The following is a 72,089-nucleotide window of genomic DNA, read 5'->3' as shown; positions in this document are numbered from 1 at the left end:
CTGGGCTATTATACTTAGGGGTATCTGAGAGACCCCATTCATCAACAAGCAGATTGCCTGGTTTTAAGGCAACAGATTGTAATGTCTACCTATTTTATTAGCATGAATGATGAGCAGTATTAAAGAACAGTTTATAGAATAAAGAACAGATTATAGATTACATCAAGAAAGGAAAGTTCCAAAATCTCTAAAATGAATGATGCCCCAATATGCTCTTGTTTTAGCAGAATCCCAGAATCCCTAATTCCTGTGGAGAAGAAAGCCAAACTCTTTGTTTGATCCAAAGAAAGATATGTTTTTGACACATAGTTGCAAACCATTTCTTATGATATTAATGAACTGTGCATGAATATGCTGGATCACTGACATTCCCACTGGGGGGGGGGGGGGGGCACTAGGGGTGCTTGCGCATTGCTGCTGAATGTAACAGCAATAGAGTCTGACTGCAGAAACACACATGAGACCAATAAGCTTCCTGGTACCAAGTATCTGTTCTGCTCAGATTCCTTGTTGAAAAAAAAAGACCCATTTCTGCAGTGTAAGTTGTAGTTAATACAGTAAGCGTTGTGCCTAAAATAGAACTGCCATTAGGATAATGCCGACATTGCAGTTGTCTAGAACTTCATTTAGTGACAGATACTTATTGCTTTGGACTGCTTTGTGCTGGGGCTGCAGAACAAACACAGTACATTTATCCGCTTACAAAATGAGCCTGTACAGCACTGATTCTCAACCTTTCCCTCAGGGGCCCGGATAAGATCTGTGAGTCAACTTTGGGATCCAAGAATTGGTTCCGGATCAATGATTCACCTTATTTATAATTACTAGTGTCTATTGATCATATGGTAAATGCTGTATTAATGGCCTTTGTGGGGATCAATTTGGGGGTCCTAGCCAATGAGTTAAAGGGGCACTGTCACTATAATAAAAATCCACCAAACTGTAGGGGATGTTTATTAAATCTGTTCCACATATAGTCTACTTTTATGTTCATCTTGTTTACATATTTGAAGAAGAACTGAAGCTTAAAAAGAAGTAGGGCAGACATGTTGGACATTTCTTTGGCCTTCTGTACCAGCCCAAGGCAAATACAGCCCTTTAGCAGGGAAGATCTGTGCCTCCAAAGATGCCCCCAGTAGCTCCATATCTTCTTTTTTACTGTCAGTTACCTAAGCTTAGTGGCCGACCAATTTACAGTATATATACAATACAAGTGTCATGATACAAGGCCCATTCATAAATAATTCAGATTTCCATTATGTGGCAGCTCAGAAATCAGTGCAGTTTTCATCAGAACTAAAACTTTGTGACCCCTCAGCTTCTCAGCAGCTGCAAAGAGCACACTGAGCATGTGCAGTGTCACAGATCAACAACTACTTTAGTTCATAATACACTGGGCTGCAGTGTACAGTGTCTCTGTATATTTCCAGTTCCAGTTTCTTGATGTGACCAGATATCATTCATTTGCATATGGAATGCAGCAAAACTTTTCAGGAACAGGTCTTTGATCCAGTAGCAGGCCAACAACTACTGTTTGTTAATAATATATCCTTCCTACAAAGGCCTGCCAGTCTGACCAATCATATTTGTATCCCAAAACAAAACATTTAATTTTCTGTTGAAAAACCACACCACTGCCCTGCCTACATTACCCCCATCACTCTATCCGACCAATAACATTACATGCTTTCCTGTTGAAGATCTACTCAACAGTGCATTGTGGAAAAAGAAAAACTCCACTCTGTGATCCAGCTCAAAATCTCTGGCTTACCCACTGAACCAACAACATTGCACCACTCCATAGTATTGAGATATCCTCAGCAACAAATGAGAAGACACATGCCTAGGGATTTTCTAGGGCTCTGAGTTTGGTTATGCAGTCCGTTTACCTGTTAATGCTGGGTACAGGCCTACCTATCTGACCCATAACATTGTGGTGTTCCATAATACTGGAGTACTATTCAGTAGTGCATTTTGGGCAAACACAAAACGTAGCACAGTTTTATAGTTTGTATACATTAATAAAGCACAGCTTCAGTATCAGTTTTCAAATATATATGTGTCTAAAATATTAACTTTACTCTGCACACTTTGTAGGCAAAGCAGGTGCATGTTATCTTACATCTTTAATTTACTTGTTAATCCGTTATTACCATAAAACTGACTAGCGCAGTGGACCTGCCAGCACCGAAAAAGGAAGGCCATTTTTAAATTTGCTGTATGAGCATTTCACCAGAAAAAAAACATTCTCTAATATCTGATTATACTAATTTGTTTGCTATATGTTACAACAACAAGGATATACTAGATAAGAGGTTCCCATAATTACACTGCAGCTGCATTGGGGCTTTAAACAGGCATGCTACTTACAGTATATAACCTTAATGGAACGGTTAAGTGAGTGCTTAATGCTGAAGCCCCTAGGACTAATGTACTTAGGGGTAATAAGCTTTGCTATAGAGAGCAGTTATAGTCTAAAGCAGCGTAGCCAACAAACTATTGGTATCATGGTGGAGAGAGCAATTCTTTCTTCACATCATACAAAGGACATTTAAAAATTAGAACTTTCCTTAGAAGAGGTATTGGGTGGGGTGGAGGTAAGGTCATATAAAGTTACAATACAATAAATTTTGGATAAGCTTATTTATTAACCTTAACCTACAGTGGCACTGTGGGAGCACCCCCTATACAATGTATAGTAAATAGTGCATACTTGATGCAGAAAAAGAGCGATTAATGCAGACTGGCCCCATGCTTTATTATACATTATTTCCATGCAAGTACATACATTTACAAAAACAGAGGTTTTTAGTTTACCTCATCTTATTTACGGCTGGCACCTCCCTGCCTGCAAAAGTATGTCCTGGCCAAGGCATTGGTTCTGCTGGCTGATCCTCCCCTGCTGTAGCTTTTATAGGGGAAAGATCTCCAAGAACAATGCTATATTACTGGTGAACTCTGCCTTAAAGTTACAGGAGGGTCGAGGAAAGTACATGACCTTCTTTTATAAGGCAATTGCCTTATTTACGTGATTTAAGCTTACAGCCAGACATTGCTACTGTAAATCAGCCTTAAGCATCTGGCAGATAACTCAGCGCTCAGTAAAATATTGCCCCTGTCAGTAGTGTAGCGTGCCATAGTTGTCAATACTTCAGCGCAACTAATGCTGACTGTCCCAATGTCTTATGCCCTTCTAACTTGCTCTTTTCCCTTTCAGCTTGCTGAATTCTAACGCATTTACTGTCATTCGAGACGATGCCTTTGCCGGTCTCTTTCACCTGGAGTACCTGTAAGTTTTCCATTTATATGTTATCCTGCTTTTTAGTGGGAATGCATGTTGGATGTTGGATCTCTGTTATTTCAAAATCTTGGACCCTATAGGTATAAATGGTACTGTTATAAACGGCACTCCCCAGAAACGGCCAAATAATGACTGATAACAAAACAACAAGATACCCAAACTTCAAAGCCCAAGCTAGGGAAGCTGAGTTGTTACCCCTGTATAGGAGTGTGCAGCATCCCAGCTCCCCAAACCTCTCTTAAGTGAGTTGAGTTAGGGACTTTGGACTGCTATAATGAAAAAAAAATGGAGATTTCAAAATACAAAAAGAACAGTCTCCAGAATTTCAGATCCTGGGGATTTCAGAGCAGTCCGTATACCTTTAAAATAAGCAATCATCTATGTTTTAAGCCTGCACCGTTATTTAAGTTATAGCATTGCACTAAAAGCTCAAATACCCCTTTAAATTGTTCTATACTACCCTGGAGTTTCAGCATAAGCAGTTAAATAAAAATTATAAATGAGGGAAGAATAGTGTGTTTATTAAGCACAGTAGGAGGAAAGCAATACTGATCTTTTCTGACTGATGTGTGTCTGAGCAGATACAGTAGGTGCAGCCTTTCCAGCGTTCTCAAAGTGTAGAGCCGAGGGCTGGGAGGGACATTTGCTCAATAAAGTTCAGCAATTGCTAATGGGGCACAGGATGGACATCGCTGTATAAGAAAGCAATTTGGGCAGGGCAGTATGATTTATTTATTGATTGGATTAAACTACATCAAGAAATGTATAATATTTACACAAGCTTCATCTCATGGAAACAAGAAATTATAATCAAACAAATATTCTGTACCATTAATCTGTACAGTATTCAAGGTGTCTCGCTTTATCCTGGAGACCTAGTCAGGTTTTGTTTGAAAGTTAATCCAAATACATTGGTGTGTACTCCCTTTGCCTAAAAAATGTATTAGTGCTAACTGTCTTTAAAACAACGGACTCCAACTCTGAGCCTGCATGTAGAACCAGACTGCCGAAACAGGATAGCCAAAAGCAGTCTGAAGCTCTAATTAGCGATGAGTGAAGTTTCTCACCGGGCATGGACTTGTAGCGAAATTCCACATTCCACCATTGGTGAATTGTTTTGCTAAACTTCTGGGTCATAAAAAAGGCGCAGTCACGTCAAAAGGGGCCCGGTCGCCCAACAAAAAAGCGTTAGTGAACCTTTAGAATAAGTGAACATAAAATTGATTGCTGAGAGCTATTCTAATCAGTTTTGCAACTGGCATTCATTTTTTTTTCATTCCAAGATATTAAGGCAAATATGTCCTATCAATATATTCATATTCATTAAATTTGTTTTGTTTGTTTAGAAATCTTTTCTCCTATGGGCCACATTCAATTTGGTAAAAAAAAGGCTTATCTCGTAATGTAGTTCCAGATTTTTCCATAGAGCCAGATGTAATTCAATTAGAAAATCTGATCACACTGTTTATCACATGAAAACTCATGTGAAAACACCTGTTGAGGTGTATGGGAGAAAAAACTGGAAACTAATGAATTAGTAGAAAAGTTTTCTCTCCTCAAATATTGATCTCGACCACAAGTTTTTATATGATAAACCATACAATATCATTTTCTAATGGAATTAAATCTGGCCCATAGTTTGCAAGAAGTGTGCAGATGCTTAACTCGCGGGACAATCCTGATTTTAACAGTTCAGCCCTCAGTCCCAGATTCTTACTGAAAAGTCCCTCATTTCTCTTTGATCTCCTGCACTGAACGTTAAAAAGATACAATGTTTCTCAAACTTAATTAAATAAGTAGCTTTGGCAGAGAGCCCAGAAAACTTTACAAGCAGCACCTGCACTTAAATACAATTGTAACTAATAAGCTAAACAGGTCTCTTGGGGTACTGAGACTTGCAGCTTAAAGGACAATTTCACCTTTTTTTAGCAAAACTGTAATAACACATAAACCAAGACCCCAAAATCCCCAAAAATGTATTCAAACTTTAAATAACCTGCCAAGTTTTGTTAAAATGGGAGTGGTATTTAGAGGGTGTGGTCGCAAAAACAGACGTGGTAAAAATTTCTGCTGTACGTACATTTTTCAAATGTTGGGAGGTACGTATACAGATGGACAAAAAGTAGTAGAGTTATAGGACCACTATAAATATGCACCTCCCCTCTTTAAAGGAGAAGGAAAGTCATTTTGGCATTTTACTGCCAATAGATTTGCCACATTAGTGCCACCTAGAACACTATATTTATTCTGCAGAAACCATTACCATACCTGAGTAAACAACTCAGCTTTCTCTGTTTGCTTAAGATAGCAGCTGCCATTTTAAGTAGCTTCCTTCCTGCAGCTCTAGCCGTTATAGCTGAGATCACACATTACTAAGGGAGGGAGTTCTTAGCATCCTATTTGGAGGGGGGAGCAGGACATGGGAGAGAGGAGAGAACTGCGCAGACTCTGGCCCCGGGAATTAAGGCTGTTTCTGAGAGAGGAAGTCAGACACTGGAACATCATGTTTACAAAAAAAGAGACAAGACATCTTGTGTTTCTTTTGACAGAGAGCTCAGTGCAGCATTACTGCAAGTGCTCATGGCTGTATTTACATAGACCTTTCTGATAAAGCTTACTTAGTTTTTACCTTTCCTTCTCCTTTAAGAGCCACAAACATGCTGGTAAACTAAAATAACGCTTAAAGGGACAGTAACACCAAAAAATGAAAGTGTATAAAAGTAATTACTATATAATGTAATGCTGCCCTGTACTGGTACAACTGGTGTGTTTTCCTTAGAAAGACTACTATAGTTTATATAATAAAGCTTCTGTGTAGCCACGGGGGCAGCCATTTACAGGAGAAAAGGCACAGGTTACTTAGCAGATAACAGATAAAACCCCGTTATATTCTACAAAGCTTATCTGTTATCTGCTATGTGCCTGTGCCTTTTCTCCTTTTTCCCAGCTTCAATGGCTGCCCCCGTGTTGACATAGCAGCTCATTTATATAAACTATAGTAGCATTTCTGTTGCAAACTTACCAGTTTTACCAGCGCAGGGCAACTGTACATTATATTTTAATTACTTTAAAACACTTTCATTTTTTGGTGTTACTGTTCCTTTAACTTACAACCATATGCCTATTAAAAGGAAACAAATATCTATTTGGTAATAATGAGACAGTGAGCTGAGCTGGACTAATACTGCCTGTTCAAAAATACAAGAAGCATTGATACATCAATATTGAATGCATAAGCAGCTAACCTCAAGCAAATTATACCTACAGTACTATGGAGATTTGCACCCCCGATGTTCTTAGCTGCCACCCCCCCCACAATGCTTTTGGTTGTTTGTGGTAACGAAACAGAGCATCCTTGATTATACAGCGCAAAACCAGAGGGAACCTGCCAACCTGGCTTCTTACACACTGTTATGCTATTTAAAGTAAAAGGTTCATTTACAGGCTGAAGGAAAAAAACTACTGTCTTTTCATATGCCATGACCCAATTATGATCCTCTTTTGGTATCAGTATATTGGTGATTTTTTCTTTTTATGGACTGGTCCTGAGAAATTGTTGGTAGAGTCTACTGAAAAATCCAGCAACAATCATTATAATATTAGGCTGACCCACACTTTTTAGTGGACTTCTTATATTTATGTCAGACGATCAATGAATAAAGAGGGAGGCAATTCAGAAATCCAACAGCCACCACCTCAATACACTGCATTTTTGCGAGTTTTAAAATGGTAGTCCTCCAGGATTATCTATAATGGGAATAGCATATAACCCTGTGAATTAAATTGGGGGTAATTTAGACAAATCACGTTTACAGAAGGAATCGGAATTTATTTTTCTTTTATATTTTCTGTTGAAAAGTTATCTTTCCTATTCATCATTTCCTGATTCGTACATTATTTACATTTCATATAGTATGTGTGCTATATGGTATCTATTGCCTCAGCATAGATATGAGCACATTTACTAAGCAATTTTGAGAAAAAGTCGATTTTTTTTGTTTCTAGATATTTTCAAGATTTCGGAATGGGTTTTTGGCAGTTATCAATTTTTCTGACATTGTTTCTCAAAAAATTCGAGTTTTTCTGAAAAATTCCCCCCAAATCCTAGTTTTTCAAAAATAACTCTCATAATTCGTGATTTATTAATGTTTAGTTAACTTTTTTGTCAAAAAAAAGGTTTGATCTGTCGAGTACCATTCAGTCCTATGGAAGCTAGTGGAGGAATAGAATAGTCAGTGACAACCTGTCCTTGATACATTTTCAAGGAGAAATGAATCCCCTCATTGTTTTCTGTTTCACCCAGTTTTAAGGGGAAGTGAATCCCCTCATTGGTTTCTAGTTCACACATTTTCAAGGGGAAGTTAGTCCCATTATTGTTGTCTATTTCACCCAGTTTCAAGTGAAATTTAAAGACATTAGTGTTTTTGCAAGAATGAGCGGCAGTGTTCCTAAAATGGCTGCTGGAGCAATTCCAGTTTGGGTAAAATAAAGAGGATTCTTGGAAACAAACATATGTATAAACTTGAATTTTTTGAGTTTCAACAATACTTTCGGCTCAAAAAATTTGGAATTTTAGAATGTAAACTTGAGATTTTTGTACGAACTAGTCAAGCATTATCATGACATTTTCTAATCACAACAATGATCGCATTTAATTTGAATTGGCACCATGTCGAGTTTATACGACTTTCAAGGCCAGAAAAAAACGTGTTTTAGTAAATGTGCCCCTTACAGTGCGCTGTAGGCGCACAATGCTGTTTTCATATTAGAAGGGACATATTCATAGACTTTTGCTATCCTTATAGGTTCTTACCCCTTTTAGGGAGTGTCCAGATCAATTTAAATAGTAAGTAAGGAGCTGGTTATGAGGTTATGTCCTGGTACCTTGTGTCTGCCCCTACCCTGGTGGCATGGGGTATTATACATGGTTAAAATACCACAAACAAAAAATACTAAATATTAAGAATGCATAAATGCTGTATATGAAATCTGTACTTCTAATAAGGCAAAAATCACAGGACTGAATAATAAAGAAAACATTACTATAAATTCTTGTAAAAAGACAGAAAAATCCTGCACTATAGTGCAGATGCCTTATTTATTGAATTGTAAATATGTTAAAAGTTGCCACATGGCTATCACCCTTTATTTGACCTCCATTTGATTATACCCAAGCTGTAATAGTGTTTTGTTATTTTCTGTGACACTAGAGGCTAATGCTATTTATAAGATCAGTGAGTCTATTTAATATGCCGCAGCCAGGCTTTCTTATCTCCTTTGCTCTCAGGTATCCAAGTGATTTTTTTACTTCTGACTTTGTTCTGAGGATGACTGAGCAAAGGGGGCACAAAGGGTGCAAGAGCACCTCGCTTACTGCACAAGACTCAAAGGCTATTAAATGCACAGAATCGCTAACAAATAAAAAGCCCTTTTTGTTGATTATAATGAGGGGTCTTCTCTTACTGCAAAATGTTTTTTCAAAAGTTGTTTAAAAAAACAAGTTTATGGATTATCAGTTCCAATACCAACTTCCTACCAGTTTGGGCCATGTGCTGCTTTTTCCAATTGGGCTTTAGCATTACAGGGCAAGTCTGATTTGTGCTGCACATATTATTGAGTAAGAAATAATAGCCTGCAAATGTAAAGTATTGATCAAATGGAAATGCTTAAACAAAATATAAGTATGATAACTATGGGATCTCATAAGTATGGGATCTGTTATCTGGAAAGCCATTATTAAGAAATCCCTGAATTACAGGAAGGCCATCTCCCATAAACATAGTTTAAACACAGTACCTTTTACTTGATCCCAACTAGGATATAATTAATCCTTATTGGAGGCAAAATAATTCTTATTTAATTGTATTTAAAGATTCTTTAGTAACAGTATGGAGAGCCAAATTACAGAAAGATCCCCTTACCTAGAAAACCCCAGTCCCGAGCATTTTGGATAATAGGTCCCATACCTGTATATATCCATTAAGCATATGCTGTATGAAAAGTGGAAACAACCTATCAGGTTTTACTGTATTGTATGCTGGATATAGGGAATAATGTACCTGTTGTAAAATAGTCACAGAGGAGTTCCATGATGCTATAAAGGTACGAGGCTGAAGGAAGAGTACTTTTATACAGGGCATGGAACTCCAAGGTGACTTCGAATATCCTTATATTTTATAACAGGGGCACATTATTTATTAAAATACAAAAGTTTCAGTGAGTCATGCGACAGAAATGACATCACTCGTTTACACCATTTATAAGGTTGTAATTTACAGGATATTCATGGCTCTTGTATATTATATATATATATATACCAAACAGAATAAAATATGAAGGAAATATGAATGTCATCTTTTTTCCTAAAGATTTATCGAAGGAAATAAAATAGAGACCATCGGGCGCCATGCATTCCGAGGACTGCGTGACCTGACACATCTGTAAGTGAACTGATTTCGCACAATTCATTTCTTCCATTTCCATCTAGGTTAGATAATGAAATCCCTCTTGCATGTACTTCACTCTCCTCCACACTTTATATTTATAGTGGAATCTTTCATTCTCTCTCCACTCTAGCTCTCTGGCCAATAACCACATTAAGAGTTTGCCAAGAGACATCTTCATTGATTTAGATTCTCTCATTGAACTGTAAGTACCGCAGACCTTCCAAGGTTGTTCCATTCATCTTGGCTTGGTTTTGTCTATGTGGGAACTTCTGTCTGTCTTATTCATTGCGGTTTTTGGATTCGATTTTACAAACAGCGCTAGAAATCCTTGTCAGCTGAACTTGAACTAGAAATCGTTGGCAGACTAATTTGCTAAATGTTGTGTTCCGTGCTAATTCAAAAGTAGGGACCCCCCCTCCACCCCATTTGGCATTTATCCTTTTAAGTCAAGAAATAAAGGATCTTTTGTGGCAAGTTGACAAACATGAGCCACAATGAACTGCCCATTTAACTTGTACTCTGTATACTAGAGTATTTCTTGGGTTCTAGCTCTACTGCTGCTGTCCAACATTGGCTCAGGCCACCCTTGGATCACAAGAAAATTACAAATACATTACAATAAAGGTTTTAATGGCTACCCAGATTCTGTTTTGGAAACATTAAAGAGATTACTTTGTAGTTTTAAAGAAGATTTTACTGTGGGTGTTGGGACATGGTCTGTCTGTCCCTGAGGAAGAGCACTGGTTGTGCTTGAAACGTTGGAATTTTTTCAATAAAAACACTTTTTCTTTTGTATCAAGTCCCTGTGTGTGGGGCACTCTTTCTATTATATTATTATAGTTTTAAAGAAGAATAGCCATGAGGCTTCCACCTAAGTGCAGTGAATGACTAAATCTTTTTTATGAATAGCATTCATTGCTTCATTCATTCATTTCTTATGGAACTGGAAATATTTAATATATTAGTGAGCTGTCTCTGCCTGATGTTTTTAGTCCTGCTGCAATTAACACTGTTGCTAGTGTGTTGTGTGAATAGGATAGGGCCTGAGATAGTAAGCTCCACTGGAGAAAGATAACTAAGGATAATCCTGTGGAAATGTTTTGGCTACATAAATAAATGATGAGGATATTAGATTAAGGGAGTGAGTGCCACCCAATGCTAATATTAAAAACTTTGCTATATTTTTAATTAAAAGTGAAATAATTAAATTGCTTGAACGTTGAAGATTGTGTATTTTTTTCATTAGAATTTCAAGATTTTTTTTCCGATTGCTAAATTTCGTCACACACATCACAGTGTTGGAAAAACACCCAGTGGGCTCCTGGCCAGGATCTGCAGGTGTCAGTGCTCCCAACTCAATCGTGGCCGCAAGGAGGAAGTGCGGTACGCGGTGTGTGGAGGTGGGAGGGCAGTGTCATAGCAGAAGCTTGTGACTGGGGTGGGAGGTCCCCAGGCGGTTGTCCCAGTGGGCCTGGACACCCCAGTCTGACACGGATCTCCTAAAATTTGAGTTTGGAAAAATTGAATTTAAAAAGAATTGCATCTTGGATTTGAAAATATTTGCCTTCTTGGGGTGCATTTTTATAACCATGGCCATTCCCCTTTAAATATACCTAATTTCTGTACACATATGTCTACAGATATTTCCCAAGAGCCTCCAAGTCTCCAAAGCTTTTCTTTTTTTCTGTAAAGTGCTCATGATTACATCCCAGTCAGTGAATTTCTTAATGAGTTTTAAAGTGCCTTTGATTTGCTGTTGAGGTAGAACGAAAGTACTTATGTGCAACATAACATGTAATGGAGCTGGGTATCAGCAGGTAATGGAGCTGAGCAGTGCACTTTTGCATCTACTGTTTGATGCTTGTTAAGTTTAGAGGAAACGAAGCTCAAAGCTAAAACTCACTCATATTATGTTCATTATTGACAGTCTTGGGTAATTATAATATCCTGGAAACCCCAGGCTTAAAATGCTATTCAGTTTTAACATTACGTCACCGAGCACATACATTATCTGTATCATTACCTACCAGTCCTTCTTCTTTTCTCCCTTTCCCTCTACCAAAGTACCTCTCTTTATCACTCTTTGTGCTTCCAGTCTGCAATTTTAGCACTGTTCTTCTGCCTGCATCTTCTCCATACTCTTTGTCCTGATTTAAGCCCCAGTCACCCACAGTAAAATGTCTGCCGTCCCATTTTCAGTCATTTACACCAGAAACCTTACTCCTTTGAAATTCATGGAATTGTTGCCCAATGTCTTCCAATTTCATTCCCCCCCCCCAATAAAGCAGGGGGAGTGGGGCATGGACTGGACTAACGCAGACTTGTCCAAGATGCATCAGAATCACTTTGGATCTGGGTTGGCGTCAGTTGTAGTTATTGGGCTCAAAGCTAAATATTTTAGAAGATTCCAACCCATAAAGATTATCTCATTTTCCCATATATACTGAAATATACTGCACCTCTATGGAGCCACTCATTGTTACGTAACACATCTACGGCTTAAAACCAGACAAGGATAGTGGGCCAATGATATCTGGGGACAGGTGTGATTATACCAGAGGTGGATGCAATGATGTAGGGCAGTGGTTCTCAACCTTCCTAATGCCGCGACCCTTTAATACAGTTCCTCATGTTGTGGTGACCCCAAACCATAAAATTATTCCTAAGACCATCGGAAATATGTATTTTCCGATGGCCTTAGGCGACCCCTGTGAAAGGGCCATTCGACCCCCAAAGGGGTCCCGACCCACAGGTTGAGAACCGCTGATGTAGGGGGAGGCGCAGTGATATCGTTATTGTGTCACTTGGGCGCAATTGCGTTGTTTTCTGTTTAAAACAGTCAGAAAGTTTCTAACAGGACAGCCCTTTAAAAATCGGGTTGGTTGGTTTAAAAGTGGATGGGTGGCAACCTTACTAACAACTGCTGAGCTCGCTACCTCTATTGTTACAGCTCTGTCCTCTCCATCTTTCTTCTTCACTTTTTACTTGCCTCAGTCACTCCTCTTCTTAGGGTTGCTACCTTCCCTCTTGTCAGGGCAAGGGCGATGGATGGTGATGTCATGGCGTGGGATCAGGGGCATGTGGCATTCACTGATAGGCCAATCACCACGTCAATCAAGGACAGTCCTGTGCAGATTTACTACTTTAAAAACCAGGTAGGCAGTTTTGACCTGGACTGTCCTTCCAAAAACTGGGGTTTCCTGATCAAAACCAGACAGGTAGTAGCTCTACCTCTTCCTTGTACCTTGTTTTTTTATCTCACATTGTTCACCCATTTCATTCTCACATACCAACAATCTGCCATCATCAGCTCCTCACTACTTATTCTTTTTCTTTCCAAAAATTTTTACCATTTCTGCACAAGCCCACTGGCTCTTTTTAATGCTTGGGAAATATCATTTTTGCACCCACAAAAATATTCTTATTCAATGGAAGCCTATTAGTGCAGGTTACATTCTCCATTTGTCATTTGTGTTTTTGCAGTAAAAATCCTTATCCTCATCCCTCTTAACAGCTCATTGCCTTCTCTACAGTAGCCTCCGTTTGCTCCTTTCAGATCTGCATCATCATCATCATCCTTATTATTATACAGTGAAGTTAAATCTGCTATTTATGCAGGGCTACCTGAGTGGAGCAGAACTCTCCCATATTTATGAATGTGCCAAATCTAACTAGATCTGTGCTATTAGACAAAGCTAAATATGACACTAACTCAAAATGTGTCTCTGGCCTCCAGTAATGAATGTTGAGAAGTTGGATTGTGGAAAGGAAACCTTAATGGCCCCTATCCGCATGGTTGCACCTAATATCAGTGAAAGACATTGCATTATCAGTTATGTGTTTTCCCTCGTTTCAACAAATTTGACAGTGTTCTTTCTTCCAAGGAGGAAATGTAATATTTGTAGCTTTATAATATTTATCATCTTCAATAAGATACATGCAGAGAATGAGAGCAGAGCCGGAATAAGACAATAAAGTAAACAACAGCAGGTGGTGAATATGAGGTTTGTTCTCCCAGAATATTATACAGAAGGACGTGAGGGGGGCACAGCACAGGCAGCCCAGGCTACAAAGAAAGAATTTTATTTGGAATGTTTGGTAGTTGTGTATTTGCCTTTGGCTGCAAACCTGAAAATGTTAGTGAGTGAATGTGCGACTGGTTTGTGATAGCAGTGATGTGTGAGGGAAGATGGCTAAGAGCAGGTGGAGAATGTCCGGGTCTGAGGAACAGGAATATCCAGAGAGGATCTAGGCAATTACATTAAGATAAGATTCCAGTTAAAACAACAAGAACATGGACAACTTTCAAAATTGATTTCTATTGTCTGGAATCAAGGGGCAACATCTACTGCAGTAATACATTCAGCCAGAAGATGGTGCCGTATAGCTGTTCTGTGTAGAATTTGTTGTAGTCCTTTCCTAGGTGGACAGTAATGTTCTTTATATATATATATATATATATATATATATATATAATGCCAATATATTCTTCAGTACTTTACAAAATCAATACATGATTTAGTCTCATTAAAGCTTACAATCTTAGGTGGAGCATGGGAGGGAATCTGGGGTACCCAGAAGAAACCCACGAAGAACGCAAAAACCTCTTGTAGAGAGAGCAACCTGGCTGAAATTGAACCTAGGACCTCTGAGGTGCAAGGCAGCAGTGCTAACCATTGCACCACCAATAGTGTATGGTGTTTGGCCCATACTGTATGTAATGTAGTGTTCGCTTCAGTACATACAGTAAATTGGTGGAAAAAATTGCTAGAGAATTTACACCATAAGAAATGACTTATGTTAGATGTTAGCATGGAGGAGCTGACCTACATGCTGAGAAATTAAAGTGGCCGCTCTATCTTTGTAATGGCAGTTCACCAGCCTGAACCTGGGGAAATTTTTCTTGGTGAAAATTCATTCTTGTACCTTTAGTAAATTGGCTAATTTCATCTGGAGAAGAGATATGAATTAATGCCAGTGCAAAGAGAATTCTCACCAATGAGAGGTTAACTCACCAAAATATCATAAAATCACCATAATATATTCTCCTTTTAGTAAACTGGTGATGTGGAGAATTTTCATTTTTAGTCAAATTACTATATATTTTCACTTTCACCCTTTAGTAAGTATGCCCCTTTCTGTTCAATATGTATCTTGGTGTATTTTTGTGTAATGTAACACATTAGTGTGCCAGTGTTACTTTAAATCCATGCAGAATGAGTTGGGCACATTGGGATAATATCTCCATGAAAGTGACATCTTACTAGCGAAATGCCCCCTGTTACCTCCACATTTCACCAATTGTTCTTAGCCCATTTATCGGATTATATTATAGCCTCATTTTGTGTAGTTATGAGCCCAGATTAACTGAAAATATAAAGATGGTAAAACATGGGCAGATTTGGCCGGACAGTTTGGGTGAGGTCAACCGCAGTTGGTGCATTAATGGCACCACAAGGAGCAGTTTTGACAGATCCCCCTGCCGTCCTATAAAATCATAATCTAAATTCTCAGACTGAAAACATTTATCTGATGATGCCCATTCATGACGAGTGGATGGAGCGAGGAGTAACACTGTAGCTACTTGACATTTCCAGATCTGGTCACCTGTGCTAAGGACGGTGTTAATATTTATGCAACACATTACACCATTACCTCACTGCTAGTTGTATACTAAATATGATAGTGCTGGGGGCCTCTTTAATTGAGAAGGATATGGACTTTCCCCTAAAGAAGCAGCTCAAATGCTTCTTCATCATTAGGACAGTGAAGCTGTGGAATAACCTGCAGGGTGATATTGTGCCAACAGATTCCCTTAATGCACTTAAGAGGGACTTCCATGTCTTCTTGGAAATACAGAATATCCAGGGCTACAGTAATCTTAAGGGCTACAGTTTGTTTCATATGTACTTTATTATATATAATCTACAGTATAAATGTGTCTGTGTTTGTATTTGTAAGTATATATATCTATATTATACACAAGCCCTGAATATCCCATAAACTTTATCCATATAAATCGTGCTTAGTGATGTCATCAGATATAACTGATGCTTAGTAATGTAATTTCTGTCACATGACTAACTGAAACGTGTGTATTATAATAAATAATGTGTTAGATTCAATATGATGAAAAAAATCTCCTAATTCAGTTCCAGATTTGATCTGACCTAATGTTAGGTAGAAATGTGATAAATGGGCAGATTCAGTTCAATGGGAACACCTTATCTCAAGGTTTATTAAGAGAAAAACTCCATTCAAGTCTACGGAAACATTTGAATTAAATTTGAATCTGGCTCAAAGGAAGAAAATGTTATTTTGTGGTTTATCATGTGAAAACTTGTGGCCAAAATTGAGTTTAAGCACAAAAAACCTTTTCTCCTAATTCAGTTCCATTTTTTTCCTGATAGATTTCAATAGAGTTTTCATGTGATAAACAGAGAGATAAGTTTTCCTTGTTGAATTTCATCTGGCTTTATGAGGAAAATATGGAATTGCATCAGCTTTTCCCATCAAACTGAATCTGACCCTAACCCCCATATGCCATAAAAGGCACTACGTTTGCCCAGGTGCAGTAACCCATAGCAACCATAAGATGCTTGCTTTTAAACAGGTAACCAGTAAATATTACCTGTTAATTGGTTATCCTTTATTACATAACCCTCTTAGTGTGTTATTCTAAAAAAGAGTGCAAACTATTAAATGTTTTTATGCCAATTTGCTGCCCATGTTAGATAAAAAATGGTGAAAATGAAAATTACAACATTTTTTTATAACTCGGTTATTTACATGTCTCCCTTAATTCTTTTTGCAAAGTGCCCTCAATGCCTTTAAGTATTTGAATAATAGTATGTGTCTTTTGCTTTAGAGACTTGAGAGGCAATAGGTATGAATGTGACTGCAAAGCAAAGTGGTTATTCTCCTGGTTGAAAACGACCAATTCTACTGTATCGGACGTATTGTGTGTGGGCCATTCTGACTATCAAGGGAGAAAGCTAAACGAATTGGCAAGTTTTGACTCTGACTGCATAACAACAGGTAGTGTGTTCCCTAAATAGTGCTTGGTCTATGAAAGTTTTATATAATGTAGTCCTTCAGTAAAAAGTCATAAATGAAAACATTGATTTATCTTAAAATGAAAACTATAAGTTCAGATTTTGGCTTCTGTGTGCTTTGTCGGTAAAAATAACTTGGAATGCATTCACATATTCAGCAATAATACCTTTCTTTTACAGATAATCATTGTTGCCCCAGTTTCATTTCGTATTTGGCTAATATTTGCTCCTGCTTTGTCTATTTTATTTTTTAGACTTTACTGTTCATCAAGTTTTATCCTATCATTCAGTATCAGTGGATACATTCCAATATAAGAATGATGTCTTTGTGGCCATCGCTCAGCCAAGCATGGAGAACTGTATGATTCTAGAGTGGGATCACATTGAAATGAACTTCAGAAGTTACGACAATATCACAGGTAATTTATAGGAATGCCGTGGAGACCGACATCTTTGACTCAGCAGATATTTGTACTCAAATTCAGGCAATATATTATGGTAAAGAACAGAAAGTCCATGGACACTTGTGCCCTTCCTATTATCTCTTACCTGACTAGTGGCTGTAGTTCACTATAATAAGGGTATTATAATTCAACAAGTCCCGTGGGCATATAAAAGTATGAGGCCAAAGTCTGAGTGCTTCATATATCTTCATATATTTAGTCATGTGGCACAAATTACATCACTAAACACCAATAAAAACTGATGACATCACTAAGCAACAGTTATAAAGTTATAGTTTAGGGAAAAGGATCTTGTATTCTCGGCTGATAGACAATTTTCCATGTAACTATAGTTAGTAATTAAATGTAATTAATCACAGCTTTGTATTTATCCTGATGCAATATTTTAGAAAGAAGGTTAAACTAAGTATATAGTCATTTTTTATCTGATATGGAGAGTTGTTATTGCTGATATTTGGCTTTGATGATAACCAGATGCATAGTTATGCATAGTTCTGAGTAGTATGTAATGAATGTATGTAAGACGTATTGTATGGTTATAATACCCATGTAATAATGGCATGCTGTTTATGACAGGTCAGTCAATTGTTGGATGCAAGGCTATTCTCATAGACGACCAAGTGTTCATGGTAGTGGCACAGCTGTTTGGTGGCTCTCATATTTACAAGTATGATGAAAGCTGGGCCAAATTCACTAAATTCCAAGACATTGAAGTCTCCCAGATATCCAAACCCAATGACATAGAATTATTTCAGATTGAAGGTGAAACTTTTTTTGTCATTGCGGACAGCTCAAAGGCAGGTCTCACAACTGTGTATAAGTGGAATGGTAAAGGGTTCTATTCCTACCAGTCTTTGCACGAGTGGTTTAGAGACACCGACGCTGAATTTGTGGTAATTGAGGGGAAAGCTCACCTTGTGTTATCCAGTCGGTCCCAAGTTCCTCTAATCCTTCAGTGGAACAAGATAACAAAGAAATTCACCCCTCATGGTGATATACCAAACATGGAAGATGTTTTATCCGTCAAAAGCTTCAAAATGAAGGACGAACTCTACATTTCATTGACCAGATTCATCGGGGACTCCAAAGTCATGAAATGGAATAACAAGCAGTTTGTTGAGGTCCAGGCTCTGCCATCTCGAGGCGCTATGAGCCTGCAGCCATTTACATTCAAGGACAGACACTATCTGGCACTGGGAAGTGATTATACGTTCTCCCAAATATACCAGTGGAACAAGGAGAAGAAGACTTTTGAAAAGTTTAAAGAAATCTATGTTCAAGCACCGCGCTCCTTTACGGCCGTGTCACCTGACCGCAGGGATTTTGTATTTGCTTCAAGTTTTAAGGGAAACACACAGATTTTTGAACACGTTATTGTTGATCTCAGTTTGTGAGAACTCTTCCCATGCTCTGAATCCATGCCCATGTAAACCAGAAACACTAAGTTTCCTGAGGGGTGGTCAAGAAACATCTACTGGTCGGCACAACCTTGGGGGAAAACAAATCCATTTTAGTTTGTACATGCAAAATGATGGCTAACTGCATGACCATGTCAATTTTAACTCACTCGTTTTGTATGAGATATTAGGTAGATGCTTTGGAATGTTTTTAACTTAAAAACTGATACTAAACAGTGCAAAGTACAGAACATAAACGTTTCTTTTATGAATGAGGATTGTTACAATGGCCTGTGACATTTATATACGGTTACTTTATTGTTGCACATCTCTGTTGCTTTCATTGTTTAAGAAGAATGCTATAATTTCATAGTTAGTGAAGCAGTGAGCGTAATAATGCAGGTTTCTGAGCAAACAAGATATTAAGGGAGACACAGATAAATGCCTTCTCATTTTCTGATACAGCAATCAAGAACATAATAATGTCAGCTGGTAGTGAATGAAGGTTTCAGGACAAAATAGTGCTAAAATGGTACATGTTAAAGAAAAAAAGAGTTTTATGTGCCTCTCTAAGGTGCAATTTTTGGTTTTAAAAAACAGAATTTTGTCTTTTAAAGTTACCAGTGATGCACTTTTTACCCTGGTAACCTGCTACACACTGCCACCTAAAGCAAGGTTTCACCTTGGGAGATTCCAGCTCAACAAAATGCCTGGAAGCACCAAAGGGCCATTGTTCTAAGGCAGGGGCACATGATGCAAATGATCTGTTCTCCTCCACCTGCATTTTATAGGCATAAGGAGAAAAGCAAATTGCTTTCGTATGCGTAGCTCCACTGACAGGCAAATTGTTGACCTTTGTCCAGCTATACTGAGAGGATTTTGGCCCCAAAACACAAAAGTATGTATTTTCAGGCAGAAATCCACCCAGTGTAGATGCACTGTGGAGCTACACGAATAAGCAAAAAGAGACGGATCTGCTTTCCAACACCTACGTAAAAATATGTGCTCTTGGCCTAAAGGGGATACCCCACCATTTTATTGTGATTGTTTTATTGGTAAATAACTAGTTTTAAGTTATGGACCCATTGGCATTTAATGATATTATTGCTGTGTGGTGCATTTCAGGAAGCAGCTCACACTGGTTCCATGAATCTTATTGATTGGTACTTATGGGCATGAAGACAAACACTCCACTTCATCTATTTATCTGCTAAGTTTCCCTCTTCATCTTTGTGGGTACAGAGGGTAAGGTTATCATTTATATAGTGTTTTTCTCCAATGGGAATCAAAGCACTTTACAGCAAGCCAGGCAGCCATTATAGGAGCACTATGCATGCTGGGACACCAGGAGATTAAGTGACTTGTCCAGGGTCACAGGGAGTCGCCACAGGGAATCGAACCAGGGTCTCTAGCATGAGACCCCACATCAAAGGTTGATCGCAAACTAGGACTGATTTCTTCATGTAGTGCTGTGCAATTCCAAATGCCTATGGGTAAGTCACTTATAAAGCACAAATGTACAGCCAGGGCAAATACTGAAGTGCGTTTCCCAATTATTTATATAGAATTCTAACCACCACCTATCAGTCTATGTTGTTGGCAAGGAAAAACACAAAAATAGGATCTGCACAGTGGGATAAATCTTGTGTTTGGTGTGATTTATATTCTATTTATGTTAAATATAAAGAAATAAAATTGTGCCTTTGCTGATTTTGTCTATGGAGGAAAGCCCAGTGAGGGCAAGCAAAATAGCCGTATAATGTGGGACCTGCGGATAAACTTAAGGCTCACTCAGCAAGTACTATATTGTCTCTTCTTGGGGAAATAGAAAAGGATATATTTTGCCTAAAAAAAATATTTGTTTACTTGCGAATGAGAAGAAACAGTAACAAAATGAAAGCAAGGCATGTGGAATCTAGATTGGATTTAGGTGTTTAGTAGTAATAACATTTTATTTGATTGTGGGGATATCAGAGCATTACCCATCAGTGGCATGTCTGTCCCAACAGGAAATCCAATTACCAAGCAGAGGCAATTTTCTGTGAAGCCTTACACATGCAGAAATGAAAATGATGCACAAAGCCCAAGTCTAACATTTAAATATTAATTTCTATGCCATGGAAGCGGCTTTTCCTTACATTTATTTTGATGTATGTATATTTATTTTTAAAGCAACCTGATTTTACACGTTATTTTATCTTTGTAAGGCTAAAAACTCTGATTTAGGGTAGTGTAAACTGTGTTGCAGACCCCCCCCATAGAGGCTTTAAAGGGCAAGGAAAGGCAAAGTCACTTGGGGGTGCCAAAATGTTAGACACCCCCAAGTGACTTTAATCGCTTACCCCATACCCCGGGCTGGTGCCCCTGTTAGGAGAAAACAGCACCAGCCCGGGGTACCTGTAGCGGAGCGCTTCCTCCTTCCGGCTTCGTTCTTGGAACGGTTAAGGACAGGCGCATGCGCAGAAAAGTGAAAAGCCGACTTCTCTGTTAAAGTTCCACTAATCACTCTACAGCGCATGCGCGCGCGAGCGAACCCGGAAGTAGGAAGCGCTGCAGCTACCCTGATGAAGACCAGTTGCAAACTTGCTAGGAATAGGACTTTCTATAACATACCAAAAGTTAACGTAAAGGTAAACCACCCCTTTAAGTTAGGGGACAGGTAGTGGCCAGGAGGGGTAATGGTCTCTCACTAACTGACCATCAAGCTTTCTCTCAAGTGTATTTCCTCCAGTATTCTTCCCCACAGGTGCCATCTTCACAATTTGGAAACCATCCATATGGCCCTTTCCATAGAAAAGCATAAACCACTTTTTGCCTATGGCAGACACTGTGAGCAATATAACAAAATAAGTGACTGCTTCAGACGCAGCTTGCTTCTCCTGCGTGTAACATATACCTTGCACTCACTGCTTCATACACCGCTGTGATCACTGTGTGACTCTCCTGGCCACGAGGTCTCTACTTTCCACTCTGCTGAAGCATGTTACTCATTAGATGCACTTCCCATGCCATTCCCCTCCATGCATATGTACATTGGCCTAACTGCCAGCCTTGTCTCTGGCTTACAGATAAAGAGGATGTGCTCTATGAACTGTGTGGTACAATATATCATGTAATTATAGATTTTAGTTTCAAAATGTATTTGCAAAACAACAGGCAGAATGCATTTCCAGCCCAATCTCTATGTTGTGGGCTTTTGGTAAATACACGGTGTACATGATCCCCCTGGAGGTGATAAATCTAGGCCACGTGTCAGACATACAGATCCGTATTTAATTCTTATGCTTAAGCAAATAAGAGAGAAGGCCAGACTGAAACGATCACTGACATGTCATTTCTAACGTAACATCAAAAATGTGTAAATTAAAAAACAAAAATTGTAAAATGCATAATAAATTTGCTATAATTTTTAATATGTTTCAAAATGCACTAATGTACATTAATAGTAGTTTATACAAAATAGCAAATTTAATAAAAACGCAAATTCCTGGAAACGTTTTCCGATTGTACATATATTTATCTTTCCTTAATTTTGGTACAGTATTAAGGTTCCAGCGGTACGTACACTGCTAGAAACTGATGCATTTCTACAAATAAAGCAGGTACCACGAACGATCAAATGTCTTTGCTTCTTCTTTATACTGTATTTTTGAATGTGTCACAATTAAAGTAACAGAGTGGGGACTATAAGGCAGTGACTATATGCCAGCTGTGCCTACTTGCACTCATCTAGAATGAGGTACAAAGAGCAGTGCACATTGGTGCAAGGGGTCCCTGTACAGGTATGGGATCCCTTATCCGGAAACCCGATATCCAGAAAGCTCCGAATTATGCAAAGCCCGTCTCCCATAGACTCCATTTTAATCAAATAATTCAGAATTTTAAAACTGATTTCCTTTTTCTCTGTAGTATTAAAACAGTACCATGTAATTGATCCCAACTAAGATATAATTACCCCTTATTGGGGGCAGAACAGCCCTATTGGGTTTATTTAATGGTTAGATGATTCCCTTTTCTCTGTAATAATAAAACAGTACCATGTAATTGATCCCAACTAAGATATAATTACCCCTTATTGGGGGCAGAACAGCACTATTGGGTTTATTTAATGGTTAAATGATTCCCTTTTCTCTGTAATAATAAAACAGTACCTGTACTTGATCCCAACTAAGATATAATTACCCCTTATTGGGGGCAGAACAGCCCTATTGGGTTTATTTAATGGTTAAATGATTCCCTTTTCTCTGTAATAATAAAACAGTACCTGTACTTGATCCCAACTAAGATATAATTACCCCTTATTGGGGGCAGAACAGTCCTATTGGGTCCTATTGGGTTTATTTAATGGTTAAATGATTCCCTTTTCTCTGTAATAATAAAACAGTACCTGTAATTGATCCCAACTAAGATATAATTACCCCTTATTGGGGGCAGAACAGCCCTATTGGGTTTATTTAATGGTTAAATGATTCCCTTTTCTCTGTAATAATAAAACAGTACCTGTACTTGATCCCAACTAAGATATAATTACCCCTTATTGGGGGCAGAACAGCCCTATTGGGTTTATTTAATGGTTAAATGATTCCCTTTTCTCTGTAATAATAAAACAGTACCTGTACTTGATCCCAACTAAGATATAATTACCCCTTATTGGGGGCAGAACAGCCCTATTGGGTTTAATTAAAGTTTTATTGATTTTTTAGTAGACTTAAGGTATGGAGATCCAAATTACGGAAAGGCCCCTTATCCAGAATTCCCTTGGTCCCAAGCATTCTGGATAATGGGTCCTATACCTGTACTTGGTAATTCCAGGGTTCCCACTGTTTTGCACAGTACAAATCATGGTGAATTGTGCTGAATTGTGTGCATTGCATGTTTCACCCCTAAATGTAGCGACAAAGCACCGAACATGTCTACAGAAAAGAACAAGGGAAGGCACAGGAACAAAACACATTAAAGGAGCAGTTCAGTGCTCCTTCAGTATAGACAGCATATATTACAGTAATTCATATAAATCTTGAAAAGTGTCAGCACTAAAACTGGGTTCTCACAGCCCAAGCCCCAGTCAAGGTGCATTTGTGCAGTTATGGGACCCATTATCATAAAAACCAGAAAGCTCTGAATTACAGGAAGGCCATCTCTTAGCAGCAACACAGGCTGATATTGTTTCCTGAATTTAACATATGCTTATTAATAAAGCAGGAAGTAGTGTTCTGGCTATTATGTTAGACATCTGCCCACTCTGTCCTTTACAGATTACATTTTTGCCTAATTAACTATATTACAAATATATTTTATTTAGCGCAGTCTGTCTATTTTACCCAGTTTCATTTTTACACTGAACTGTTCCTTTAAACCTGGAAAGGCCCTTTGTATCTGATAGGCTGCTATCACTTACTAAACCCTGTGCAATAATATCATTCAGATACGAGCCCTTGTAATCTGGGTCTTGTTCTACGGAGATGTTTTCCAATTGTACATATATTTATCTTTCCTTAATTTTGGTACAGTATTATGGTTCCAGCGGTGCATACACTGCTAGAAAATGATGCATTTCTACAAATAGTATGGCGTATTGATATTTTGAGACAATTTGCAACTGGTTTTAATTTTTTGTGGTTTTTGAATTATTTATTTTTGTTTAGCAGCTCTCCAACTTGGAATGTCAGCAGCTATCTGGTTGCTAGGGTCATTTACCTTAACAACCAGACAGTGGTTTGAATGAAAGACTGGAATATGAATAGAAATAATACCACCAGTAACAGCACTGGCCAAAGGTTAAATTAACCCAGCTACTAGTACAAAAGGAGGAGAAGCCTGCACAAGTGGGGGTCGTTTACCAACACTGGGCTATTTTGCTAATTACTGCATTCACTGTTATAAATAAATAAGAAGAACCTCGCACTACAACCTTATTACAGGGTGCACAATGGGTGTATTGGAATATGAGTTTAGGTTTAGGCATTCACTGTTACAGCTGCAAATGGCTGAAAAAAAGCCAATCACTGATTGGTTGCTATGGGTTACTGCCCACGGGTAAATTTGCCCTGTGTTAATAAATAAGAAGATAAGAATTATAAAAAAAGTAATAATAATAAACATAATAAATAAATAATTATAAACACATAAATAAATAAAAAGTTAATAAACAAGATACTGGCACTATCTCATACTTCTCTTAAGATGCAGCTTTTAAATGAATTTCAGGCTCCAGTCTAAACATGCCCTGAAGATAAACTACGTTCCACACCAGCAAATTGCCCCTGGGGCTGCATGGTAATGTGGGGTATTGTAAGGTGGTAAGGGATATTTTGTAACCGATGGCTGGCAATTCTTTCTCCTTTGCTTCCTCGTGCCATAAAATGAAGCAAAATAACGTGGCTCAGTCGCAGCACTGTTTATCAGCTCCTTTATCTGTGAGTATGTCCATGTTCTATTCAGATGGGAGCTGCTGGGAGAATCTATCTTTAGTACTCAGATTTCCCTAAGGTATTTATTGGGAATGGTAACCTTCATGCTAGAGGGCAAATAGATACATTGGATTTAAGCACAACAGAAAGATATTCTGTAAAACATCCAATGACATTTAGGCAGTCAGCTTTACGAATAAGTATATGCTAAATTCAGGTAACAATATCAGCCTGTGTTGCTGCTAAGAGATGGCCTTCCCGTAATTCAGAGCTTTCTGGTTTTTAGGATAATGGGTCCCATAACTACACAAATGCACCCTGACTGGGGCTTGGGCTGTGAGAACCCAGTTTAAGTGCTGACACTTTTCAAGATTTATATGAATTACTGTTATATATGCTGTCTATATTGAAGCATACCCCCAAGGCATTATTTATAAAAAGGGAGCATAGCATTTGTTTATACTGCAATTTGCCCCAGTGGCCCAGTAAAAGCCTGATCTAAATCTGACAGAATCTGGAGCATTATTTAAAGCTTGAGGTGCAAAAGCATTAGCCTGGAAGAAAGTAGCGATGCACCCAACCCAGGATTCACCCAAGAATTTGCCTTTTTCTGCATTTTCAACATGGAAGTTAAACATTTTTCTGCTAAGTAGGATCTAGATTCAGTTTGGTATTCAGCCGAATCTTTTACGAAGGATTCAGGGTTCAGCCAAATTTGAAAAAAGTGGATTTGGTGCATCCCTAGAAGAAAGGGACGAACTCAGTGGTGCAACTACTCTGTGTTGGTCCCCCCTGCAAAAATATCTTCACCTCTTGCCCCACTGCATGCTCTCTCTTCTACCTGAAAGTAGGAATGCACCAAATCCAGGATTCAGTTTGGTATTTGGCCAGGATTAGGCCTTTTTCGGCAAGATTCGGATTTCGGACGAACCAAATCCGAATCCAAAAAATCACATAACTTTTTGTCGTGTTAACACAGAAGTGGGAAATGTTTCTTCGCAAGAGGTGACATTTAACCCTTCCAAATCCTAATTAGCATACGCTAATTAGGGTTAGGCCGAACCCGAAAAACTAGATTCGGTGCAACCCCACCTGTAAGCCAGCAGGGAGTGGGAATTTCTATAGATTGTAAGCTCTTGCAAGCAGGGCCCTCTGATCCTATTGTTACTCTGTATACCCTTGTTCTTAAGATCTCTGTTTGTTTGAATTTATTGTGATGCGCTGTGTAATTTGCTGGCGCTATATAAATAGATGATGATGATGACTTATATGCAACAACAGAAAAAGCAGACCCCGCAGTCTGGGCCCCACCCCCCCACAACTGCAAGGTCTGCATCCACTTTTGTTACACTACTGGGCAACCTCATTGAGCAGTGTGCTAAACTGCTACCTACTTACTCCAAAAGGCTAGAAGTCTGGGTACTTCATACTTTATATTTTTTTGTAAGATTTTTTTTATTTTTCATTTAATTTTTTTTCATTAGTAACATAGTAACATAGTAAGTTGGGTTGAAAAAAGACATACGTCCATCAAGTTCAACCATAATGCCTATTTATAACCTGCCTAACTACTAGTTGATCCAGAGGAAGGCAAAAAACCCCTCTGAAGCCTCTCTAATTTGCCGCAGAGGGGAAAAAATTCCTTCCTGACTCCAAGATGGCAATCGGACCAGTCCCTGGATCAACTAGTACTAAGAGCTATCTCCCATAACCCTGTATTCCCTCACTTGTACTGAGAGCTATCTCCCCTACCCCTGTATTCCCTCACTTGTACTGAGAGCTATCTCCCCTACCCCTGTATTCCCTCACTTGTACTGAGAGCTATCTCCCCTACCCCTGTATTCCCTCACTTGTACTGAGAGCTATCTCCCCTACCCCTGTATTCCCTCACTTGTACTGAGAGCTATCTCCCCTACCCCTGTATTCCCTCACTTGTACTGAGAGCTATCTCCCATAACCCTGTATTCCCTCACTTGTACTGAGAGCTATCTCCCATACCCCTGTATTCCCTCACTTGTACTGAGAGCTATCTCCCCTACCCCTGTATTCCCTCACTTGTACTGAGAGCTATCTCCCATAACCCTGTATTCCCTCACTTGTACTGAGAGCTATCTCCCCTACCCCTGTATTCCCTCACTTGTACTGAGAGCTATCTCCCATACCCCTGTATTCCCTCACTTGTACTGAGAGCTATCTCCCATACCCCTGTATTCCCTCACTTGTACTGAGAGCTATCTCCCATACCCCTGTATTCCCTCACTTGTACTGAGAGCTATCTCCCCTACCCCTGTATTCCCTCACTTGTACTGAGAGCTATCTCCCCTACCCCTGTATTCCCTCACTTGTACTGAGAGCTATCTCCCCTACCCCTGTATTCCCTCACTTGTACTGAGAGCTATCTCCCCTACCCCTGTATTCCCTCACTTGTACTGAGAGCTATCTCCCCTACCCCTGTATTCCCTCACTTGTACTGAGAGCTATCTCCCCTACCCCTGTATTCCCTCACTTGTACTGAGAGCTATCTCCCCTACCCCTGTATTCCCTCACTTGTACTGAGAGCTATCTCCCATACCCCTGTATTCCCTCACTTGTACTGAGAGCTATCTCCCATACCCCTGTATTCCCTCACTTGTACTGAGAGCTATCTCCCCTACCCCTGTATTCCCTCACTTGTACTAAGAGCTATCTCCCATAACCCTGTATTCCCTCACTTGCTAAGAATCCATCCAGCCCCTTCTTAAAGCTATATAATGTATCAGCCAGTACGACTGATTCGGGGAGGGAATTCCACAACTTCACAGCTCTCACAGTAAAAAATCCTTTCCGAATATTTAAATGGAACCTCCCTTCTTCTAAACGAAGTGGGTGCCCTCGTGTCTGTTGGAAGGACCTACTGGTAAATAAAACATTAGAAAGGTTATTATATGATCCCTTTATATATTTATACATAGTTATCATGTCATCATTATTAACATTTAAAACAATGTTTCATTAAAAAAAACACATTTTGACTGCTTTGAAATGAAATATTGTATAACAGCGGGCAAAGAAGTGTATAAGAGAGTAAATGCGGGCAAAGAAGAGTATAAGAGTAAATAATACGGGAGAGATGAAAGTTGGGCTGTACATTTGGCATGCAGTCACGCAGGATGCAGCCTGATAGCCAGCAGGTAGAGTAACAGGTTTCTCCCATATGTTCCTGCTGTCCCCTCCCTTGCAGGGTTAGTTAGAGCTGACGTAGAACAAACAGTGAGAGGCTGATCGGGCTCAGGAAGCTGCACTTCATGGCTGACTGGATTACTGTACAGTTCCCTGGCCGGCAAGGGCTGTCAGCCATGCATAGTGAGCAAAGCGAGTGTGACTGGCAAGGGCTTGTCAATGAGGTGAGTGTGTGTTTGTGTGTGTATATTTGGGCAGCTCCCTATGATTGTGTGGAACACAGATCTCTGTGCTTGTGTTTTGTACCCAGGGCTAGGAAACAGCAGGCAGTGGAAATATGTGACCGGTTATTGTCAAATGGAAGCAGTCCATCCACCAAATGTGGAATATATAAACTTTACTACCTTCTTTTCTTTGCAATCATTATCAAAAGGGACACTGTAAGTAATAAACACCCCTGTAAACTTGTGCTTTGGTGGCTTTTCCCTACCATATGTGCTGGGGCCACAGTAGCAAGATACAGCTGAAACTGATGCCCAAGCAGCAAGGGCCCAAGGCACACCGGGCTTTATAGCCTACAGCAATCACAACAGTTCCACCTGTTCTGCCTGTTGCATCACCATACTAACATCTGCCTTTCACCCCCGACTGGAAATAGCAATTGTTTAAAAATGCCAGGAAGATCCATTTCACACAAAAGTGTCTGTGCTACATGGCAATGATCAGTGCAACAGGATCCCAAATATCAGCTAATGAGAAATGAATGCATTAATATAAGGCATAAAAAACAATAATCTCTGATTCAGAAAAGAGCTGCTGTACCTTTCCTGTGCCTTTTTAATTCGCCACAGCGTTTGCCTAATGCCTCGTTATTTATTGTCTGTGTGAAGATTATTATTGTGTATATTATCTGCAGAAGCAAACGATAGGAGTACAATTTGACATCAATAGGGGCACACCCAGCTAAAACCGCTGCTAATAGGTATCTGCAAATAAGCCCCATTCAATGATACTGGATTTAAAAAAGGCTTAAGAAATGTGACTATATCAGTAGGTCCCTGCCTATCCCACCCCTACATCCCATATCTAAGCCCATTAGTCTTGTCTCTAGGGTTAATAAGACGATGCCATGCTTACATACACTTGTGCCTAATTGGGCAAACCCAAGCACTAACCATTCCCTACTAAACGAAAATATCAGTAATGAGTGGACAATGTACTAAGCCTATCTCTTACTATTATTATTTATAGGGGAATTCCAGCTTCCAAACTAAAGAGCCCCACACAACACAGAAAACCCCTAATATACCTTCTTAAAGTATGAATTAATGCCATTTTATATGCTGAAATCCAGCTGCAAAACAGTTCTACTCTTTCTGCATCATTTGAAATCCTGGCAGGGAAGAGGGATTAAAACATTTATGGTACAAATTGTAACAACTTCCCACAATTACAGACCGCATGCAGGAACTACACAACCCACAATGCATTGCACTGCAAGGTTCCTTTCCTTATCAACATCATGTGTACAGGGAACTGTGGGATTTGGAGGATGCAGGCTGAATGCAGGTTGAGGACAGTTAACTACTATTACCAGGCCCGGATTTGTGGTGAGGCCACAAAGGCCCAGGGCTAGGGCAGCATAAATTTAGAGCAAGCATGCTGCTCAACCGCACGTAAAATTTGCTCCCATATGGAGCACTGGGGATGGGAGGCGCAGAAAACTAAATCCAGAAAGGATGTGTTGTTCGGGGGGGGGCGAGGGGGAAAATGGGGGCGGCCTCTGGGGCACTGACTGTTACATTTTATGAGTGCTGCCTGGGTGCTACCTGAGTTATTGTTCAACTCAAGGGCTGTTTGTGAATAAATTTCTATTCTCTCCTCCCTAACATTTGGGATAGAGTCATACCTCCCAACATTTGAAAAATAAAAAGAGGGACAAAAAGATTTGACACACGCAGTGCTGCAATTTTTTGACCATGCCCACTTTTGTGGCCACGCTGCAATTACCACACCCCATTTAAAAAAAAAAAAAAAAATACTCCTTTTACATAGTTGAAATGGCGGGATCAGAAGCAAATGTGCTATACCCTCATACTGTACTACCTAAGGAAAACAATATAGCAACTCCTACATATAAAATACAAATATAGAGAGAAGGCAGTCAGTTGTAAGTAAGTTATAACTATGTACCAGTTTTGCCCCCCCATACACAGTGCCCCCAATGGCCCAATAGACAGTAACCCCCCATACATAGTGCCCCCATAGACAGTATCCCCCATACACAGTGCTCCCATAGACAGTACCCCCCATAGAAAGTGCCCCCATAGAAAGTTCCCCCATAGACAGTGCCCTCAATTGACCCCACAGACAGTAGCCCACATACACAGTGCCCCATAGAAAGTACCCCCATACACAATGCCCCCATAGAAAGTGCCCCCACAGACCGTACCCCCCATACACAATGCCCCCATAGACAGGTGCCCCCCATAGGCGCTCTGACTTCTTCTGCTGCTTTGCTTCTTATGCGGCGGTGACAGGCCCTTTTATAAGGTTTGCGCCCCGTGCATAATGACGTCACACGTACGCAGGGGGCGCAACCTTATATGTGGACCTGTCGCGCTGAACAAGGAGCAGCATAAGAAGTAAAGCAGCAGACGAAGCCGGAGCGCCCGGCTCCAGCCATCCCGCTGTGCTGGATAGTTCAATGAATGTCCCGCATTTCCGTAATCTATTACGGAAATGCGGGACATTCATTGAACTATCTGGGACAGCGGGATTCACTATAAAAACCGGGACTGTCCCGCGAAAAGCGGGACAGTTGGGGGGTATGTAGGGTGGCTTTGTAGCATGGAATGATACTTTTCCATTACAAGGATACAATTACAAATCCCAATAACCACAATTTATTACATGATATTTACACCACTAGACAATAAGCCAAACACTGCACTGGTTCCAACAGAAACAACACCAGCTTGCTTGACTTCAGCACTGGTTTAGGAAGCCATTACTTTGGGCATTTATTAGGTAGATTATGGCTGTGATTCTGAGTATTTAATTCTAATGGCACAAAGCTGTTCCTGACCTATTCCAATTCTCTATTTCTCTAAAATGAAATGATAAGGTAATATAGTAGAAGAAGCTGTTTACCAGATGATCACATGGGCCATTTCTTTGCATATTAAGTAACACTGGCACTAAAAAATTACTATGTACAAACCGGATTCCAAAAAAGTTGGGACACTAAACAAATTGTGAATAAAAACTGATCGCAATGATGTGGAGGTGCCAACTTCTAATATTCTATTTAGAATAGAACATAAATCACGGAACAAAAGTTTAAACTGAGAAAATGTACCATTTTAAGGGAAAAATATGTTGATTCAGAATTTCATGGTGTCAACAAATCCCAAAAAAGTTGGGTCAAGTAGCAATAAGAGGCTGGAAAAAGTAAATTTGAGCATAACGAAGAGCTGGAAGACCAAATAACACTAATTAGGTCAATTGGCAACAAGATTGGGTATAAAAAGAGCTTCTCAGAGTGGCAGTGTCTCTCAGAAGCCAAGATGGGTAGAGGATCACCAATTCCCACAATGTTGCTCAGAAAGATAGTGGAGCAATATCAGAAAGGTGTTACCCAGTGAATAATTGCAAAGATTTTGCATCTATCATCATCATCTGTGCATAACATCATCCGAAGATTCAGAGAATCTGGAACAATCTCTGTGCGTAAGGGTCAAGGCCGTAAAACCATACTGGATGCCCGTGATCTCTGGGCCCTTAAACGACACTGCACCACAAACAGGAATGCTATTGTAAAGGAAATCACAGAATGGGCTCAGGAATACTTCCAGAAACCATTGTCAGTGAACACAATCCACCGTGCCATCCGCCGTTGCCAGCTGAAACTCTACAGTGCAAAGAAGAAGCCATTTCTAAGCAAGATCCACAAGCTCAGGCATTTTTACTGGGCCAGGGATCATTTGAAATGGCGTGTGGCAAAATGGAAGACTGTTCTGTGGTCAGACGAGTCACGATTTAAAGTTCTTTTTGGAAATCTGGGACGCCATGTCATCTGGACCAAAGAGGACAAGGACAACCCAAGTTGTTATCAACGCTCAGTTCAGAAGCCTGCATCTCTGATGGTATGGGGTTGCATGAGTGCGTGTGGCATGGGCAGCTTGCATGTCTGGAAAGGCAGCATCAATGCAGAAAAATATATTCAGGTTCTAGAACATATGCTCCCATCCAGACATCATCTCTTTCAGGGAAGACCCTGCATTTTTCAACAAGATAATGCCAGACCACATTCTGCATCAATCACAACATCATGGCTACGTAGGAGAAGGATCCGGGTACTGAAATGGCCAGTCTGCAGTCCAGATATTTCACCTATAGAGAACATTTGGCGCATCATAAAGAGGAAGGTGCGACAAAGAAGGCCCAAGATGATAGAACAGTTAGAGGCCTGTATTAGACAAGAATGGGAGAGCATTCCTATTCCTAAACTTGAGAAACTGGTCTCCTCGGTCCCCAGACGTCTGTTGAGTGTTGTAAGAAGAATGGGAGATGCCACACAGTGGTGAAAATGGCCTTGTCCCAACTTTATTGGGATTTGTTGACACCATGAAATTCTGAATCAACATATTTTTCCCTTAAAATGGTACATTTTCTCAGTTTAAACTTTTGTTCTGTGATTTATGTTCTATTCTGAATAAAATATTAGAAGTTGGCACCTCCACATCATTGCACTCAGTTTTTATTCACAATTTGTTTAGTGTCCCAACTTTTTTGGAATCCGGGTTGTACATTAAGGGGGGGATTTATCAATGTTCAAGATTTTTTTCACGATTTGAGGTTTTTTTTTAGGTAAAAAAAACTCAAATTCGAATTATGCAAAGTCATTTTTAATTTGAACAAGTTTTCCTTATTAATGAATAATTGAGCATTCAATATATGAGTTTATTTGATTTAGAAAAACAAACTCAATTTTATAAACTCGAAAATTGATAAATAAGCCCATAAAAGTTAGCTATAGCATTTATTTTCACTGATAGGGCTGCTTTTGTAAGTAATTGCTGCCTGAAGTTCCTCAACCTGACTGTTTTGCCAACCTGACTGTCCCATCTCATACTGTCAGTTACAGCTTCTAATGCTAACGGCCTCCTGCTGCACAAATATGGCAGCCCCCTTATAGAGGAAGATAATGCAAAAACAACACTATGATAGATGTAAAAAAGGTTTAATCTGGTGTCAGTATCTTTAGCAATAGTTCTACATTGTCAACCAGTTTCCAGTGTTTGAGTCGGTTCTATTTGCTGTAAGGTCAGGAAATTTGTTGTCCCAGTGTTTTTAGTTCAGGCCCCCCTTAAAGGTGCAATCATTAGCTTATAACTAGGTTACAGATATAGCAACACATTGGCATAACAGGCATTCAGCCATAGTTCCAAGAATATCTAGGACAACAAATACAGTTTCACCCCAAATGTCACCTTCATTGTGTTTTTATCTAGGAAAGCTAATAGGTATTCTCCATAAATCTCCCCCAAAACGGCCCGAGTGATGCCTCCCCTCTCCATGCAGTGACTTTTCCTTTATTTTATATGTGCAGAATAATGCCCTACTAATGCAGTAGCCCACCCTACTAGTGCCCTACTAATGAACATAAGGGCAATATGCAGTCAACTGCTCCTTTGAAAGAATCTGACACTACCAATGAGTTCTGCTTAGGTGCTACCTGTGTTATTGTTCAACTCAAGGTTAGTTTGACCCTTGTGAATACATTTCTATCCTCTCCTCCCAAACATTTGGGATAGGGTAGCTTTGTAGCATGGAATGATACTTTTCCATTACAAAAATACAATTACAAATACTATTAACCCCAATTTATTATGTTATATTTTACACCACTAGACAATAACCAAACACTGTACTGGTTCCAACAGAAACAACACCAGCTTGCTTGACTTCAGCACTGGTTTAGGAAGCCATTACTTTGGGCATTTATTTGGTAGATTATGGCTGTGATTCTGAGTATTTAAAGCTAATAGCAAAAAGCTGCTCCTGACCTATTCCAATTCTCTATTTCTCTAAAATGAAATGATAAGGTAATATAGTAGAAGAAGCTGTTTACCAGATGATCACAGGTGCCATGCACAGATGGGGCCTGCAATAAAGAACTGGCACAGATGCCATGCTAGTATTACACAGACATATCTGGCCACATTATCAATACAAGATCACACGCCCATAGAATTCTGTATTGAACAATAAAAAGGGGACCTTAAGGCCATTGGTGCTACTAAATATCCTGCACTGCAAACATACAACCTGCTGTGCAAGTTCTCCTTACTGAATTCATGTGTGAATGTCATTTCTTGGCTAGGTGGGAGTCAGTTGCGCTTTGCACTTGCACGTTATTGCGTGAAATTCATCGCCCAGTTTGTAAGGTGCATGTACAGGAGCAAAACAGTATGGTGTCCATTTTAGTGTTTTGAACATGTGCTTGGCAAATTTTATATACCCCCAGTCTGCAGAGCCACGTCTACAAGGGAAGGCAAGGATCAACCCCCAATCAGCTACCCCCTTCATCCACACCCCCCCCCCGTATTCCCCCACCCCTGTAAAAATTCCAATTACTATAGCAGGTAGTCCCCTGTTGACTGTGTGTAAACTAAGGGGGTTATTTATCAACATTCGCACTTTAAACAAGAAAAATTTTGTCACCTGCTGTAGCCGAGATTAATCCCAGGCAACAAAATGTCCCACCTGTCATTGCCCTTAGCACACATGCCACTGTCCCAGATTGCAGTTTAAGGGTCCTGCGTTGCCTGGCTCTTTGGTTCTTCCTGGCCAGCTCTCTGCCCCCTGCATCTCAAGAAAAAAATCCAAGATGGCCATGCATTCCACAGTGGAATTCACAGCCATCTTGGATTTTCTTTAAGTTTAGGCCAGGCAGAGAAAGGGGGAGAGACAAATAAGGGAGCATTAATATAGAAAAACTTTTGAGTGGTAATCTATCCTTTCCGCATCGATCTTACTGGCATGTTTGGGGATAATAAAGCGTTCATTGGCCATTACTACAGTGGCTGTACTGGCTTGTGTTGATTTAATTGAGTACTCATTGGTCAGTTCTACAGTGATCTTATTGGCATGTCTGTAGTTGATATGCTTATTATTCATTTTCTGTAGTAATTATACTATCACGTCTCGGGTTAATATGCCCTTTATTTTAGTTTGTGGTTATACTGGCATATCTGGTGTTAGCAAGTTCCTTATTCTTTTTCTATTCTAATTATACTGGCACATCTAGGGTTAATATTGCTGTTTATTCATGTTATTTAGTGCTTATACTGGTACGTCTGGGGTTAATATGCACTTTATCCATTTTATTTAGTGGTTATACTGGTACGTCTGGGGTTAATATGCCCTTTATCCGTTTTATTTAGTGGTTATACTGGTACGTCTGGGGTTAATATGCACTTTATCCATTTTATTTAGTGGTTATACTGGTACATCTCGGGTTAATATGCCCTTTATCCGTTTTATTTAGTGGTTATACTGGTACATCTCGGGTTAATATGCCCTTTATCCGTTTTATTTAGTGGTTATACTGGTACATCTCGGGTTAATATGCCCTTTATCCATTTTATTTAGTGGTTATATTGGTACATCTCGGGTTAATATGCCCTTTATCCGTTTTATTTAGTGGTTATACTGGTACGTCTGGGGTTAATATGCCCTTTATCCGTTTTATTTAGTGGTTATACTGGTACATCTCGGGTTAATATGCCCTTTATCCATTTTATTTAGTGATTATACTGGTACATCTCGGGTTAAACTGCTCCATTCTGCTGCTTTGTTACTGGGGAGGGTCATTTAACCCTTGCATCAATACAGCAGTTGAAATTCCAAGCCCGAGATTTGCATAGCAAAAAACTGAAAATATTTAAACAATAAAAAAGCCAAGGTTACATATCATAGTAGAACATTGACTTCTGCCTACATCATGCCATGCTTTACTGCCGCCACTCTTCTTTCCCTCCAGCCTCTCTGTCATTATATAAACCCTCTTTTTATTGCCCCATTGTCCAAGCAATTAGCTGTTTCCCTGCGTCCCCTCAATCACTACTCTCTCACGACCTTCCTCCCACACAGAGTCCTAATAGCCTAGATGGAATAACGACGCCTATTGGTTGCTTTCAATGCCAGTAGGCACCGTACCCCTGCAATATGTCATCCTCAGTGGTCAGTCCCAGAATCCTCCAAGCAAGGAATAAACACACTGGTCATGTGACCTGAGAGATGTCTGAGGGAAATCCTGCCTTACCGGTGAATTGTTGTAGCGCTGTGGCTCCGGCGCCTGTGATTGGTCACTGAGCGTTCCAGCTGGGCTCTGTGACGCGGCCGTGGGAAGAGGGCGCATGCGCAGGGTTCCCTGACAGCTCTAGCTGGGGCACTGGGAGCTGCTGTAGCCTCGGTTGCAACATGAGGAGCGGAGTTGGGGCAGATGCGGATGATGGCCGGGATTGGGAGGTGAGGGTTTTAATGAATTGTATAGTCTGTATATTGCCTGCCTGCGGCTGCGGATAAGGGTGTTGTTGGGTGTTGGTGAGCGATACACCTGTTCGGCAATTAGCATTACAGTGGTACAGCTGCTGCTTCTATGGATGCAGATTTCTGGATATAATCGTAACTCTGTATCTGTACCCGCATACAAACTGTAGCTGCCAGCTGGAAATATGTATGTGTGTGTTTAAAAAAAAGTGTCAGCACTCCATCTGGTCTTAATGCAATTGTGGGTGCTTGGTCAATTTATAATATAAACATATCTGCAATGCCCAGAACTCCACTTCTCATTTTCAGTGCTTTTTATTTAATGGACTTGTGCACTGAAAAACACTGAAATATGAGAACTGGTGTGCTGGTTATTGCAGAAATGTGAATATATATATATATATATATATATATATATATATATATAAACATGCAGCAGAAGCCGGCACTCACGTATAAAGGAGATTAATATGCCTGGGTGCAGTCCCAACGGAAGATGTATACGAATTCTTGAAGAAAGGTACCGCTCACACAGGTCTTAAAGATCTATTTTGAAGCTTTATTGTAGAGGCGAGAGAACTGACGTTTCGGCTGTAACACCAGCCTCAACTTTGACAAAGGCTGGTGTTACAGCCGAAACGTCAGTTCTCTCGCCTCTACAATAAAGCTTCAAAATAGATCTTTAAGACCTGTGTGAGCGGTACCTTTCTTCAAGAATTTATATATATAGTTGTACAACACCTTAATGTGACATTGCAGCTTTGTGTTAGTGAGTTGTGTAAAAGAGCCAGTTTGAAGTACAGTAAATATTGTAACTTTAATGCCATGGTGCCCCGGGATGAGTGTGATTTTGTGTAATTGCGTGGCCAAGTACAGCATACCAACCAAATGTTAATGCTCTCTATGGCCAACCATGGCAAATGCCTAGATGGTAGGATGGGTACATGTGATGCGTATTGCCCCTGCAGTTGATCTGTGCCATTCTCTTTCTGGTCACCCAAGTACCCCTACACTGTCCCTGTCCTTTTAAAAAAAAATTTGCACTGCTGGTTTGGTCCCTTGAAACAGTATTGCAGAAATCAGTCGTGCAAGCTTCTTCAGGGGAATTTTAATCAGCTGCATTGATCTACATTGTTTCAATAGTCAGAACCACTAGAGAATAGAAAATGGACAGCTGTGATTAGGAATCACTAATTCTTTTGCTTTTTAGTTTCCAGTGCAATGATCAATATCATTTGGTGAGATGCAGTAATACTATGCACTATTCATTTGCTGCATCCCCTAGGAAATGTGTTTTTTATTTCCAACTAATTAAGATGCACTGCTGTGTATGGCTTCTGAGCAGTTTGAGGGTCACCTTAATCTGATTTTGTTGTAATCACATTACCTGTGGTGCAAGCTGTTGCATGAGTATGGAATTAATGTCATAGTATAGTAATCCTCATGCTGAAAAGGATGCATTAAGCACTCTTATACTAAGGGGGAGATTTATTAAGACATGAACGCTTGGAGCATTCATTCGAACGCTCAGAGTGTATTTTTGCCGATTTGTATTTTTGCCGATTTTTTTGCGCAACTTTTTCGTACGCTTGCGTGAATAATTCGGAAAGGTTCTGCCGCTGTTTACAATCGTTCAGTATGAAAATTTAGTGACTTTCGGATCGCCAATACGATCGTGACTAATACGATTTTTTCTTTAGCATTTTCGTGATATTTGTGATCTTCAGAAATTATCGAATCCAATCTGAATTTTTCCCATTCGAGATTCAAACTCGTGTTTTAATGAATTGGCCCCTAAGTGTAGTGGCAAGCCGCACTGGCAATCTGTGGGTTCTGGCAAATGCCAGAGGGGCTGCTGTAAAATGCCATAGACAGTCATTATTTACTGGGCTTGTGGGGGCTGTTTGGGCCTCTGTGCATTGAAATGTCAGGGCAAATGTGCAGTGGAATTATAAAGACCTCCCATACAGGGACAATGAATATAATATATATTAGGAGCCCCCATTTAAGCATATACATAGAATAATCATTCCTAATATAGAATTGACTCACTATAGGCTACAGCCTCGAGCAGAGACCTTGTTATTATGGGGTATGGTGTTTGTTTGCTAGAAACAATGTTTATACCACCTACTAGGAAAGGACCTGGAGTTTCCAGATAAGTATCATAGGTGTTAATAGTATAGGTACTTGTAGTCCTAACAAATACACCTTAAAGGAACAGTAACACCAAAAAATGAAAGTGTATAAAAGTAACTAAAATATAATGTGCTGCTGCCCTGCACTGGTAAAAGTTGTGTGTTTACTTCAGAAAGACTACTATAATTTATATAAATAAGCTGCTATGTAGCCATGGGGGCAGCCATTCAAAGGAGAAAAGGCACAGGCACATAGCAGATAACAGATAAAACACTATTGTATTCTACAGAACTTATCTGTTATCTGCTATGTAACCTGTGCCTTTTATCCTTTTTTCCAGCTTGAATGGCTGCCCCAATGGCTACACAGCAGCTTATTATATAAATTATAGTAGTGTTACTGTAGCAAACACACCAGTTTTACCAGTGCAGGGCTACAGTGCATTATATTTTTATTACTTTAAAGGTCTTTCATTTTTTTGGTGTTACTGTTCCACCCCAAGGGTGGTCTTACTATGTATTGCAGTAAGGGTGCTAGCTGTCTCTGAATACTGTAAGAGGGTTACCGCCCCTCGATGCTGGGTTCTTGGTGCACCTGGTATGGAATAACTAACAACTGTGAGCTGGGAATTAGCCTGTTATGTACAGGTCAGTAATAATGGCTTATTTTTCCTTTCCTTTACAAAGAAATCTAGCATGGAAAGCAAACATGTCTTGTTCCATTGCACAGTTGATCCTTGGGCTCTGTGTGTCATCATGTATTCAGGGCCCCTGTCCTTCTGCAGGTTGGGATCCATATTCTGCTTATGTACAGTATTTGTGTTGTTTTGTAATGCCAGTAGCTGTGGTATAGGTCTCCTCCATTGGATGTCAGTTGGTCACAGATGTATTTATTGCAACTGGGCTGGCACATAGCAAGTTTGACTCTTATTGTGTGGTTTATTGGGTCCTACAGTGAATTTCTGCATATATCATACGTAACTATACAGGGACCCTACAAACAGCGTTGCAGAATAGTGCTATAACAACTGCAATGTTATTCATGGTTATTTGAATTTTACATTGGAAAATGCTAATTTATAACTGAAGCACATTGTGGTTGTGCTCATTCTGTAATGGGATGTCCCATCTGCTTGTTACCTGTGAACCCACTATGTATTTACTGTATTTTAGCAGTGTAAAGAATAAATGATCCCTGCACTTTTGTACATGCAAGTATAAATAGTTTAGGTGCTGCTGCCTTGGTCGGGTCTAGTTGCTGGAGGCACTGCCAAAGTTTGAATTGTGAAGAATAAGTTCAATGCATTGAGGGGGTGGATAGAGGCTGCAGCTATAAGGCAGTTGGACACCCAGAGCCAAGGAGCCAGATGAACAGTGCTTATATTCATGGGAACTGGGCTGCTATGGTACAGATTATATTTGCACTTTTAGATATAACCACAAAGATGTAAGGAGAAAGCAGTTATTCGGGTGATTACAATTATAACAGCTGTAAATGTATTAAAGGTAACTGAGGTAGATTAAATTTGCAAACTATCCCACCATCACTGGTAGAAGCCAAATGTGTTTCTGCAACTGATTTAAGTTCCCAGCAACAACTTAATTCCCCCAACTATTCTTCGATCCTGAGTTTGTAGACTGTGTGCAATAACAAGGCTCATCCAAATCCACCACTTTCCTATACAGGGATGGGACCTGTTATCCAGAAGGCTCAAGACCTGGGGTTTTTTGGATAAGGGTCTCTCTCCATAATTTGGATCTCCCTTCTTTAAGTCAACTAAAAAAAAATAATCCATGAAATAAACCCAATGGGATTGTTTTGGAGATTAATTAAATCAGAGAAAAATAATTTTGAATTATTTGGTTAAAATGTTATCTATGGGAAATTGCCTTTCTGTAGCCCTTAGACTCCATTTTCATTCAAAATTTAGAAAAAATGTTCCTTTTTCTCTGTAATAATAAGACAACACTTGTACTTGATCCCAACTAAGATATAATTAATCCTTATAATTAAACCTAATTTTTTAGTATACTTTAGGGCTCTGGCACACGGGGAGATTAGTCGCCTGCGACAAATCTCCCTTGTCACGGGCGACTAATCTCCCCGAGTTGCCATGACCCGCCATCCCACCGGCGAACATGTAAGTCGCCGACGGGATGGCACACGCGGCGGCGCGATTTCGGGAAATCGCGCCGCCGTGTGTGCCATCCCGCCGACGACTTACATGTTCGCCGGTCGCCATCGCGCCGCCGTGTGTGCCATCCCGCCGACGACTTACATGTTCGCCGGTGGGATGGCGGGTCATGGCAACTCGGGGAGATTAGTCGCCCGCGAACATGGAGTTTTGTCGCGGGCGACTAATTTCCCCGTGTGCCGGAGCCCTTAGGTTTGGGGTCCAAATTACAAAAAAAGATCTGAAAAACTTCAGGTCGTGCACATTCCAGGTCACAGGTCCCAAACCTGGATAGAAAATTTAAAGAGTAAGTTAATAATGCTGTAGTGTTCACCGTTTGAGTTAACTTTTAGTATGATGTAGAGAGCAATATTCTGAGACAATTTGCAAAGAGTTAGAAGATGGAGGCAAATAATTAAAAAAACTATAACAAATAAATAATGAAGACCAATTGATAAGTTGCTTAGAATTGGCCACCTCTTTAATGGAACCGGGCTGTTATAATTTAAGGCTGAAATAAACTCAGAGCAGGGGCAGTGGGCAAGAGACAGACATTGGAGGCAACAGAAAACAGGGAGGCAGAGGGAAAGAGACACAAATAGGATGGGAATGGCAAGGCACGATAACAGCAGAGAGAGAGCGAGGAGTAAGAGGCAATTAGCAGCAAGAACAAAAAGGAAACAAACAGCAGTTAAATATGACAAAAATGAGCTTGGTAATTTACAAATTGGGAGCACAACTTGTCCGATACAGTTCTGTATTACGTCTCAGCAGTGTATATCTCCTTTATATCTCCCCAGCCAAGTTTGTATGAATCGCCTCTTTGATGCTCAGTTGTCGTCTGTAGGATCTCACTAGCCCATTCTGGCCTTTGTGCTTGGCAGTAGGGGTTTATTCCAACAAAACTAACTGCAGGCAATGTGTAACTTATTGCTAAAAGTACTGAAAGTGTTTCTCATTTCAGTTTCTGGTGTGCAAGAGGAAACTGGAGAGCAAGAAAGAAGCCCTGCTGATCCTTTCTAAAGAGCTGGATACATGTCAGCAGGAGAGAGACCAGTACAAGCTGATGGCCAACCAGCTGCGGGAGCGCCACCAGTCCCTGAAGAAGAAATACAGGGAGCTGATTGTAAGTATTGGGCTTATTGCTAGGCATCATCAGCAGGGATTGTAGGTGTTCTAATGCAATGCCGCTGTAATAGAATACAATACTGCTTTCATTTTGAAACTGTATGAAACACATTAAGGGTGGTTTTAATTTTATCTGTTATTGAAGTACACATGGAGCAGACTTTACAGACACATCTGGTACAACATGGTATAACCCTAATCTATTTGTACCATCTGCAGCATCCCCTACAAATTAGGGAAGACTATCTTGAAAAGGGTTTTTAGTTTGCCATTGGTTAATGTAAACCTTGATCGCTAACTTTTAAGTCTTTCTTTTACTAGTACATTGATTAAAGGATTATGATAGGAATGTAAAATGGTACAAAAGCATGAATGGTGTTTTAGTGTTTCCTTGACAAACCACGTGGTGTATTTATTTATCTCACCTTTCACTAGCTTAACATACCCAATAAACCTTATTTTATATCTATCATTATTAGGATGGAGACCCTTCAATTCCACCTGAGAAGAGAAAGCAGGTATGTGACTGCACCTTATGATGTTAAATTCAGTTTCCAGAATCTTAGGCCTAGGTTCTGCCCCATATACACCAACCCCTAGGGATGTATCCATGGTCTTTTATTTAAATAGCAACAGGCATTCTTGAATTGTTCCTAGGTTATATGTATGTATTGTCTAATGCAGGAGGGCCCAAAAGGTACATCGCGGTCTACCAGTAGATCACATTAAGGTTTCTGGTAGACCTCGAGATGGAATGCAGTGGGATGACATCCCACCACTTCTGTTTTCCCCCAAGCATACTGGAGCTTTTAAGTGCGACTGCTCAAGCCATCCGTCTTTGTAGTTTCATGGCAGTATAGAAGATTGTCCCCACCGGGCCACTGTATATATTTGTTCCCACTTTATATATGTTTCTGTGTGCAGACTACAAAGTGGGCCACGAAGAAGGGAAGTAAAAACTACTACAATCCTTTCGCATTAAACTTGAAGTTGGCACTTGCATAATGTTATGTGGGCATTACATGTGAATTTGGCACTGCATTTATATATTGCTATGTGTATTTGTTAAACATAGATTGAAACTTTTTCTTGCTTATTGCGCCAAATGATAGATGTCGCACTATTTTAACTGTGGTAGATCTCAGGACGGAGGCCTGGTGGCAAGAATAGATCACAGGGTGACAAAGTCAGGGCACCCCTGATCTAATGGAAATGGCAGTGTTGCATTTTGTGAGCAGTTTATTTACCATACAGGGTAAATATTCTCCTGCCATCTCTAAACCCTCCCCAGTCAAAGCTATAAAGGTTGTTGTCACGTGATTAAACAATTAAAAAAAAGGCCCTGTGAGCCCAAAATAATTTAAAGTATTTTCCAAAGGCATTAGCATCTATCAGCATCCCTTATTTCCCATATGTTTGTCCATATGTTCCACCTTGGTGCTGGAGCTTAGAAAGTTGCTGTTTTATTCTTGCAGAGCTTTTTTTTTGTGGGATGGAAAATAGGACCTGTTTTAAAAAAGGAGAATTCTTGTCAGCAGTATAATATTAGGTTGGAGGTCCAGGCAAAACGCTCGGCTCTGCCGTACTTGGTGGTCTGAAAAATAAATAATAGAAATGTAAGGCACTAACCACAAAACAGTATGTTTGAAAAGCCTTTATTAGGCCTAAAGTATCAGGCTGTCATCCGTGTTTTCTCAACCATATTGCACTTTGATTTCTCATCTTTATTGCAACTAACTCATGCTTATATACTCTCTTTTCAATATTGAGTATAGCATTGAATATGGAGCCAAAGCCTATAAGAAGTACAGTTGCCCGTGAATCATCTGTTTAAATTTAGCTACCCATAACATTTTATGGCTTTCAGTACTCTATGGAGTTAGTCAAGAACTGCTGAGGATGCTGAAAACCATGGATATGGAGGGCTGTGGGATGATAATCATTCAGGGATCAAGTTATTAATGGACTTAGATACAGTATTCATTACCAGTATTCATTCAGTTACCACCCCTTTATTGTATTTATGGCATGCGAAACACAGAATATGCTGTATATGTATGTAAATGAAAGTGTGTGCGGAGCTCCATGCATGTGTGTCTTGCAGCCATATATGTGCCTTAGGGCAATACCCGCTGACTGTGTGCTCAATCTGTCACAGGCTAATTTGGCTCAGTTGCTTGGGGACTCCAGGGAAAAATGTAAAAAATTGGAGTCAGAAATAAAAGAACTGCAGCAGAGACTGGGAGAAGTTCAAGGAGACAACAAGGTAAGTTGGTTGTGTTTTTTTTTTTTGTGCCTTTTTTTTTTTCATGCAGTTAAAGGGATTTTATGAACCATAAATGGCTTGCTGAGAGTTATGAAGATCGAAAGCAGTTGTGAATAAAGCCAGGTATTTAGCGCTAGAGAAGAGGGGGCACAGGGCACTGCAAGATACTACTAAAAACTTAAATTTACTTTCCTATATCCTAATCCAGTGATCCCCAACCAGTGGCTCAGGGCAACATGTTGCTCCCCAACCCCTTGGGTGTTGTTCTCAGTGCCCCCAAACCAGGGAGTTATTTTTGAATTCCTGACTTGGGGGCAAGTTTTGATTGAATAAAACAAGATTTCCTACCAAATAAAGCCCCTGTAAGCTGATAGTGTGCATAGAGGCTGCCTAATAGCCAATCTTAGCCCTTATTTGGCTCCTCCATGAACTTTTAAACATGGCAGTTGCACTTGAATTTGCACTTTGCTCACTGCACATGTATATTTGCCCTGTACTCTCTCTCTCTTTATTACTCAGTCCAGTAATCACAGCCTCTATTACTTTGCCTCCAGTATTCTTAAAGGAACAGTAACACCAAAAAATGAAAGTGTATAAAAGTAATTACAATATAATGTACTGTTGGTCTGCATTAATACAACTGGTGTGTTTGCCTCAGAAAGACTACTATAGTTTACATGAGTAAGCTGCTGTGTAGCCCCGGGGGCAGCCATTCAAAGGAGAAAAGGCACAGATTACTTAGCAGATAGCATTATATGGGGCTTATCTACTAGTTATCTGCTATGTAACCTGTGCCTTTTTTCCTTTTTTCCAGCTTGAATGGCTGCCCCCATGTATACACAGCAGCTTATTTATATACGTAGTAGATTTTCTGTAGCAAAAACACCAGTTTTTTGCAGAGCAACAGCACATTATATTTTAATTACTTTAAAACACTTTAATTTTTTGATGTTACTGTTCCTTTAAGCTCCCGTTCCCCCGCCTTGCAATCATAAAGGCACTCACCCCTTAGTGATCAATAGATCTTTCTCTCTCTGACAATCAGTCTCTCTCTCTCTCTCACTTCCCCCCCCCAAGCAATCTAATCATGCTACCTACCCCCACACCTAAAGCAATTATGCTCTCTTACTATCTCTCAGCAGTTATGATCTCCTCTTTCTCATCATAACAATGTCACTTGCCTTTCTTTCTCATCCCCTGACTTGGCAGTCCTGCCTATATAGCAAAAACAGGTGCAGGACCTGCATGGTGAATATGGTGTTTTACCACCGATTCCATCCCACCTAAAAGTTATATCAGTAAAGTAAAAATCTGTTGCCCTAAAGTTATAGTTGTCTGTAAAAGCTGGAGACAAAATATTTGATTAATTAAAATGAGTAAAATATAAAGTATACTGTAGCCAATAATACTTTTTGCCCACGTTACATTGGCTGAAGCCAAGAGCCCCAGGTAAATGTGTTCTTTATACCATCCCTTTTTACTGTAAATAAGTTTCTATCTTATAAAGAACAGTTTCATATTGAGTGGAGTTGCAGTACTGAGTATATAAGCTATGTATACAATGTACAAATATCTGTATCTCCAGTTACTACGAATGACCATTGCCAAGCAGAGGCTCGGGGATGATGAGGTTGGAAAGCGTTACTTTGCCCCACATGAGCGGGAAGATCTTGTATTACAGCTGGAAAAAGCCAGGGAGCAGGTATTGTGTGTTAAAAAGGGCTATGAATCAAAAACAAATCAAAAAAATCACACAGGGTTGGGTGTATAGATATCTCTTACCCACAGTCATGGTGGGTCCAGGTGCTCATGCCCCAGACCTCTCAGCGTAGGGAGCCATCAAGGGAAAATCAAAAATAGAAAAGGCAGGCACTCCGGATTTTATCAAAAATGTTGAAAAATGCAGCAACAAAAGTAGTTTACATTAAAATTGTATAAATTTTATTGGATCCATATGTAAAAACAAGAAGCCTTACGCATTTCGTGCCATGAGGCACTTAATCATAGGCTGAAAACATTATGCACAGTACACATTATTTAAAGGCAAATTGACCAATAGAAAGAATTTTTCAATTAACCAATCAGACCAGAAGGTCTTGTGGCTAGGGATAGTGAGTAAAAAGTCACAAATTCACATAAGGATACAATAAGTACTATGTTATGTTAAATTAGAGTACAAATATAGATACAAAGGCTAGAACTGTTTTTACATATGGATCCAATAAAATTTATACGATTTTAATGTAAACTACTTTTGTTGCTGCATTTTTCAACATTTTTGATAAAATCCGGAGTGCCTGCCTGTTAAAAAGGGCTGCCCAATGAGGATCAATTGTATTACAAATATCTGAGGCATTGCCTGCAAGGAAAGTTAATCTGTAGTATACTTCTGAATTTTTTTTCAGTGAAAATTTCTTCTTTTGGACACTGAGAAGTAAATAATTTGATTGTAGTTGAAATTTTCTATTTGTAGCCTTATTTGAGCTTTAAATGAATACAGTGCTGAAAATTTGTGAGCATAATTTGCTTTATGGGACAATCCAGCACATTGGGTGAAAACGTTACAAAATAGCACCAAAACCCAGACTTTTCCTTTGGGAGAAATTACCTCACATTACCAAGTACAGAAGATAAACGTGGATTCATATCCATTTAAAAAGACCTTACATTAATGTAATAAACAAAAAAATCAAATGGGTAAATCGCCAGTTGCCTGCTCTCATAGTGAAAGACTTAACAAAGCCTCTGTTTGCCAATTTGTAATGGTTTTATTTTCCCAGATTGAGGCTCTTGAGCACGATCTTCAGGCGTCGTTGGACGAGCTGCAGGATGTCAAACAGGAGCGCTCATTTTTTCAGGATAAGGCGGAAAGACTAAACCAAGAACTCAACCATGTTCTAGGAGGCCATGAGAAACGCATTATAGATATCGACGCCCTGTGCATGGAGAATAGGTAAGCGGGATACAAAAATGGCAAAAAGAACCAGGAGGGTGGTGTTAAACCGACCAGACACTCAGACACTTTAAGTGGACCTGTCACCCAGACATAAAAAGCTGTATAATAAAAGTCCTTTTCAAATTAAACAAGAAACCCAAAGTCATTTTTATATTAACACATCCAAACCCATTACAAAGACATTTAAAAATTCCAGCTGTCAATCATATATTGCCTGCCCTGCCCCTATGCCTTAGGCATAGAGGCGGGGCAGACAAATACTTCAACTTTCAATTCAGCTCTCACTTTCCCCCTCTCTCCTAACCATCTAATTGTGTAGCCAGTGCAAGGACCTGGGCATTAGGTCCCCCATTCTGGCACATACACAAGATTTTGGGGTGATACAAAGCTTGCCTTAATAATAGTGCCCACAACATGGCCCCTGCCTATTTCCTGTGATTGTGTAAGTCCCAGACTGAAGGAAACAAGGTTTATATTACTTATATAGTGTAAGTGAAGTTTATTTTGCTTAACAAACACAATAGAAAAGGATTTCAAATTATTTCTTGTGACAGGTCCCCTTTAAGTCTTCTTCCAGTAAAATTTCCTGAATAACTTTCTGTGTGTTGACTGGACCACATTGGCAGAGGGTATTGTTGTAGTTAGAGAACAGGAATAGGAATAATGTGCTATTAGTCCCACCATTGCCAGTGAGCCATTTATGACTGTAGAGAGTTTTTAGCTGCAGGTCAGTCCAAACAGAACTACAACTTCTCACTGGTTTTTGGCGCATACATTACACTGTTTACTGAGTCGCTAGTGTGAGCCAGCCATAATCACAGCGTTCAGACAGCGACACCAACATATTGCTGTCCGTATGCTGGTATTGTGAAACATATGTCTGTAGGAGTTAGTGTTGTAATAGAGCTGTTAAGCCACACACATTTCTGTTTGATTTCCTGTTTTTAATCAAATAATTAAAGTAATTTTCATTAACGTATCGGAATTGTTTCTGAACAGAGGTGGACCCTGCATTCATATATCTTGTGTATACAATTATCATATTATCATAATGGGGCCTCTTCATTGTATGTGTGCGCCACAATACAGAAGAGAATGTTTTATTTGTAGAATTATTTTTTCAAAATATCTTTTTTAAGGACATCTTTAGGGTAGTGACTGCCTATCTGTTATCCTTATTTTTCACTTTTGACCCATTACTTTCTACCATTCACCTTTTTAAAGGGGTGGTTCACCTTTAAGTTAACTTTTAGTATGTTATAGAGTGCCCTATTCCTAGCAACTTAGCAATTGGTCTTCATCATTATTTATTTTTTATAGTTATTTTTTTAATTTATTTGCCTCCCTCTTCTACATCTCTCAGCTTTCAAATGGGGGTAACTGACTCCAGCAGCCTAAAAACTATAGCTTTGTGAGCTTACAATTCTATTATTCTTGTTGTTACTTTTTAATCCTACTCTTCTATTCAGTCCCCTTCCTATTCATATTTCACGCTCTCCACTGCCTGGTTGCCAAGGTAAACGAGACCCTAGCAACCAGATAGCTGCTGAAATTCCAAACTAAAAGTCATACTAAAAGTTAATTTTAAAGGTGAGCAATCCCAAAAATACTACACAAGCCTTTCTCCCTTACCTTATCTTACTGTCTGGTTACCTCCATTGGTTTTTACCCTTCTGTTTTACATATATCTGTATATGCAGCAAGTGTTGTTTTTGCTGCTCCCAAAGCAATATAGGTCTGTAGGGGATCAGAGAACCCTGTCCCCTGTTTCTCAGTCTGTGATCTCATCCAGCCTAGCTACAGCCTGGGGAGGGATCCGGTTGGCTGGCTGCCCCAGTGCACGTCTGGGAGAGGTGTGCCTAAGTTTTGGAGCCAAAAATCTAGGGGCGGGCCCAGCAGTTTATAATGGGAGCCCCTGCTGTTGTTTGCCAGTGCAGAGGGAGAGCCAGAGTGAGCAGTCAGCACAAACTGTGTGAGCTCAGACTTGAAAGGATAAAAGTCTGCTGGACTGCCAGGGAGTATAAAGTCCTCTGTGGAACTCTGAGATTGAGTCCCCTGAGTGAACAGGTATTGCCCGGTTACCTGCTACGTGGGAGCAGCCACCCTTTTCAGTGGGGAAGGTACTCTGGGGCAGGTAGCGCTACCTGGGGGGAATTAAGACTACTTTCTGTTTCAAAAGTTATATAAAGTTTAATACTGCTGCAAACCATGTGAGATTATTTCCTAGTGGAAATCCCCTAGAGGTGTGCTCCTCAGTGTCCACTAGGTGGAGGCACTGCGCTGTTCCCAGTTCCCAGCATCAATATTACTCTGAGAACACATATCTCCTGACATACAGCCCAATATTAAGTGAATGTGCCAAGAAAGGGTTACAGGTCATTGCAATAAAAATCAGAAGATTTGAACATTAACAATTTAAAATGTCCTGTCTGTGTTAAAAACCTTATGTGCCCTAAGCTTTACCTTTTGTTTTGGCCCTCCATTGAATTAAGAGTAATTTCTTGTTACATGGCAGAGTAGTCATGTGCCCAGTGATTAGAAACACTCATTGTTGTGTTATCAAGAGTTAATTATCGGACCCATTAGTGCAGCAGTCCGGTTAAGGTGAGACAAGAGAGGGGAGGGGCAATTTGTATGCGTTTTTTCATGTTCCTGCTAAGCTGTAAAACTGGCAGGCAGCAAACTGTTGGCAGTCTTTGTGTGCCATTGCCCTGGAGCAAGTGTCACCTGCAGCCCTCACTACACTGTTGGATCTGTATTCTCAGCTCTTGTGTGTTATATTCAGGCTACATTGCACTCATGAACAGCAATTCAGATTTTATAAACCACATAAATGATCGAGATATGGGTAGTGCACTGTAAATCATCAGTTGTTACAAGTTTTTTATAAAACTGCAGTGAGATTATTTCTGAATAAAACATGGCACATTTATCCAAGGCTGGAGCTACTGCTACCTCTGAACCTGGCAGTAGGTCCAGTGCAGATGCACCAAAAAAAATGGGCACACAAATCACTCTCACACTGGAAATTATGCCAAACCGAATTTATTTGTAAAGTTCCTGATGGATATTTTGCATATTGGCCAAACATATTACATCTTTAAAAACCAACAATATCACCAAATAGCTGGGACTACTCTGGGGCCTAATGTCGCTCCATCCATTTCAAACCTATATATGGCAAAATATGAATGTAGGCATGTCACACCATTTGTGGGGGGCCTATTATATTTTACAAGAAGTAAATTGACCATCTGTTTATTGCTTGGCAGGACTCTTGTATAGAATCACTATATGAGTTTGTGAATGTGATTGTCACCTGTGACTTTTTGTAAAACATTTTCTACATCATTTACTCTCATCTAAAAAAAATATGTATATATATATATATATATATATATATATATATATATATATAAATGCAAAAAATAGCTGCAACTAAAAGAACTTTATTTCTTTTTCACCATAATAAATAAATAAATATATATATATATATATATATATATATATATATATATATATATATATATATATTACAGTGTTATACATTTTGCCCTGTATTACCACTAATAGGCAACATGTAGTGGGTAGCAAGTTACACCTCGGACAATGGCATTTATCCCCTGTGTTCTTAGTCCAGGACCATTAATTCTTTGGTCTTTATTATTAACCTATTAAGCCATAACTGGAATGCTATTAAATTTGGCCTGAAAATCTCTGCTGTAAAGTAAGCGTCAGGCATCAGGGTCGAGTTCTGGTTTAAGTATGTCCATAAATAAATGTATGAGGTGCTTAAGTGATGGTTAGCACTTAGCAGATTTAAATTGCTTCAGTGCAGAGGGACGTGAAACATAGGTGGCCTTTAATTAGAACTCTATTTTGTTTTTTAAGTAGTGACCCCTCTAGTGCTCATGCATTAAATTTCCAAGCTTGCCCAATAGGGGATTAAATTCATGCTAGAAGGTTATCTGGAACATGCATCTTTAGCCACCTGTGTCTCAGGGAATTACTGCGCCCTAAATGTGGGGTAAGTGGTTTGACCAGGTTTGCATCTAGCACTGAGTTTCTAAAAATACAAATTCTACACGCTGGGCAATATTAATGGGGACAATTAACCCCATGATATTCAATCAAGTGTTTGCTTTCCTTATTCTAGCAAATAGATAAGTAAATGCATTTGCTTATTTTGTTTGTTATTTTTTTAAATCTCATACTTTACTGTAATTCCACCTTGATTTTCTTTCAAATTCCACTGGACCAGAAAGGTACCTTATTGCTATCAAATTGTCCTTCACGAGCCAGAGAAGATGTGCATCAGTCTAGTGAATGCTTAATCTTATTGAAGTGCCTGTCTCTTGCTGCGGTGGTGCTTATATCACAGAGGGCACCATCTCTAATGCGCACAAGTTATGTTCTGCAGCCACCTGTGTGTTATGTAATAGTTCATTTTAGTAAATGCTTTCATTAGGCAATTTTGCTGCCACGCAACAATGTTCTCTAGCAGCAAGGGGACAGCAATAATGGTTTATTTCATTATTTTCAACATTTAACTGCTGCTTCTCCCATTGTGATTGTAGAGGGCTGAGGGTTTTTTTTTCTAGTGCCAGTAACGTAAAAAGTGTTACGTGTTGCCTACCACAATATCGTAGTAAACAGGATTTCAGCTGCAAAATAACAAATAGCAGGTATTTCAAATAGGCATTCACCTAATTTTGTTATTCATTTCTGGATTTAAAGAGGGTCAAGAGGAGTCCTGACCCGGTAAGAGAGTTTAATCACAGGGTTTTTTTTGGGGGGGGGGGGGGGTGCTTACAAAAATAAAATGGCACCCCTAGTTAATTTGAAATTGCTTCTTCTTTAGATTAATTCCAGGGGCCTCCTGCTTCTGAACCGAAATTTGTAAAACAGCCCCACTGAACACACTATGTCTGGCACTGTAGTCTGCCCCTTCAAAAAGTATGAATCAATACAATTTTTATATGCTGAAAATCCAGTTGCAAAACAGTTCTTCTCTTCTTGAATCATTTGAAATCCTGGCAGGGGAGGAGGGACTAAAACATAGATGTTATAAATTGTAACAACTTCTGCACAGCTTACATACAGCATGCAGGAACTCCATAGCCTACAATGCATTGAACTGTGATGTTCCTTTCCTTATTGACATCACATGTTCAGGGAATTGTGGGATTTAGAGGGTGCAGACTGAAGGCAGCCAACCCAAATATGAACCCTTTAAAGTCACGTGACAGTAAATAAAAAAAAACATTATTCTTTACAGATATTGCTGTTTTGCTAACTGTTGTGCGTAACATTTTTTGGAGGATGTGGTATTTAACTAAATCTGATGTTTATAGATTCGGCGAAAAGCCGAAATCATTAGGGGGTTTAATATTTAACCTTACAGTGAATGAAAATGGCCATTTTACCCCTGCTGGTGCTTCTTTTGATTTGGTGATTCACAGGTAGGGCCTGTGATGGCTTAACTGCAAACCCATTATCCAGAAAGAGCTCAGAATTACAGGAAGTTGATTTCCCCTTTTTCTGTGTAATAATATAACAGTACATTGTACATGTTGGTAACTAAGCTTCAACAATCCATATTGGTGGCCAAACAGTCCTATTGGGTTTATTTAATGTTCAAAGTAGACTTAAGGTATGGTGATTCAAATTACAGAAAAATCCCTTATCTGGAAAACTCCAGGTCCCAACCATTCGGAATAATAAATCCTATACCTGCACTCTAATCTGAATTTTAAATACCTTGGAGGTAACACCACATAGAACAACTATACTTAATATTATGTGTGCTTGTGTGGAGCCATTTCAGATGGGAGCAGAAGTAAAGCCCAAAATGGCATTTCTAGCTGTTAAATGGTAGTTCATTTGTAATTAGTTTTCAGTATGATGTAGACAGTGGTACAGGTATGGTACCTGTAATCCAGAATGCCTGGGGTTTTCCTGAATAAGGGCTCTTTCTGTAATTTGGATCTCCATACGTTAAGCCTACTAAAAAATAAATTTTACCTCTAATAAAGATTACTTATATCTCAGTTGGGATCAAGTACAAGCTACTTACAGAGAAAAAGAAAATGAGCTTTAAAAATCAGTATTATTTGCTAATACTGGCGTCTATGGGAGATGGCCTTACCAGGATTCTGAACTTTTTGGATAACCGGTTTCCAGATAACGGATGCCATACCTGTGTTTTGAAACTATCATTGATCTTTACTGTTTGTGGTTTTTGACATACATCTTTAATTCTGTGCAGTTGCCAGGGCTGGGATTTTAAAAGCCGTTTGCTAGGTGTAATTCCCTTAGCAGCCAGTTAGGTAGTCACAATGGAAGATGAATAGCAGAGAGCCAGGGTGCAATTGAAGCTTCACAGTCCATCAGTTTTTGGTTGATTGGCCCCAACAGCAGATAGCATTTCAGTTGCAGTCCCAAAAGAGACAGAAAAACAAAAGCTAGGCCCACACACTCCCTAATGACAACATTGCTCTGTAAATGTGTAAAAGATGTAATTTAGCCAAGTATATTACATAGCTGCAGCATCTACCTGTGTATAATAAGAGATGCAAGTGCTTAGGTCTGAGCAAATGGTACAGCATACTCATAATAGACAAGTCATTCTGTCTGTGCATAACAACTTGTACCCAAGGGGATTGCAATGTGCACGGTTCACCTCCCACCCGGAGAGAGTTCTTTGCTGTGCTGTACATACTCAGTGTAAGCTGTGGTGTCCCAGCTGCTGTATATCCACCTGCAACCATCACAGGGAAGGAATAGACAAGTCTTTCTATCTCTGGAAAATCTGAGCTTTCATCATACATTCTTTTTCCCCCAGATACCTACAGGAGCGATTAAAGCAACTACAGGAGGAAGTCAATCTGCAGAAAACTAATCTTGCCAAATACAAGGTAAGGAATGCAAACGTATCCAAAATGCATTTTGCTTACCTTAAAATCATAATAGAAGCCACATAGGCCCAAGTTGATATGTTCTGGAGAGAATTCTGTTTATAGAAGCACTATAAAGGGCAGTTTGTTAGGGGTGGCATGGAGATTCAAGGGTACCACCTGTACTGGAGGTGAAACCTAAAGGCACCCATGTACAGGAGAGTACAGGAGAATTCACTCCACAATTTAAAATGTTATTCTTGAACCAACAAATGTATTTTTTTTAGCTGGCATATTACTGTGTAGGCGCCATCTCAGTGCATTGTGCCCAAGTCTGAGCTTTCAGAAAGAGCTAGCACTACACATTAGAACTGCTTTCAGATAACCTATTGTTTCTCCTATTACCATGTAACTTGAGGAGTCATGAATTGGGTGAGCTGGACTTGGATTTTTACTATTGGGTGCTGTTATCCTATCTACCATTAGGTGGGGCATGGGAGCATTCCTTGGAACACAGCTGTCAGGGAGCTGTTATCTTGCTCCCTTCCCATTGTTCTGCTGATCGTCTGCGGGGAGTGGGGTGATATCACTGCAACTTGCAGCGCAGCAGTAAAGTGTGACTGAAGTTAATCAGAACAGAAGTCACATGTCTGAGGGCACCTGGGATACCAACAACATGGCTAGCCCCATGTCAGATTTCAAAATGAAATATATAAAATCTGTTTGCACTTTTAAAAAAAAAACCTGGTATTCCAATAAACTTTTGTTTTTAACTCATTTTAATTACTAGCAGTTGGGTGTTGGGCAGGCCCAGACTGGCAATCTGTGGGTTCTGGCAAATGCCAGAGGACAGTCACTTTTATTGGGGTTGTTTTGATCCCATGGCCGTATTTACCTTTAGTGCGCCCCTAGACCTAGACTCGTACCCTGCCCCCCTCCGTGATTGCACCACCTCCTGTACTGTTTGGCTGCACTGGGTACTGGGTGGGCAGGAGATTTTAACAGAAATCTCCCGTCCTGTCCCCAGTGCAGATGCAGCCAACAGGCCCCATGACACCCCCATATCTTTGCTTCCCTAGGCCTTCCCACAAATCTGGGCCTGTTTGGATCTCTGTGTACCTGGTGTTGGGTTTGGTTTTAACGCTGCTTTTCTGTGTGGGTAGAAGCATAAAAATGTCCGATATTAAACATTTTCCAAATTCTGAATTTTTTTTTTTTTTTTCCCCTCAGTGGATTCATGTTGGTATTTATTCATCATGGGACAGTCAGCGATTCTTAGCAAATTGTTAATATTTAGTCCCCCCACCACTTTTTTATTATTTTTTTTTCGAAAAGAAGATGCGGTCGTTGAAGGATAAATACACAATTTATTATACTTTATAGCTTTATGTATTGCTAGCCGTCATATTTTCTGATCTTGCGCCGTACAAAGCCAAATAATGGATGGGTTGCCATTGGATGAATCCAAGGCTGGGGAACTCAGATATTCCGTGCATGTGCTAGCAAGAGGCGCTTATCTGGCTTTGCAGGGAAACGTTGCCTTTTGATTGCCATATACTAATTTGCTCTATTGTGCCTGTTTGTTGTTCGTGGGGGAAATTATGCTTACTTTAGCACACGTCGGTTTTTTTCCCTCATGCATGGCCGTAATATTTTTTTTTCCTTCGTATGATTGAAAATGCTCATTTTACTTTCAAATCTATATTTTATGTCTATAAATACTCACAAAGCTTTTTTTTTTTTTATTCTGAGAAAGGTGAAAAAAAATATAATAATCTGTTTAAAGCATGATGAAAGCATTTGTAGCATTGGCTAAATGATGTATTTACAGGAATGCTGAATAGCAAGGTCAGTCATGTGGCAGAAACGTATAACAAGATTTGGGGTAGTGTAGCTTGGTATAAATCAAAAGACAGAGGAATGGCACTGCTTTTAAGAAATGCTGCATAATGCTCTGCCGGTCCTGACTCGTAAATAAATGTTTTGTACCCTTGCCTCACCCATCTACCAGCCACATTTCCCCAACAAACCTAGCACCGTGGGTTTCTTGCAGTACTCAGCCTACTGCTGGACTATACAGACATAGGATCCGCTACCTGGAAACCCATTATCCAGAAAGTTCCAAATTACAGCAAGGCCATCTCTCATAGACTCCATTAAAAGCAAATAATTTTGATTGTTTTTAGTTATTTCTCTTTTCACTGTAATAATAAAACAGGACCTTGTATTGATCCTAACTAAGACACAAGGCAAAACAATCCTACTGGGTTTAATTATGTAGATCCAAATTTCGGAAAGACCCCTTATCCAGAAAACCCCAGGTCCTAAGCATTCCGGATAAAAGGTCCCATACCTGTACAACATGGATAATTAAATTGCCCACCTTTGTCCCAGCATTAGTGGGATCACTTGGGGGGCCACCATGAACAGTACAAGCAGTTGCAAAGTAAAAATGCTGCTTTTAGGCTCGCCAAAGCTCTATATACTCTCTCCTTCTTTCCTCTTTTCTTCTTTCCTTCTAAATTTTTTTTTTTCTATTGTTGTTTAAAAATGTTAAAACCTTAAATAAAAACTTATAAAAAAAAAAAAAATGCTGCTTTTAATATCTGAAGCCATGTGCCTGAAATGTTCTCTTGAGAGAATAGATACCAAGAATTGTTTTGTCCAATTACTATCTATACAATTGCTTTCGACACTAGCTGTTATTGCTGCACAATATCTAATTTGTTGTGTAAATGTCTTTGCCTTTAGAATGCACTGGAGAAACGCAGGAATTCAAAATCCAACACCAAATCAAGCAGCAGCGCGCTGACCGGAGTACTATCGGCGAAGCAAGGTATTAGTCATTGCTATAGATCTGCTTTAGTGGAACTGCAGGGAACCTGTTCTCTTTGGCCCATTGAATTCGCCTACATGTTACCCGATATCGCCCAACCGTAGGTGGGGATATCGGGTGAAGATCCGCTCGCTTGGCGACATCACCAAGCGAGTGGATCTGCCCGTATATGGGCAGCTTATGGCACAAACCAATCAGCAGCTAGGCTGTCCTGCTTGTGTGACTTCAGGGCTGTGATTGGCTGTCCTCTTCCTACTGTGCTTCTGGCTTCTGACAGAGATCAGAGAGGATATGAAGGGAGCTCTAAGAAAGTGTCCCTTAGTATTCATTTTTAGCCCAAAGTAAAACCAGCACCATATTTAATTAATTATTGCCTACAAGATAAGGGGCATTTTACCTTATGCTATTTGTCTCCTTTAAGTCCTTTGTGGGTGCTGAATTTTAAAACTGTACAATTTTGGAATGAAATGGGTCATTGTTTTTTGTTTTGTGTAGTTCAAGAGCTTCTATCAGAAGAACATGGCTGCAGCTTGCCTGCCACTCCCCAGTCCGTGTCTGATCTGAAATCGTTGGCCACTGCATTGCTGGAAACAATCCATGAGAAGAATATGGTTATTCAGCACCAGAGGCAGACCAATAAGTAGGTACACGCTTCCCAAAATTCTACTGCCCACCCCTTTTTAATTTACGTCTGTGAGTAAGGAGCTCAGACCACCCTGGTCATTAAAGGAGAATGCAAGTCAAAATGTAAAAAGCATACTGCCCAATAGTCCTCCTATTGTTTAGTAAAAACGCCACACTTTTGGCTCACCTAATCAAATATTTACTCACTCACACTTACTTCACATTTTCTAGAACAGGCAGCCATCTCTAAAAAGGTATTCTCCCTTCCTTTCCCTCCTTGCTTCATACTGCCCATGTGTTTCATTCCCTCCCCCCCTCCCCTCTGCCAGATCCGCTTCTGATTGGCTGGTGGGCATGTGTAGCTCAGAACAGCAGACAGGATCAAGTTACACACATGCTCAGAGAATAGGAAGGCTACCGCTGGCACCTACAGGAAGGGGAGAGAGATTTCAGTGATGTCACTGTAGGCTTCACACTGCTGTAGGCTGCCAGCACCATATCTCAGAGAAGCAAGCAGGGATCTGGGAATTTAGATATGCAGTAAGTACTTAAAAAGAATGCCTTTGGACTTACTTTTAATTTATATTAACCTTTCATTGTCCTTTAAGCTCTCCTATAAAGTATGTCCGTATCTAGTATGTCAGCAATAAAGCATGGCAAAACTGCTGTTTTGTGAAAGCAAGGAATCATGAACATGGGTCAAACATTTCAAACCCACTGCCCTGCCCTAACCCAACCCAATATATACACGTCCTGCCTCATCTCTGACATCAAAGAAAATAGAGTAAACCTTAGTGATACGCGTGTTGAAGATTTTTCCCCCTATTCTTACCTGACCCACCACAATATATATATATATTTTATTTATATATATATTTATCCTTCAGAAAGGTCCTAACAAGGACCGAAACGTTGGTTTTAACAATATATCTGCAATAAAAATTTTTTTGATGAAACATTGAAGGGTGTGCTGGCCACAGATGATTATTTTCTATATATATATATATATATATATATATATATATTATAATCTTGCTCCAAAAACACTGCGCACTCCTGCTCCATTTATGAGATTATTAGAGGGGGCAGCACAGAGAGATCAGTGAGCGGCTGGTCTGGCAGTGAATTGGGCTTGCCATCTGATTCTGTGGGAAATAGGTTGGCCTGAACCTTTTATTTAGCATAAAATCAAGTGACAGATCCAGTCTTTAGGGCTTAAGAGGATGGAGCAAAGATTCAGTGGGCTGGGGCACTGTTTATATTGGTCTTCCAGCCAGTTGCATTTTTGCCCCATTCTACCTTCAAGCCTGATGTCACTTCTGAGACTGCATCACAAAAAATGTGTGGAGGAAGGGGGTAAGTAGTAGAAAGTTCCTGGTAAAATCTGGAACATGATATTATAGCTTTAAAAATGGAAGCAATCTAGTGCTTGGCAGCTGCTAAGTTTATGAATAAGTATTTTCCTACAAAAATGCTGTTCTGCTCAGTGTTGTGAGAGATGCAGCAACAGAACAGAATCTGGCATGGGAATAAAGAAACATTTGATTCAGTAATGCTTACTGACGCGGCTGTTCCATGGTTGCACGGAACACTTTAATTCTAATATGCCCAGCTCTAGTCTTACAGTAAAGTAATACACAATCGTCCATTTTATTTTAGCATATAACAATCCCAAATATCTGCACTATAGTTATGCTAGACTGTGTGTCCTAGAGTAGTTGTCTTGTGTATTGGAAAATACAGCTTCCCAGCTGGCGGGCCTCAAGGCAAATGGTTGAAAACTAACAAGGAGTTTGTATAAATATTAAAATTGTGTTTTATTTTTCAGGATTTTAGGCAACCGAGTGGCAGAATTAGAGAAGAAATTAAGAACATTAGAAGTGTCTGGCTTGTGGAGTCTTCCAGGTTAGTGTTATTTCTTTTATAAATTGATGATAATGACTATAAAAGATAGTCACATGGTCCATTATTCTCTCACTACACTACAGTAACTAAGGCTCTAAGAGCCTGTGTAATATATAATATAACAAAACAAAGGGTCCTGGAGTGGCCCCTTAAGGGAGCTCCTCTAGTCCCCTAATGCATGCTTACAGACTACACATCATATTGATGGTCGCTAACTTTGATTTACTGAAACGCTCTGTTTGCTAAGGTGTTTTTATTTTCTGTATACACCACAATATCTGTATAGTAGGTCAAGAAATGTACAGGCTATCTTGAAATAAAAATATGTTGAAATTAAAAAAAAAAAAGATAGTCACATATTTTGCAGAACAACGAAAGGTGGCCATAAATGGGCAGGATTATATTTTATCTGCTGTGTAACCTGTGCCAGTTAGCCCCATTTCAATTTGAATTGTTATCCCCATGACTACACAGCAGCTTTGTTTATATAAACTATAGTAGGGTTTCTTAAGCAAACAAACAACTTTTACCAGTGCAGGGCAACAGCACATTATATTTAATGACTTTAATACACTTGAATTTTTTGGTGTTACTGTTCCTTTAAGCCAGTTTAGAGCTCCCGACTTAATTTTCATTTGTCTTCTGTCCTTTTATTTGTCTGGGGCATTCGGCATACACAGTGAACCACCTTAGGGAGCAGAGTATGTTATCTAAATATGCTATGGTTCTGTTAGCATGAGCTTTATGTACAGTATTTTTGGATTTTTTTTCAGATGCTAGCATAATAATACAGCATATTTTTCTACCGAGGAGATGTAGGTGGTCTATTTTGCTAAATATATGTCAAATGGCAGCCCTTCTCTGGCTGTTTCCTTTGACTACTCCAATAATTGTAGGGCACACTCCCTTGCTGTTTTCTTGTAAAGGGATGATCACTCTTCAGAAGGGCTGTAGGAAGAGGTTGTTGTTAAACAGTGTAAACAACAATGCAGTTTACTTTTTTGTGGCAAGCCCAGTTTTGAGGCCCAGACTTTAATTGGGGAACCCTGGTTTAAGTAAACATAACTGTAGCAACCAGCCATAGTTACAAGAATATTTAAAACAGATAATAAATTATAAACTCCCAAATCTCATTCTAACTGACCTTCAGCTAGGCTTGGCTTCCAGAAGTGTCTAAAGGAAAAAATAGTCTATTTATTCTTGCCCCCTCACCCCAACAAAGACTCACAATTAAATCACTGCTGTATTTACTGGTTTGCGATTTTTTTTCTTTCAAGATGCAAACTAATATAAATAAAGTTATTTATACATAAAAGAAAGTGGAGAAAATTTACGCTTTCAATATATAGAAACATTGTGATGAAGAAGCACATTGTATATGCAAGCTAAGCAGAGTTCTATCTCTGTGAAATGTATCCAGGTGCGTGTGGCTATTGCTTTTGTCTGTGCTTCACTTGCTAGGAATGTATTACTTATACAGCACAGCATGTGAATATATTAAAGGTTAAAAACTTCTATAAATAACTCTTTTCTTTCTATCTTTTTATGCTTCACGAAGGCCTGAGCTACAATGTCTCTGTGGGATTTGGGAGTAGGTTCAACTTGAAATATCTTTCATGGCTTTAATAAATAGTATGACACATCTTATTTTGTAGCAGTCTTCACACTGACCTGCTAATATAGTAATTTATATCTATTTATATTAGTCAATTGATATGTTGATCATACTATAAAGTGCGCACACGTGTGTGTGTGTAAAAACAAGGTTCCAAACTAAAATACTAGGAGAATTTACAGTAGGTCCAATTTTGCTTCTAGCCTGTCTCCCTGACAATTATACCTGCCTCCCAGACAATTATACCCTTTACAGGTATGGGACTTGTTATCCAAAATGCTTGGGACCTTGGGTTTTCCAGATAAGGTATAGAGATCCAAATTATGGAAATACTCCTTAAGTCTACTAAAAAATCCTGTAAACATTAAGTAAACCCAATAGGATTATTTTGCCTCCGTTAATGATTAATTATACCTTAGTTAGGTTCAAGTACAAGCTACTGTTTTCTTATTACAAAGAAAAAGTGAAAAAAAGTTTTAGAAATTTGAACTATTTCATTAAAATAGAGTCTATTGGAGAATGGGAGCTTCCTGGATAACAGATCCAATACCTGTAGCTAAGTAATTATTTCTCATGAGGATAATGACCGCATTTGGAATGGAGAGGTTGAGGTCTCAGTATCTTCCATGAAGCTAACCCAGTCTTGCTCCTGTTCTGAGGGGTTAAATGTTTTTACTGCACTGGCACTTACGTGGCATAAAGAATGATTGAATTTAGGGGAATGGAAAAAGAAAAGTGTATAACTTGGGGCAAATATAAGAACAATTGGGAGGAGAAGATCATTTATATGATAGTTAGAAGAAAATGATTAGAAGAAAATAGCAGCAGGGCAGAGGGAATTACCAGAACCAAGGAAACAATAAGTAGGGAAGATGAGGAGCGAAAACACAGGGAAGAGGGAAAGACAGAAGGCTAAATACCAAAACACTAGTTCCAGGTCTCCTGATAGACCTGCCAGCTCATTATTGTCTTCTCGGCAGCACAGTGCAAGGTCTCATGTCCCTGATGTTGGCACTGGCACTGCTATGGAATGCATACTAGTTGCTAAACTGCAGGAGAAGCCACAAATCCACTGGTTAGTATGGTAAAGGTATTGATATGCCACCAACCACTAATTCATTTTTATGTGCTCAGGAGAAAAAAATCCTGAAAAATATTTTTTGTTATTTTTCAAAGGGTCTACAACCATATTGAAATGTAGAAGCTATACAAGTTTATATCCCAGGTGGAAATTAATCTGCTTTGCAAACCAGGAAGTGAATTCAGATTAACGTTGTACCTAGGTTTAACTGCGATTTCTTAATATAGGAAAACAGTTTTAATGCTTTTTAGAAGTTAAACAAGGAGACCCAACTTGGACACATTAAGAATCCCTGCTTGAAGCCTTCTGTTTGCTTTTCTTTATCATCTTTTTCCTTCCTAGTGAACTTTACCCATTTGTCCTTCAGAATTTTTTTCTCTATCTCATTTCATGATAATTTTGAGGAACACATTTTCATTAAAACTGGACCATGCTCGTATTGCTTCACCCTCTGCTTTATCCCTACCGTAATAATAATGCTATTTATGTTCTGAGCTTCGGAATAAGTCGTAACTCAGCAAAAAAAATAATGCTGATATTAAAGGAAAAAAAAAAAAAGGAAGGAAATATCAAAATACAGTAGCAAACTGACCCTTACTCTGCATGTCCCTTTGTGGAAATCACAAAAGTGGATGGTCGCTTTTTATCTGTGTTATTTAATAGTTATAGGTCCTTAGGGAAAGGTCTGTTCAGTGACCCAAACTTTATGTATTTCTAAATGGATTTTGTGGTCAGTGATATGTGTTTGGGGAGCCAGGTTTACATTGAGGTGACATACTATTCTGTTCAGTACAATTGATTTATGTGGACAGGAGCACTGAATTAAACTTTGTTCTTCTGTAACAGAGCATTCGGCCTACGCAGATGTTAACATTGGATTTCATTTGCTTGTTAGAGTTTGCTGTATTTTGCTAATGGTTTACTAATAGTTTGGGTGGACCTTTCTGCTTCTTAGACTAGCAGAACAAAGATGGATTAATAATTCTTCACTAAGACCAGCATTTTATCAATTTTATTAGATGTATTGCTTTAAGGTTTTCTAATCACTTAGTGAGGTCAGAGTTGAGTTAGATGGTTCAGTCCACAAGGACATATTAAATGTTTTGATGTGCTTTGGCAGTAAAGTGGAATGCGCATCTACCTAGTCCAGCTCTAAATAGTAATTGAGGGCAGTCCTGTCCCCCGGAAGGCCCTTGCTCTGTTGGGGTAAACCAGGGGACGTGTAGGCTTGCAGGACTCACTGAGGGATTCATAGACAACTTTGATTGACATCATGATTTTTAAAGTTATTAATTATTTGACCTAGTATGTGGAAAAATTGGATATTACTGATCTAGGACTTACAGTATGTCTAAAAACAGAGACGGATGCCCAAAAGCTCTGTTGCTACTGCCTCCCATTTAGATGGCTTACCATTTATTCAATCTCTTGAGCCTATGGCAGTTTGATTTGTTATGTGTGTTCCCGATACAGAACACTGGATTCCGTGCATTGTGTTCATGTTAGAAAGTGCCTTCCCTTCAATGACTGCCTATATTCTCTTTCCCATAAACCATTCAAGGGAATATTGCTTTTCTGCAAGACTGATGGGTTTCCCATATCTGGAACCCTATAACAACTAAATAGTGATGTCTATTATCACCACTGCTTGAATTAATCAATTTATAAATGTTTCTCTAAATAAAATAAACTGACAATTTTACCTGTATACTGATAATTCAACCTCAGCCCTCACACACACATTCCTTGATGTATTCAAAGCTGAATATATTTACAGTAAGCTAATAATGGGCATTCTACAGCCGCTCACCTTCTGCAGCACCTCCTGTCAATTCCCAATGACAACTGTTCCTAATCTAACGCTGTCCACAAATGTATCTGTCTGACCCCGTTGTTAGTCCGGCGTGGAGCTGCGAGCCTTCCTGAATTCTAATCATGCCATTATGACAGTACTTAAATAGTGAGCCATTGTCCCACTGTTCTGCAAGATGGAGCAGTCTGCGGCTAAACAGTGTATTCAGCATTTCCTTTCGCTTTTACAAGGACACTTGCCAGTGTATTTCAGGCGTGAACATCCCAGAATTCTGGCCTGCTGTCTTTCAGACCGTCAGCAGCAAATTCTCTAGTTTAACTACTTCTTCCCAAGGAATGTCGAGTAAAGATTCCTATTAAGCAGCATTAATGCAAAAAGTGATTTGGTCCAAAGAAGGTTACTATTTAATATTGTATTCCTCATTTCCTCAGGCAAAGGTCTCCGTACATTTTGATTGTAGGGCACGTAGTACTCTGGAAAAAGCATGAACAGAGGCATAGTACACTATGTTTTATAATATACATATACATGTAGGCATCATCATGAAGCATAAAAATATATTTTTAATACCCAAATTGCACTTGGGATTGATTCTCCTATTGCCATGATAGAAAGCTGCTAGCTTGCAGATTCTGTTAAACTCCCAGGACCAGTTAGAAGCCAGAGGGCTGCTGGAAGTTGTAGTATGATCAATAAAATTTGAGCAGGAATATTTTCCGTGGATACTAGCGCCCACATCATGCTGAGTCAGTGGTCTATTCACATTGATACTTATGGGAAAAGGGCTGCTGCATTTTTAGCCAAGGCTTTTCCTGGGAAAATTTGCCAGGACAAAAACACCATGTGTCGCTTTGCCCCCATAAAGCTTTGTGTCAGCTTGTATGGATGTTTTGTTTAAACAGTGTATGTGAATGTGTATGGTTTTTGCTTTGTGCCTACCAATTATAATGTGGGATTTGAGATGGTGCATTGCATAGCCAGTTTCTCTTTAGAGCCCTTGGGGCCCTTACTTTTTGGTTCAAGCTCTTGTGAAGGACAAATCTTTAAGGACCCTTGGAGCTCATAATAAGGTTACAGATATAAGAAATTATTGGTGTATCAGGCATTCAGCCATGGTTCCAAAAATGTCTGGGCTGTCAAGTGTATCTAGGGGAGCAATTAACTGTTCTCAGCCCTGAGAGGTCAGGCCCACAGTTTAGAATCCCGTTTCTTAGGGTAATGGCAGACAGGCCTGTTTTGAGCATTTTTATCACCATACCATTTTTTAGCATTGAAAACATAAACGCTGAGTATTTTAAAATGAAAACATAATCCTATTAGCATTTGAAAGTGATGTGTAAACTCATTTGAGGTATATTTATTTGCCGCTGTTCCATTCCCTTACATGAAAGAGGAATCTAGCCAGGGCAGGTCTGTTAAACGCATGATTACTGTGGCTAGACACCCCTCCTCCATTCTGAGGAAAATGCCGGTACCTCACCAGTGGGGAGATTATTACATTATTGCTGATATGTCAGGCGCTAGTCGGCTTTAGGAAAACAAACAGACGGCTGCACTTGGCTTCCTGTGGAGAAATCCCAAGAACAGAATGTTACATTAACAGGAGGCATCCATTATTCATCTTTCCCATGTTGCCTTGTGAGATGATGGCTTTCCTGTCAGTGTGTGACTGGGGCGGGATACTTCTGGGAAGAGGCCTATGCAAGATTCTACTGTCAGAGATAATGGGGATACATTTTAGTTTATCATTTATGTGTCATCCCTATTCATTAATGGTTTTAAGTAGATTTTCACAGTCATCTGTGCTTGGTATTGGGCCAAGGCTTTGTTTATCTCCCTCAGTAACTGTATTTTATTTGTCTCCATTCTCTGGCAGGAGGTAGGGACGCCATATCTCTCAGTAATCCATCATCTCCTTCAAGGGGGCCAAAATCTCCTATGCCAACATTTACTGAGGTGCCTTACCACAAACCACTGACCTATAAAGGTAAATGCTCATATGTATCTACTGTATAGCGCTGCGTACATAAGTAGTGCTTTATAAATAAAGTTATACATACATATGTATGTATGAATATTGTTATTTATATAGTGCTACCTATGTACTCAGCAAATGTTTGTGTTTGTGCGTTCTATTATTTTGTTATCATTCCAGGCCTAAAAGGGGGGGGGGGGGGGTCCATGGGTTCCTTTTAATTTGTGGAATAAAGTATGTCTAGGGTTTATGCAACTCTTTTCCTGAATGAGCTCATGTCAAAAAGGGTGTTTTTTTCCCCCTATTAATGTGGCCAAATGTAGGCTTATTGCCCAAGACATACAAAATTCCATTTGCTTTGGTTATATTATGCTGAAATGTGTTTAAAGGCAACCCTGATTGTTGTTCTGGGGAAAGTGCCAACTGGAACACAGTCTGTAGCTAAATGGCAAGGCTGAAAGCGGAGAAATTGAAAAGCAATAAACATAAAAGAGAGAACAAGTCCACATCTATGGAAAACCAAGTAGTTCTAAACAGTTTCTGTAAAACCTGAGGAATCTTAAGGTGCTGGAGCTATATAGCCATTATCTTTCATCTGTCCCCATTTTCTTCTCAACTACAACTGCCGGCCTTGGGAATGTAGTTCCGAAACCAGGGAGCTGCCTGGGGACTGCTTTACATTCTCTCTGCTTTGGTATGGAGCAGATAATTACACTCCAAGGCAATTTGCTCTGTATATGTCATGTTTTTCAAATTATTCAACTTGTTTGTTCCTTAGCTCTCCAGTTTGGCATTCAAACTGCCATATTGTTGCTAGGCACTAACTATAGCAAACTGGCATTGCTTTGCATCAAGGATGAATAAAAGAAGGGCTGAATAAAAATATAAGGAAACCTGAAGACCAGCCATGCTTAAGGGGAAATTCATGTACAACCCCCCTCGGCCCTTCTTAGATGGTCTATCAAATATAGATGTATGTATGTATATGAGAAAAGCCCTAATGAGGACTGAAATATTGGGCTTTTATACAATGTAATTAAAATGTATAAAGGCTATGCAGGTTTATAATACTTATAAATATGATATAATCTGCGTAATTCATGCAATTCAAGAATTAGTCATGCCCTGCCCCAGTACATCTGATAATCTCAAGTGCAAGAAGAATAAACTGCCTTGGTTTACACAGACTCTGATTCTGTTTATACATAGGCTTTTGTAACATTTATGTAAGCCTCGCGCTGCTGCTCTCACTCAGGCCCAGTAGCGCAGCTGCGTCCCATTATATGGTCCTGTTTAGCTATAGTTTGAATATCCTTGTATGGAGGATGTTTGCTGAGCAAACACGAATAGTAGCGATCCCTTTGCTGCTGTTATGAAACTAATGTTGCACAAAGGTAAAATAGTTTCTCTTGTTTCTGTTCAGCTTTATCATATTAAAAACTATATATATACATATATTTCATTGATCGGAGTGTTAGAACTACTGTGGAATACAGTGTATTCACATATTTCTCACTGATGATACATAGGCTGCCTTGCTGTATGTATCTCCCCACATGCAGGCCTCTCCTAAACACTCATTGATCCTTCTAAATGTAAAAAGTGGCACAGGCCTATCCCCTCTGCTGAGCCTTAATTGCCGCACAACAGCTGGTGGGCTCTGGGCTGGACATCCCTGTTGTATATACAAAAATATCTAACAGATGTTACCCAACTAAGGTACTTTAGTCTGCTAATAGACTGTAATTTAAAATACTTTCTAGTTTAATTGTATTTGAGTATTTTATTACCATATCAGAGCTGTTGTGTAATGATGTACTTTAATAATAACTAGCAAATGTAGTGCCCATTGGGCAATCATGGATTTTGCTTGTTTGACGTTTTTAATCTATAAATAAATTGCTATGTGCATACATGATCGCCCAATGAGCACTAGTGTTGCAAGTATTTTGTTTAAAATGTTACTCAAACCAGAGGTGAAAAGTAAAGGGAAGGATAATATAATGCTGCATACTGGAGCGTGGAACCCCCAAGCATTTCATGACAGACACACAACTTGTCCCAAGTATTTCATGACAGACACACAACTTGTCCCAAGTATTTCATGACAGACACACAACTTGTCCCAAGTATTTCATGACAGACACACAACTTGTCCCAAGTATTTCATGACAGACATACAACTTGTCCCAAGTATTTCATGACAGACACACAACTTGTCCCAAGTATTTCATGACAGACACACAACTTGTCCCAAGCATTTCATGACAGACACACAACTTGTCCCAAGCATTTCATGACAGACACACAACTTGTCCCAAGTATTTCATGACAGACACACACAACTTGTCCCAAGTATTTCATGACAGACACACAACTTGTCCCAAGTATTTCATGACAGACACACAACTTGTCCCAAGTATTTCATGACAGACACACAACTTGTCCCAAGTATTTCATGACAGACACACAACTTGTCCCAAGTATTTCATGACAGACACACAACTTGTCCCAAGTATTTCATGACAGACACACAACTTGTCCCAAGTATTTCATGACAGACACACAACTTGTCCCAAGTATTTCATGACAGACACACAACTTGTCCCAAGTATTTCATGACAGACACACAACTTGCCCCAAGCATTTCATGACAGACACATTATTTTACAGAGCTGATAAACATCTCCCCATAGAGGGTACTGCACATGTGCAACATCTAATTTAATATTACAGATAAAATCTTAATTTATCACCTTTATGTGTATATTTTATACATATTTATTAAATATGGGTGCCTCCAAGCTGATGCAGTCCTTGCCCAACGGGTCTCCACAGTATAGGCCACCTATCAGATCTCAGATTTGGCTCACCGATCATATTAAAGCATATGGCTAGCTTTATAGCCGCAATATAGGTTCTGCAGAAATATTGATTAACCCTGTAATTGCCAGTAAACTTGTGCTGGAGATAAGGGAACTACTGCTGGCGCTCAGCACTTTACAGGGTAAGGACAGTTGTTCTACTGAAGGGAGATTGCTATCAGAGTTGACTCATATACCCTAATCAGCTTTGGAATTAATCAGGTGTCTGCTTATAATAAACATGCATACCTTAGATGCTAAACTGAGATTATATTTATTATTAGTATATATTATATAAAAATGGATGTGGTGAAAATGTTCCCATTGGATAGGTAGCTGGTTTCCAAGCAGCCCACCCTTAGAAGCAGGTCTAGGCACACATCATCGCTGAGTGTTATGAACAGACCGTAATGACTTCTATCTCACAGTTAGCGATGCACGATATCAGTGTATTTACCCTCCGTGAATTCCTCAACTTTCTGCCATTTTCTAAAGTCAAAGCCGGCAGCGAGCAGCACAACATTTGCCTAATGAAATATTGCAGTCAGCAAAGCATAGCCGCATTAGCAAATCATTCTAAACAGTCTCGCCGTGTTTCTGCACAGCCAGCACACATCCCATTTGTAATTGTGGGCAGATTAAGGATTTCCTTGGAGAGTCTGTATGAGCTCTGTCCGTAAGTAGGATTTTATTCTAATTGCTACAGATAATGAACTCATTAACTTTGCTAAAAAGGGAAATTTGAGATCCCATCCAGCAAAACCTAGAATTTTCCCTCAACCCTATTTTATACAACAAAAAACCTATGTATCCAAACTGTACCCACAGTTCAAGTGGTATTTTTAGGTATAGTTCATAGGTAACTGGTAAATGCTTGGCTAGTTATGTCTGACAGATAGCCGTATACACCCTAATTTGATCATAGCAGTATGGTTACCATATTAAGTATCAGTTATCTCCAACAATCACTGACTAGCTACTGGCATCCTTTAATCCTCATTGGATCATGGTATGGTATGATAGGATAGAATTAAGACAACAGCCGTCATTCACAATGCCCCACACAGTTTGCAAAGTGCAAAAAAAAAAAAGGCAACAATCGGCCATCATTTTCCAACGTCTTTTGTATTAATTTGGAAATGTAATCAACACCCTGGTTGGAAGTAAAACTCCGTGCCCATATAAATCCCCACCATATGAGGTAATATTGTTAGTCTTAAACCTAAGATTGGCATAGAATTCATTGTGAGATATGGCTAAAGATTAAGGACTTGCCATTAGCCATGCAAAGAAAAAAAGGCACAGTGTACATAGGTACTATGCCTTATAGATGCAAGAGCAAACACTTTTACCAGTTTATGGCTTTTTCCTACAAATAGACAATAAGCACAGTGGTACACCGCATTATATTGTGTGTGTGTGGCAACAAAGATATTCAGCCTGTGGCCCTTTAGGTATTTCTAAAGTACAGCCTCATGTTTGGGGCTTTTACAACTTATTCCAGGTTATGTCTAGCTGGAAACACCAGTTTTATTTATGATGAGGTTACCAACCACAGATGAACAACTGCTTTGTATCTTGCAGCACATGGTCAGCCGGGTGTTGAGTTGGATTCTCCTGCTTCGGATGAGGGAGGCAACAATGAATCTACCAAAGAACTGGAGAACTCTCAAGATCCACTAGGTAATACTTACGATAACATGTATTTGCATCCCTTCATCCCATTGATGTGCCAAGAAAAGGACGACTTAGAAAGACAAGGGCAAGAGATTGCTAAGCTGACACAAAAGCTGACACAAGAGATGACCGATGTAGAAGGAACCAGCTTTGAAATTCCAGCTGACGGCCAGAGTACAGCAAGCAGTCAGGAGAACCATGACAACTTAGATTCACCCTTATCTAGCCCAGAACCTTCAAGAACCATGGATGAAAAGCACCCCGATATAACACCGGCAGATGAAAACACTGTGATGGTTACTCAGGAATGTACAGACAACATCACAGCCAGCAGCAGTCTTGACCAGTGTACAGAGGCAGAGGATGACAACAAAGATTGCTGGGAAATAGAAGACAGTGACTCTTCCGACAAAGCTGCCCATTGTGCCAGCCCCAGCTGTGAATTGGTAGAAAAGTGTCACAGTTCAGATGAGAGTATTTCCTGACTTTCATTAAAGTTCCTTAAAGTTTAGGCATATTTATTTCAATCAACAGTTGTATTTAGTTGGCAAAGGGACACTGCACAATCACACACATCAAAGTCATTTGCGTGTTAGGAACTGGACTTGATTTCTTCAATGTTAAATCTTGGGTGGGCCGGGAGATATTTTATTCATATTAGCAGTGGTGCGTGTATTGTTACATTGTGTAGTCAGGTCCATGATCCAATTGTTTTATAAGTAAGTATTGGAATTGTTCTTGTCACCCACTTAGGCCCGTGGCACATTTAGACTGCTGCAGAGTTCTGAGTAGTGTTTCCCATATTTGCCATAGAAATCAGCGACAGGTGATTTGGCCACTGTTGTTCTCTGTTAGGGCACTGTAGTGTCCAGAATTCCCTTGTGTGCCATAAGTCCTAAGAATTTACACTATCACAAGTGTTTGAGAAACTTCTCCTTAAAACTGACTGAATTATACTGTATAATGACATAGCTCATTATGGTCGCAGAACATTCTTTCTCTATATAATTACATATACACATGAGTGGGCGCTGCTGTATTTTTAATGGAAACATTTTCCATTACTTCGTTAAGAGATACTTTTTCACGACCACCTAATGGAACTGTTCTGTTGTCTGTCACAGGCCGAACTATACTGTATCTGACCAAACTGCCATGGGCCATAAAGATGGATATAACACAAATGGCCATACCCACATATAGCCACTTTTCTATTGTTCCATTTGGGCTGACCACAGAAGGATCATTAGGAAGTTAAGAGGAATTGTGGCTCCTCTTCACTACCTTATGACCAATCAAGCGTTTTTATGAACAGGATAATTTATTTATTATATTTAAATTCACCTCACT

At 39.5% G+C, this 72,089-nt stretch overlaps 2 protein-coding genes across 4 annotated transcripts in view; both read left to right on the top strand.

Annotated features, from left to right (window-relative positions):
* lgi2 (leucine-rich repeat LGI family member 2) overlaps positions 1 to 19,207 on the top strand; it is a 22,419-nt gene extending 3,212 nt beyond the window's left edge. Inside the window, 6 exon segments of the mRNA NM_001102924.1 lie at positions 3,218 to 3,289; positions 9,670 to 9,741; positions 9,878 to 9,949; positions 16,616 to 16,785; positions 17,057 to 17,221; positions 17,843 to 19,207. Of these exon segments, the coding sequence (NP_001096394.1) occupies positions 3,218 to 3,289; positions 9,670 to 9,741; positions 9,878 to 9,949; positions 16,616 to 16,785; positions 17,057 to 17,221; positions 17,843 to 18,660 (1,369 nt within the window). The 3' untranslated portion in view covers positions 18,661 to 19,207.
* Positions 19,208 to 28,260: 9,053 nt separating this feature from the next.
* ccdc149 (coiled-coil domain containing 149) lies at positions 28,261 to 71,710 on the top strand. Of its 3 annotated transcripts, none has more exons than XM_031895353.1 (13): positions 28,261 to 28,456; positions 42,068 to 42,229; positions 42,711 to 42,749; positions 44,390 to 44,497; positions 46,083 to 46,199; positions 47,278 to 47,450; positions 54,298 to 54,370; positions 57,101 to 57,185; positions 57,681 to 57,825; positions 59,638 to 59,714; positions 61,273 to 61,305; positions 66,100 to 66,210; positions 70,647 to 71,710. In XM_031895353.1, the coding sequence occupies exons 1-13, from the start codon at positions 28,358 to 28,360 to the stop codon at positions 71,222 to 71,224; spliced, it is 1,800 nt and encodes a 599-aa protein (XP_031751213.1). In that variant the 5' UTR covers positions 28,261 to 28,357; the 3' UTR covers positions 71,225 to 71,710. The 3 variants fall into 3 exon arrangements, with proteins under 3 accessions (XP_031751213.1, XP_002941073.2, XP_031751214.1); XM_031895354.1 differs by lacking the exon at positions 28,261 to 28,456 and adding an exon at positions 36,549 to 36,770; XM_002941027.5 differs by lacking the exon at positions 61,273 to 61,305 and having other exon boundaries at positions 28,263 to 28,456.
* Positions 71,711 to 72,089: the final 379 nt, after the last annotated feature.

Source organism: Xenopus tropicalis, chromosome 1, assembly GCF_000004195.4.
Source record: "Xenopus tropicalis strain Nigerian chromosome 1, UCB_Xtro_10.0, whole genome shotgun sequence".
NCBI lineage: Eukaryota > Metazoa > Chordata > Amphibia > Anura > Pipidae > Xenopus > Xenopus tropicalis.
The sequence above is the reverse complement of the archived record's forward strand: the minus strand, read 5'-3'. Positions and strand labels throughout refer to the sequence as shown.

Coding starts and splice junctions, on each gene's coding strand:
- ccdc149 (XM_031895353.1), top strand. CDS start 28,358: ATGGCTGACTGGATTACTGTACAGTTCCCTGGCCGGCAAGGGCTGTCA. Junction 47,451..54,297: donor GCCCTGTGCATGGAGAATAG/GTAAGCGGGATA, acceptor TTTTTCCCCCAG/ATACCTACAGGAGCGATTAA. Junction 57,826..59,637: donor CACCAGAGGCAGACCAATAA/GTAGGTACACGC, acceptor TTTATTTTTCAG/GATTTTAGGCAACCGAGTGG.